The following is a 72,089-nucleotide window of genomic DNA, read 5'->3' on the forward strand; positions in this document are numbered from 1 at the left end:
AATGGTAAACAGGTAGGATGGAGGAAAACGAGTACTTCATGACTTTTTAAAAATACAATTATGTATTCAAAGATCAGAAAGTAGCAGTAGTCATATATACCTACAGTGTGATGCATATATAGTGCCTGGTCAATGTGTATTTTAATATTCATGTCTTATCAAACATGCAAATATAAATTCTTGGAGAAAACACACATCATATGGTTTAAGCCAGCCATGTGTTAGCAAGATAATTTTGAAAATCTATTTCTGCACTTCAACTTATAAAATCTTTGAAATTTTCCCTTGTTCTCTGCAAAATAAGCATTTTTCTACTTCTCTCAGGTTCTATGTGTAGAGACTTCCCAGTTCAAAATCTTTCCTGCCTAAATAGGTGGTGTCTTTAAAACTTCTTAAGGAATTTAATAGGTCTGGAAACTCTTAGCAGGCTACAAAATCCCCCTATAAATCCTGGCAAATTCCCAGACTGCCCATTCTCACAGGGATACATGGCCTAATTACAAAGCCATTAAACACTGAGTTCAAGGGTCTGCTTTAACCATGAAATTATTTGATCTGCCTTACACTAATAGCTTCAGTGAAACAGAGAAGAGTAAAAAAGGACAAAGCCAATAGGAAAATAAAGTGAAAACAGGTCAGAGAGTAGGCAAACTAAAAACATGAGAAAAGTAACTGGCAATCGAAAAAGACACAGCAGTAAGGGAAAGAACACTCTGAGATAAAGGGGAAGACTCTCAGCTAAAGGGAAAAAGAGAATACTGCTTGTATTGTACAAGCTATCTCTTAGCCAAGTGTAAGTAAACTAAGAAAAGATCTTAAGATGTTGATGTCACACCACCTCTCAAGGTACCAAAGGTGTGGGACCAGCTCTGCTGCTCCGCAGGGGCCACAGCCAGCCGCTGCGAGTGAGCAGGTATCACGGTAGAACTCCACCTGGCTGAGACATGCTGAAGCCTTTTGAGCAGAACGTAGAGCAGGTTTTATTACATATGCTTAATTTTATGTCTGCTCAAACATCTGCAACTGTGCTTCATGTAGCTAAATACCACACACAAGCACTGAACTAAATGGCCCGATTTCTCAGGGCAGAAAGATGTCCTAGGTCTTGATCTCACTGTTAAAGTTGCTAAAAGCTTTACCACAGGCTGAAGTGAAGGAAGGACAAGTCCTCACTCAATCAATAGAAATTCATTTTCCCATTTTCAGATTCAGACATACAGAAGCTTTGCACTTGCATATGTTAAGGTAAACAAATATAAACCATTAGGTTTTTATATTTTTCTCTCAGAGATCTACTATTTGAGGAGACCTAAGAAGGATGGTTTGGAACAGGGCAACTCCCACTGTGTTCTGACAGTCCAGACTCAGCACTTTTTTTCCTCTGCATTTTCTGTATAGTACTCACATTATGTAAATCTTGTACTTTGCCATTCGGGATTAAGAAAAGACCAAAAAGAGACATTCAAGTCATGGACTTTGTTCAAATTATCTCATTGTCCAGGGACGTGGAGCCAGCTAATCTGTGACATTGAAACAGAACTTATTTTTCTTGCAGACTATTTGCTTATGTCATTTGGATGGGAAAAAAACCCTCTGATCTAGGGTGCAAGCAGCAAGAAAGAACATAAAAATGTGACTGTTGATTGGCCACCATGCCAGGCAAGGTGGTATTACTGTTTTGATAAGATGTGGCTGATTATTTTCCAGTGACCTAGACATTACTTATGAATATTTTTAATCTGTCATCCTAAATTTAGGTGTTTCTTTCCTCTCATTTTGAATAACTTCCAGCCTTAATAATCTTGATTGAAACTGTACTCAACACCCACAGCAAACATGGCCTTTAATGTTTAGTATGCTTATTAGGCTTGCAGTACATCAATGGCTTGTTGTTTTAACAGAATATGACAATGAAAAGAATCACACCCTTCGGCATGGTATAACCTGATTAGTGGCTGTACCAGTCTTGACATTTTTCCAAACTACTGAGAAAACACATACTTTAGGATCTGTTCTTCAAAGCGTTTCTCTCCCAATAAAGACCTCCTCATCTATCAACAATCTAATGTGGTCAACACACAACACAGATATACAGTATTGCAGCAGAATGCTATCTTATACAGTGCTCCCACGCAGCACTGCTATGCCCTACTACTTATATTTAGTTAATAAATAATTTGCTTGATATTCTGAACAATAATTCAAAGCGTTGTTGGACAGGTTGCTTAGATTTGTGCATGTGAAGTAAAGACATACAAGGTAGGCATAAAAATACAAAAAAAAAGTCATCACTTTGATCCACTGAAATAATTAATCTTTTTTCTCTTGCTTCTTTGCTGTACTTTTAATTTTCTCTCTAGCATACCCAGGAGGAGATATGCACCATATCTTTCATTAAGTATTGATGACATTCATTACAAGCCTCTAGAGAAAGCAACAAGGCCCATGTTTTTCCAAAGGTGCTGTGACTCTATGAACTCAGCGATATCTGGTCTCCAAACACATCCAGATAACTACCACACCAGAAGAAAAATGGACCTTGAAGAAACAACTTGAATGAGAGCTCTTCTGAGTGCAAGTTGTCACACTCAGTTCTGAAAGAGCATTTACACTGTACTGCACAGGAGTCACCAGCTTCTCAGGCATGCTCTATTCAAGCACCCACATTAGAAGAGCTCACTAAGACTTTATACAGTATCACTCAAAATTTCTGATACCAACTGCAAGGTTAATTATTGCTTGGTAACTTCAGACCACTCTCAGAATCTGTTCTGTCATGATGAAAAAAATTAATCCATCTTTCTCAAGTACCATGGGTAAGTTTTCTTCACCCATCAGCGCATTTAGCTACAGCTTTATATCTTGGCTCTGAAGCAAAAGAGTCTCAGCCAGTGCCAAGGCAGTACTTGGGTAAGTTATTCTGTGACCACAGTTATCACAGCAGGGACATTTAGGCAGGCACATACCTTTGTGAAGTGGTATCGGGGCTTGGAGAGAGGACTTTGGGTGGACAGCAATACTTCCACAACTTTCATGCAAGTCATGCCACCTTCCTTGCACCATGGCTGAGGCCTGTCTCACTGTCCAGGGAAAGTGAGGTATAATTTTCCTAGAGCAAGTTGCCTGTGCTATGTGGAGGCTAGGTGGCAAGGCATTTGACAAGTCAGGTGACAGTGCATAGCTGCTTTAGTTTTGTCATCTCTTTCTCCATTCCATTTCTAACTAAGTCTCTGGGTGCTCTTTAATGGAATCGATCATCTCAGAGACCCCTTTTTTTTTTTTTTTCCCACAGAAGTTCAGCAAAGCATGACTTTTAATCTACACTTGATTAATGCTACCATGACCTCCAGAAAACATCTAGCTTCTATCTTAAATTTCTCAACTATTAATACAAAGAATTGAAATTTGCAATGACTGGTTATTGCATTACCACCTGCTACCTATTCTACCCTTACTCACATAACGAAGAAGTCAGAAACACAAACTGAGGCAGGACAAGCACTCTGATGGACACAGAGCCAGTTTTACTCCTTGCATTACTGTTCATACCAACACTGGTGCCTCTGGAGACTATGCAACACATTCCGTTTGAACCTTGCAGGAATCCAAAACAGGCCCCTGCTTTGTATTTCAGTATAGTAATTATTTCCACAAATCTCCTCAAATTCACTTACCTTCCATCAATAACAGGACAGGCCCTTTCATAAGTTCACTCCATGGCTTCCAGGCTGAAGCCCTCTGCAGAGCTGAGAAAGGCTGGTCAAGTAACACTTCCCGGATAGCAAGTCACCTGTAAACTACCGAATGGATCCGAAAACCTGTGCTCCTTTATTTCTTGGTAACTTTATTCATCTTGTACAGACACACCTGGCATTACGATTCAGCTTCAAACAGTGCCACAGCCCAAGGAGCCTTAATCTCTTTATTTAGTAGAATCTAGTTGCTATCATTTAGCCAGGAGAAATACAGAGCAAGCTTTACAAGCTCCTAGTTCAAAGTATTCTCCACATTCATAGCGCCCATGTATCTCCCTGCCCATTCCTACTCTCTTTGGGCAGTGCTGCTACTGACTTCCTGGCATTTCGTGTCAAAAAGCAACCCCAAAACACACCCCACGTTATCATCTGACCACCGCCGCCCATGCCCCCTTTCCTGGCACGCCGCTCCACTTCCCAAACACAAGGCTCTTTGGCAACATCAAGCTCTGCAATAAAGGCAAAAAGGAAATTACTAGCCCCAAGGCCTAAGGATAATGAAGATGATGATGACAAAGCTAACAAAACACAAGCAAAGTTTAGGCTTCTCAGATGACATAAGCAACTTCTCCAAAAGAGAAATACCTACATTTAAACGCGAACTATGTTGTCAGGAAGAAGCGCAGCCGGAGGAGCATGGCTGAGGGTCTTGCTGATGGCAGCGATGCCGCGATGACTGCCGAGGCACCACCTGCCACGGCCCCGGGCCAGCTCACACCAGCGGCCCCCCGAGGGGCTGCCGCCCCCTCCCCAGAGCGCCCGGATCGCACGCGACCGAAGGGGCAGAATTCACGGCAGGCACCGCAATTCGGGAGCTCGCTGCGGGCGCCCGGCCCCCCTCCCTGGCTACTGCAAAGCCCGGCCCCGCAAAGCCCACCTCAGCCAAGCCTAGCCCCGCAAAACCCACCTCAGACAAACTCGCTTCAGCCAAGCCCACCTCCGCAAAAGCCTCCTCAGCCAAGCTCGCCTCAGCAAAGCCCAGCCCCACAAAACCTGCCTCAGCAAAATTCACCTCAGCAAAGGACGGCCCCACCAAGCTCACCTCAACAAAGCCCAGCCCTGCAAAACCAGCCTCAGCAAAGCCCGGCCCCGCAAAACCCCCCTCAGCAAAGCCCGCCTCAGCAAAGTACGGCCCCACTAAGCTCACCTCAGCAAAGCCCGGCCCCGCAAAACCCCCCTCAGGAAAGCGCGGCCCCGCAAAACTCCCCTCAGTAAAATCCTCCTCAGCCACACTCGTCTCAGCGCCACGGGCGCCCCCTGGCGGCCCCGCCCCTCCCGCCGCTTTCCAGAAGGTTCCGCCTCCGCGCGGCGCGGGCTCCTCCCGCGTGACGGGCCGCGGCTTCTCCTCAGGGCGGCTGAGGAACCGCCGGCTCCTCCTCGCCGAACGCGCGGTGGAATTACACGGTTTCCACCACCACCACCACCCGCGAAGCTGACCCGTTAGCTTCAGCGTGAGGAACGCGGCCTGCGAGTGGGTCAGTGGGGGCCAAGGGCCGCCTGAGGCGAGGCCGTGGGGAGCGCGGCCGGAGCTTCGCCCAAGTGCCAACAGATACTTGGAAACGTGGCGCGGTGGGGGCTCCCTAGTTTTTGCGTGCCCGTAGTAGCTTCTGCTCCAGTTGTTGCTGGAGTAAAGGCCTTTCCGCTTGTGCTCGTTCTTCTGCAAAGCTGTGGTTTTACAGTTAACCAGAAAAGCATGACTGAGCTTTGCACAGTCATATCTGCACTGTGCAGGAAACCCTGTAGTTAATCCATCCAAATTCTGCCTCTTACCTTTTGCTTCTGTGTTTACAGCAGTACCAACTTTTCGGCTGTTTGCGTGTGTCAGACACAGTTTTACCTCCCTTCAGTTTTAACCTGTTTCTTCCACAAAACCCATCCAGTATTTTCTCAGTAATGCTTACATCTGTGATTGTCAGTACGGCCACAGACAAATTCAGGACCCCAAAAAGCCTGTTAGCCTGTGTGTGTGTTAGCCTGCACTGTGTGTGGTTTTTAGGCAAGCTCAAAAACCACCACCCCCCCCCCAAAAAAATGCAGCTTTTCAGCCGAGCATTTTATGAGGCTTGCAAACACCTGCAAATCAGTTACACTAGCCTGTCAACTAACAAAGACAAAGCTTAGTAATAGAACACAATTAGACCTGAATAATTTAGGCACTGAAGCAAATACTTTGAGACCTAGGCTGTTTACTTTTCTGAGTGAGAAATTACCCAGACTTGGATTCATTATAAACCTACTGAGAAAAAAGGCAACAAATGAGTAAATACTCAGTGTGTTAGACTTTGCCATCTAAATTCTTTCACAGCCCAACTGCACTGAACACGCACAGGGCCAAGGAGGGAAGGCAGGAGATTTTCCATTCTATTCTGCCTGTGATTTAGGACTTGACAGGAGAAGAGATCAGGATTAAGATGGGTCAATTAACATTGGTAACTGTTTGTTTCTTGAACATTTACTTTGTTACTTTGGGAAAGTTAGTTTTCCCAAAAACAAATACAAGTATCATCAATGTTGTTTCAGAGTAATCTAAATGAGTCCTGATTTCCTAAATGTCATCCAGAGGTCATATTGACAATCAGGTCTTACTGTTGTCAGTTTGGACCAACTGAAGGAAACAATATTGAACGGGTTATTGGCTTTTCCTCACTTGATGAAGAACTCAAGTTGAGCTATTGTGACGCAGTTTGTTTTTCTGAAGGCTGGACAGTGAATCCATTTTTGTATGTTGTTCCAAACTACCTGCCAGCACAGTTCTGGGAGAAGCAAACTTCTCTAACCACTGATTTTTAAGAGATAGTAAAAGATAGTAAATACAATCTTTTAAAAAACGGTATCCCTATCTCCTCTCAGATTAGTATTGAGCAGAAACTTTTGTTTTTCAAAGATACTGATTTAATGACACTGTGCTCTTAACTTTTTTTTTTTTTTTTTTTGCATTATCTGACTCTCCAAATCTTATGCTGAGTTTTATTTGGTTCTATACATCTACCATTTGTTTCAACCTGGTGGTTGTCCATCAGAAGTCCAGAGAATTGTCAGCAGTACTGCCGGATCCCATTAAATTTACCCCTAAAGGATGAACCTGCAGACTCTTAATCCTGCTGCCTTTCTCACCGACAGCAATAAGATTACTTGAGCATAAAACAACTCAGGAAGGTTATAAGGACGAACTATTTATTCTACTCTCTAACTGTGAGCATTTTAATTTTTTTTTTTTTTTCTCAATTCTGGAGTGAATTTTCTGTTGTTGGTTTGCTTTTTTTGTTTCTTATCTCAGCTTTGTGAAATTACAGTACTAGAAAGATGAAGGTAAGAGGAAAGCAAACACTTTGTGTTTGACAGGAATCAATACAGGCTGTAATCTTCATCCTGGCATTGGGCATACACCTTAGCAATTTGTAGGGCATTTCCAATAACAGAATAGGTCTCTTATTATCCCTAAAATTATAAGGCATCAAAAGGACCCAATACTGATCTCACCTAGGAACTTGTGGAAGTTGTTCCTATGCAGAGCTTGAAGGTCAGTGGGAGAAGGAGCTTCATGTGGGTGCCACCTCACTGAGGCGCTCCGCCAGCCGAGGCGCTGGGGAGGGTGGCAGGAGGGGCAGCGGCGTGTCCCCACCGTGCCCTTCCTGGGGAGCAGTGGGCAGCAGGACGGCCGTCCCACGGCAGCAGTGCCATCCTGCTGCCCCGAGAACATTCTGGCTGCAGCACGTGCCTAACACAGTGTACTGGCTCCTACCACAGTCCTTGCTTCTGCAGCTGGCCACGGCGGCATCGATAACAGGACTTGGCTTCATCTTCGGCAGGGCATTGCGCTATTGACTTGACGGGAGTTTTCCCTAAGTAAGGCCCAAACAAAAATATCAGCATTTGACTCACAGATCACACCTCTTGCAGCCTGCCTATCTAGAAACCCTTTTTCCAAGCACAAGGTTCTACAAGAGTGGAAAGTCTCATGCTGCCTGTCAGGCATGTTAGTCCTCTTCGGACTGTTTACAGATTTCCAGTTGAGTTTCTCCCTTTTCTCTTTCTTTGTGGTGAATTAGGCAGTTATACTTTTTTGGTTCACCTAAAATTTTTGAAACAAGTCCTTTTTTTGCCATTTCAGTTCAGTCTGTTCACCCACTTCACTCTACTTTTCAAGCTGTGTTGTAGTCAAGGCTGTACAATAGGCAACTAGTTACAAAATCACATGCATTTTTAACGACTCCTCTATTCTTAAGTTGCTTGATGAGACTTTCTGTTGTGTGTGGGGGGGTGTCTTTAAGGCACCAGGTAACGTCAGGACTGACCTGCAGGAGCAGACGGCTTGTTCTAGCAACAGGAGTGGAACTCTGCAAAAATAATGCAGGAAAGGTTGAAAGTGAGATCTTTATATTAATTTGAACACTGATTCTGGAAAGGATATAATCAGCATTTTCCCCACTCCTGCCTATAAGAAAATGCCATATTTTTGCTCTCTAGACTTTCTGAAATATTTTTCTTGTCTATTTTTGGTACTTCTATTGCCTTTTCTCTTCCATGAATAAAACCTCATTTGTTCTTGTTCCTTCCTCAGACGTTCATTTTGCAAAAGTGCTTCATTTTTATTGCTAATGCTCAGTTAATACCTTATCAGCCTCCACCCTTCATTGCATCTGCTCTGCAGATCATTTGCTGTGCAGTTCTGTAAAGAAGTCAGTATTCAGTTCCCACCTTTCTTAGGGAGGAGGAAGGTTGCCCCTCTCAAGCAGCAGACATTTTAGTGTGTGTAGCTGGTAATAAAAGATTTGAGAATTTTCAGCTGCCATTTCTGCCTCTGAGGTAATCAAGGTGTTTTTAGGAAGGCAGCAAAAGTGAGAGCGATGCCTGGTTTGAGCGAGAGGAATGACAGCAAGCCGTACTGCTGCTTCTGATGTTTGCCGATTTATCAGTAGAAATGAAACTTAAGGAAAATCAAACTTAGTAAGAATGAAACAAATATCTTTTGATATTTGGTTGGCTGGGAAGTCTTACGACAGAGCTCGGAGCTGCCTCCCCGTGCAAGAAGTCACAGCCGTCTCCCTCCCGAGCAGAAATCACCCCGTGCACGAGGATATAAGATCTTGCAGAGCGCGTGCGGCTGCATGAACCCCACAAAGGCGAGGAGCCCGCACGGGCAGAGGCACGGAGCGTTGCAGACATGCAGCCGCTGAGCTTCCCCGCGCAGCAGCAGCGCTTCCCTCCCCTTGCTCCGGCCGGGAAGGAGTGAGGAGCCGGAGCGCGGAGGCAGGTGCGGGCTGCCCTCGCTCCGCGACGGCCCCGGCCCGGGAAGGGGCAGCGGCCACGGCGCTGCTCCTTCCCCCTCCTCTACCTCAGCCCTACGGCGAGGTGGAGAGCGCGGTTTGCCGCTCTCGGGGCGGGGGCTTGTTTGTTTGTTTCCTGCCCCACCGCGTTTTTATGATCGCGAAGAGGAAGAAGCCTTCAGGTCACCCGGGGAACTGCTCGTCCGGCAGCCCGCAGGCAGGGGCTCCCCTGACTGCCGGCGGCAGCGCGCAGGGGAGCGCCTCGGGCTTTGATGTCCCGGCGCCCCGCGCCCCCGCCGCTGCCCGCGGGCGGGCCGGGCGCTGAGCCCCGCCGGCGGCCGCCCGCCGCCCCGCCAGCCTAGCCTGCTCGCCGCCTTCCCCCGGCACCCGCGGGCGCTGCCCCGCCGGCTCCAGGCGCCCCGCGCCGCCGCTGCCCGGGGATGTGCGTGGCGGCCCCGGGGCCGGACCCCCTCCTCCGAGCGCCAGCCGGTGAGTACGCGGGCGGGGAGAGGGGGCCGGAGGGACGGACGGGTCCCTGCGGGGGTTTCTGCCCGTCCCTAAGCGAGGAGCCTCCCCGGCGTGCGCGCCCCGGGGAAGTTGAGTCGGGGGGGGGGGGGGTGTGGGGGTCGCGCCTCCCAGCAGCGCCCCGAGCCCGCGGGACGCCCGGGCAGCCCGCACCGGCACGGCGAGGGGCTGAACCGGCCCCGGCCCCGCTCCCGGCCCCGCTCCCGGCCGGGGCGGCCCCGCGGCGCCACCCAGAGGTGCCGAGAGCCCGAGCGCGGGGCCGGCCCCTAACGGGGAAAAAACCCCAAAAAACCCCAACAACAAAAAACCCAACAAAACCAAAACCAACAAACCAGTATTCTTGTGACGTGCTACATCTTCTATAGAGACCACCTTGAGAAGCAAGGCAGCTACAAGTCGATTTTTAACATACGTGCGTCCCAAAATGCCACCCAGACCAGGGTCAGCCAAACCAGCGTCTGCTGTCTGTTGTACCTAAGCTCCAGTAGGCAGAGGAGATCACAAAAGCACTAAGAGAAATGTAAGAAAACCACAATACCCAGGCTTGTATCTGCTTAAATTACACTTTTGCTGTGCTTGCAATTAACACATAAAGCTTTTACCTGGCGTTCGTTAACACAGATGGAATGAGTTCTCTAAATAACTAGAAGTAAAAATTAATCAGTGGGATGCCTTTAAACACCAGAAACGCTCCCGCAGCAACAGAAAGATTGTCTCACTTGGAAAAACTTACGCAAGGAACAGATTTGCACATGAAAGGTACGGTGTTCCTTGCTGCTCTATTGAACAGTGTTTTCAGTGCGATAAAGTCGGAAGATAAGCATCATTGCTTAAGTAGGGCTCTGAGCATCAGAGGATTCTGGGGACTGGCCAGTATTTAGTCAGTATAAATAACATTTGCTGCTGAATGTGACTGGAAGCGAGAAGGCTATAATGGTTAGTTTGCTTTTTATTATCTACGAATTTATAGCTCGCAGGGCAAATTTCTCCACATACCTTTTTTTAACATGGTTCTGTAGGATTTCCATCCTGTGTCTCAGAAACCACTTGCTGATTCGATCAAAAACCTACTCTTCAAAGAAAAATAGCAGCTGGTGATTGTAATAGTCCCTCTGGGTTTGGAAAGACAGAGGCTGGGCAGACCTTGCAGTATTCCAGTCTCTGAGCCATAGACGACCCATGATTCTGGCACTGCCAGCTACTTCATGCATCTTGATGTCTGGGGAGTAGTGACAAAAAAGAGGAGTGACAACAGAGGAGATGAGGCAGACTGAAATAAAATGGTCTCTCATTCATCTAGAGTAACAGTGTTAGTGTGATAGTGTCCAAAGATCCACTGAGATGGGTATTGTGTAAACACGTGGAACATAAAATCTGTTTACTTAGGTCCATAATGCCCAGTTATGTGACATCTTTGTTTATTAATAAACATACACACTTTAGCGACAAGTTTTTGCAGTGGAAGAGTTGGCATTCTAGGTGAGGTGGACATCAAAGAGAGGAAGAGATTATTGGAAACTAAGGAACAGGAATTAGGCAGAAACAGTAGGTCCAGAGGAAAAGCAAAGACTGGATTCTGAAAAGTTGTAGCAGCTTGAGGAGACAAAGATGAATACAAGCCAGCAATACACTTAAACCAGCTTAAAATAATTAAGTTTGAGGCTTAGACTTGAATGGATGTGGAAACTGGGAAGGGTCCCCTTACTGCTGTTATACCGCCTTACAGAGAGTGGGGAAAAGAGGGTGTGATGAATACAAGAGGATTCAAATGTCCTGACCTGCACCACTGGTTCACCTTCTTGTGAGGGATCTGGTGAATGTAGGGATTTCCATTATTTATCCCACTGGAACGCTCATATTCTTCCCTGCTGAATGGAAAGGGTGTGTGCTCTGTCTGTGGATGTAAAGATCCCCAGGAAACGCTGTGAAGAGAAACTGTTGAGTTTTCATTGTGAAATGCTGAGAAATACATTGCTGTATGTATAGGAATCTGAATCTCTGTCAGCAGAGGAAAGTCTGGCTCTAAATAAATGGGAGCAGATGAAGAGAGCAAAGAACTGTAGAACAGCAGTAGTGCAAAAGGTGGCCAAGTTATTTCTAAAGAGCTACAGAAATACTGTCTTAAAATCTACATACACATTCCATGGGGGACTGTGCGTCCATTCACGCTCCCTCCAGTTCTGCATGCCTGTGTTGTACTTACTCCTAATTGACAGCATTCTAACCTCAAAAGAGAGGACTTGGTCTCACTTCTTTAAAAATTACTGTGAAGACTCACTATCTTCAGTGTGAATTTGACAGGCTCCCACCAGAGCCTGAATTTTTTCTTTTCTTCTATTTTTAGAGACAGCTGTAAAGCCGTAGTCAAGAATTGCTTACATAATATTTTAAGAAATGACAGCAAAGCACAATGGCATATTTTGACCTTTGTCATTAGATAAGTAATTGGCAGATGAGGTTAATTTTTATTCAAGCAGGGAGACTTGCTTTTTGCTTGCTTGTGAACTCCTGTCCCATCATACAAGGTTAAACCCACTGGTCCATTTCAAAGATAGGTTTTGGTTCATTGGCCTCTCTTTTCTATTTGGTGGCTTCTTCATGTGAAGGAGGACCACTTTTCTCTTCTCTGTAAATGACAAGGCGTGCATGGTATGTACTTGTGCGTGCATGTGTGCTTACGTGAGAAAAGAAGAGAATTCTTAATTTTGTGACTGACATTCTAGTAGTGTCACAAATAACTAGAAAACCCTCTCAGAAAACATCTTTATTACTGTGCAGCTGAAGAGCCACTTTTAAGACCTATGGCTCGGGGTAACTCCTCCAGTGAATTTTCCCTTTTTCTTTTTAGACACTGGGTTATGGGCAAGTCAGAAAGCCAGATGGATATAACTGAAATGAATACTCCAAAACCAAAGAAGAAACTGCGATGGAGTGGCCTGGAAATAGGGCTAGCTGTTGTAGTGATTCTGCTAGCTATTGTAGCCATCACAATGATAGTTCTGTATGCAACATATGACGGTGAGTGCACTTAAACTGTCTTTGAATGTACAAAAACATATGAAAAGTATTTTAAGAAATTTTTAAAAATGCTTTAATAAATAGAATCCTGTTATTTGTTTATAGTTAAAAAATTAGTTGAAGTTGCACTATTCTAAAATGTATTGGAAAAGACTGTTGCATAGTATATGTAGCCGCACTACATAAAACATTAAGAAAATAAAATAATGAGGTCAGGTCAGAATTAGTTGCCTGATAATAGAAAATTGTACCTTATCCAGTGTATAAGATTAGACGATTAATAGCTGCTACTTCAGAACTATAATTCGTATGTATGTCACTAGACAGTACGACACAACTATCTGAAATGTAAAGCTGCATCCACACTTACTGCTGCTGGGAGCTGACACAAAACTGCTTTTTTTCCAACAGGGACTCTATAAATTCATTTGTTCATGCAAGGTTGTGGTAACCACAAAACATCTGCTTGTTCTGACTTACAATACTTCTGTTTGTAATCAATGCTTCAGTAAGCAAAAAACTGCAAAATGCAACACTGCTGAAGAAAACCGAACTACAGTGCTTCTTCCATATTCCTGTATATATATGAAAATCCTAGTTTTTCATTTTACAGGCTGTTGCAACAAGGGCTCTTAGTGAGTGTACTCATACTGAGAGGTTTTGTGATTCAGCAGCCATGCCAAAATATTTGAAAATAGTTCAATTCAGGGGTAAATACCCTGATAATTTTTGGAAAGGATAATACAGGGAAGCCAAAATTTCCACTTGGGGTCAAACTAGAATGTTCCCTTACATTGGAAATGAAATGCTTTGTTTCATTTTAAAGTACTTAATAATTTTGTTTAAACTTTTTATTATAGTCTGTTTCAATTACGGAATAAAAAATGCCATTCTGAAATGAAAAATAAAAAAAAATGTTTTCTTTCTAAAGCTCAAGAGGAAACATTTTCATGTTCCTGAAACTTGTCTTTCATTTAGAAGACTTCAGAATGAATGTTTCAGTATTTCCAGTCAATTCCTCCAAGATTCTTTTGTCATTGAAGGGTATTGCTAAATTCAAACTGACTTTGCAACTGCCTTCAGTCTATGTGCTATTTTTCTCTCAATTTTCTTCTCTGTTATAAAAATAATATTTTGCCCACCTCTAATTGATTGATAGGACATTTTCTTTTGATGACTACAAAAATTCCACATGGTGAGTGACTAACACTGAATAACCCTAAGGGGATGAACATGATGGTATTTTTTAGAGCCTGATCCTATAAATATTCACTTACTGCCTGTGTGGTGTCTGTTAATCTTTATCCTACTGTACACTGCAATTAAATGCAATTCTAAAGTGACTGTCAATGAAAATAATATTTACAGCAGGTTTTATTATATTGACATTCAGTAAAGAATTAAGAATATGACTGTATCCTCTTTTAGATGGGGTTTGCAAGACATCAGACTGTATAAAATCAGGTAAGAATTAAAATACCTACCTTTTAAACTAATTTATATATTTTTAAACAAAATTACCACCATGTAAGGTTGCCATCTACCTGCAGGCAAGTATGGCACATTGAAGCATGGGATCTGCTAACCCAGATAACTTTCTTAGCATATTTCTTCTACAAATGTAAAATCTTGTGATGTGCTATTGCCAGATCTTACAAAGTCATCAGGGTCTGGCTAGTTTAAGACTTAGAAACAGACTGTCCAAAGAATGCCTCCAGCTTCAGAAAATGCTTGAAGTGAATCAGAAGATGGCTCTTCCCCACAAGTGCCTCCAAGCCAGAATTCAAGCAGAGGCTATGTGTCTGAAGAAGGTATATAAAATCTTGATCACTTATAGCCATTAAAGACACCATTCTGCTGGTTAAAGAGATGCAATATTAATCTTCATGTCCAGAAAAAATTCCAGATTTTAGTGTGACAAGCTAACTTCATCCTTCAATAAAAACTGCATAAAAACCTTTTCATTCACAACCTGGTCTGAACTCTACTAGAAGGTTACTAAAAGGCATCAGAGAAATGCTGAGTTCCATACTATATATCCTCTTGTAGTAGGTAAAGTGGTAGTTATCCATGCTCTCCCTTCCCCCTCACCTATAGTTTTCTTGTCCTTTCTGTTTTCTTCTCCAGATCAATTAATGCTGGTTTCCCTTTTTTGCCTAATTTACTTCTAAATGTCCTCATTCTCTTTCTAATGGTTGCTCCACCTCATTAATACAGACTGATGCTAGGCTCGGAAGCAGCCTCTCTCTCATTCCTCAAGAGAAAGGTGCATTTAGCTGGCTGTGCCAGCATCCATTTCAAAGGAGCTCTATGCCAGCTCTGCCCTGCTTTCTCCTTTCATGCCATTTTCCATGGCCAAACAATTGACAGTTCTTCCTGCCCTTGCAGCAGTCTTCTCCAAGTCAGGAGGAGAGCCCTACATTGCTAAGCTATTATTACTTTGCCATATCTGTATACCACTATAACAGGTCTCTGTTATCTATCTTTCTGGGAAGCTTCTGAAGATGGGACCCTGAAATCTCTCTTTTGGTGTTACTTTCTGGCAGGCATTCCTCTTTTGCTTTCTGCATTCCTGTAGAATAACTTGGCCACACAGTTCACAAAAGCTGTGGCCCAGTCACAGGGGGTGGCAAGAAATCTAAAATGGAAGCTCAAAACATGGATCGCTTCCCAGCACCCACACTGTGACCTCTCGGCCTACCAAGCAAACATCTTGCATTTTGTTCAATTTTGGTTGAACCTCCCATTGAAAAGCATCACAAACATTCTAATAGCTATGTGTTATCTTCACGTCAAGTGGAACACATAACTTCTGCACAGATTCTGAACACCACGACTGGCCCCTCTGGAAGTTAAGAGAAAAGACAGCCCTAGGAGAAGCCAGCGTGCCTGTGTGTTGATAGGAGACACAGGAAATGTGGTGAGGAGTCATAAAGGATTTGACAGTCAACATGCAAGGAAAATCTATGTGCTTGTAAGCAAAAGTGTATGTAATTTAAGTACAGTTGTTAAGGAATCTGAAGTACACAGCACCCCATGGGAGGCTTCCGAAAGGTTTTAATTCACAAGCCCCATTTAGACTTGCAGAAACAGTGGGAAAAGGTCATTATATTGGTTTCCTAACTTCCACGAGACTACTCTTTTTAGGCCTCATTTTAGACAGCGGCCAAAGTAGCTAAGGTAGCTGCCCCCAGACCCCAGTCCTGCTGGGGTCATCCACCGGTGAAGCCCCAGCACAGTCCATTGTCCCAGTAACTGCATATTGTCACCAGCACAGCCTACCTACCTTACGGGATCTATTGCCAGTAGCCATCGCTGTCTTGTAGTTACACTTCCAAGGGGATTTTCTGCCACCAAGAAACCACTCATGCTGTGGTTTGAAAAATTATCAAATTAGTTATCTACTTGATTTTTTTTTTTTTAATCTCTGAAGCTGCTCACTTTCACCTAAATATTTATGCATATCAGTTGAAAAGAAGTTCAGATAGGCTATGTAACGATGAATGAACTCAGAAAGGAAATGCAGTAGAAGGTTTGGAGAAATAAGGCATAACGTAAACTGAAGATCTAGCAAGAAGTGGCTGAACGAATTAAGCAGAGTAGTTTTACTCTTTTCAGCTTCCATTAAAAGATTTAACAGCATGAAAATATTTGAGTGAATAAATAAACATTCTTACCGAATGTTAGAGTCTCAATATAGAAGTAAAATTGTAAAAGGATTACAGTAAGGACATTGATGGGGTAAAATGGCAGGCTTACAAAATAACATAACACGATGAAGCAGATGCTTTTTTTTTTTTAAATATAAATTGCCTCAATTCAACAGAGAAAAACATGAAATATAAAATGAGAAAGAAGTGGGCCAAAATGCCCCCCAAAAAATAAATGTACAGTGTGGTTCTAATGTCATAATCTCTTTTCATTTTTCATTAAATACAGCTTTATTTTATTCACACATTTATCTCATTTACTTACTGTTATCTGCCTCATACTCTACAAATTGTCGAGTTCAAACATGGAAGGAATAAACCCTAAAGAAATGGTGAGGATTCGGTCTCAAAACACGTAAAATGACACGGTTGTGCCACAAGTGTATTCTCTGCAAGTGTTTTCTACTGACAGGAAAATGAGCTACTGGACATGATAGAGCTTTTCTGTAATCCACATTCTGCTGCCCCTACATAGGACATGAAAACAGTTCCACTGCAAACAGGGCAACTACTCTTGTGAGTAACTACTACTGCGTGTGCAAGAACTGCACACTCCAGCCTGGAACACACAAAATTTACAACCAGGAAAAAGATAGCTTTTGCATTTTCCTGGGTCCTAACACTTGGTATTTACACACCATACTGTAAGAGTCCTGGGAGGCAACCAGTGTATCTGATTCAATTATAATCTTTAGAATTAAGTTTTAGCTGTGGGGCTATACCTCAAATAAGATCTAAACAGAAGCAAAAGCAATGATGTCAAAGTGGAACACCTACTTCTGACCATGTTACAATCTGTAGCATTAGTATGTGTTTCTGCCTAGCAAAGGGCAATTACCAGAAGCAGCTAAAAATCTGCACGGTCTCTCAGACTGCTATAGCAGTGAAATCTTGCAGTGCAGGAAGCAGTTAGGGTCAGGGAGCCCTCACATGCAGTTTGGATGCGCTAGCCATTACAGATTGTCAGCTCCCAATACTGCATTTGTCTGTAAATGATGTACAATGGAACGCCCAAAGCAATTTGGGAATGACCAGTTTGAATTTAAAATTGTTGTTTATCATCTGAGCCAGGATTTCCATGTCCCACCATGGCATAATGCACGTAAGGTAGAAATTGTTATAGAAGCATTGGGCCTTCTCCACACTTATGTGGCCATTAAATGAAATATAGTCAGATTTTGCAAAGGGGAGGTAAAGATACAGACAGAATTTATAGTACATTTAATAGAGGAGCTTCGAGTAAATGACCAGAACGAAAAGTGTAATGACAATTTAATTGGTTATACACAGGGTAAAATATCAGTAACTGCATGGTAATGTTATCAGGGTTTGGGAAATCCCTTGCAGTGTAGCACATGAAGATATCATGTAATTTGTACATTTGAGCATTTCTGGGGTTAAGCTGACACACTCTCTGCTAATTTTCCTGAGCTCAGACAGGACGGACTGATGAGAATAGGGAATTTTGATCTCCCTCATATCAATTTCACCTAGGTAAGCATATTGTGTTTCTCCTATATCCACCCCAGGTCACTGGTTGTTCTCTCAGCTTATATTACTTTATTTGTAAGCTATTAAAGCAACAAGTCGCAATCAGGAGCACTACAACAAAATTAATCATTAAAAGTAATTGAGATAAGACCCTACATTCTTCAGGGGCAGTTAGAAAATTGAATAAACAAGTGAGAAGGATAGGAACAAACCCAAACACTGATTCCTCAAAGCAATACCAGGGACTAATGAAAAGTATACCATGCAATATCTGTATTTATATATGTATTAATTAACCTGTATTAGAATTAAAATAACAAAATATTCATCAGCCACACTTATTATTTCCAGAGCAAAAAAGTCTTAGCGTGTACAGCCATGAACTTACCATAAAGCTTCTTTGGGCATAAGTATCAACTTATTTATAACTTAGAGCATGTTCAGGATTCTGTCCAGCCTGATTGGTCCCACTGACTTTGAAGGGGCAATTCATGTTCCATTATGCTTCTGCACTTGGTTGATAAAAAAATATCACATTTCATTGATTTCCACATATCCATGGTATCAACCAAATAAGAAATGGTTATCTTGGGCTTCAGATGCACAAATGACACTCTTGAGGAGAGTATTCTTCAGGAGAATACTTAATACATGTATTCTGCATGAAGCCCTAAGGGAAAGACTACAGTTCCCATGACTGAGCCCTTGCTGCTTTGTTTGCAGTATTTAAACTTCAAGTTTTGATAAAAGTTGATTAGCTAATATTGGCTAGCCTGGACTTTACAACAGAAGAGTTATGATAGATGATTATTTTTGTGTGATAGCAGTAGGTAAGAAAGATCAAACAGATGCTGGTTACAAATAGAGCAACCTGATTCCACAGGTAAAGCAAGGTCTGGTATTACATAGACTATTAATAATTTCTCAGATTTATGTATTTTTTTTTTTTTCTCAAAATTGACAAGACAGTGTATAAGAGCCATCATCTTTTCTTGGTGTCAGACCATTACCTTTTGGCAGGGCTGGCACACTGCTCGGAATGAGCCAGCTGTGCAGTCTGGTCCTGGCTATTGAAGTCTTTGTTGCTGGACTAAAACATGCCAAGATAATCCATGGGACAGTGTTGTCCTTCAGATGCTGCTCCAGCCTAGCAGAGAGATTCATAAGAATACCCTTAAAACATGAGGCGTTAGGAACAATTCGCAATCTTCCTCTTTTACAGCAAATAGATGGAGCTAGGACAGGAATAAAGTGCACCATCAAAACATTCCCCTTCTGCTAAATGAAATAGGACAAACTGGATAGAAACAAGTACCAGAGGTTACACACTCGCAGAATAGGCGGGGTTGGAAGTGACCTCTGGAGATCCCATAGTCCAACAGCCCTGCTTAAAGCTGCTCAGGATCTTGTCCAGTCAGGTTTTGATTATTTCCCAGATGGAGACTTCTCAACTTCCCTAGCAACCTGTTCCAGTGTTTGACCACCCGTAGAGTAATAAGTTTTTTCTTAAATTCAAAAGGATGTATGTTTTTTTCTTATTTCTGTATGTGCCCATTGCCTCTTGTCCAAGTTTACGGGCAGAGGGGAAATTCCTTGCTCTAGGAGATTGGACAGTAGGACTGGATGCTTGCCTTTCTCAAGAATGGGTAAAAGCAAGCGTCAAACAGTAAAAACATGACAGAATTTCACAATCTCTGGCTGTTGGCATGATCCTGTATCCTTTCAAATTGAAGTCAGCCTGCCAGTGACTTCAGAAGGGAAAGAATCAGGTGCTAGGCATCGTACCTATTTCCACAGTGGTTTTTATGCTACTGAAGCAGTCTAAAATTGAAAATGTGTGTGTGCATGGCTTTTTCCATCTTCCAAGCACTGGAACATTGTAAAACCATCAGATGTTGGCCTCAAATATAACACTCTTAAACCACCTGAATGTCCCAAGAAAAATGAAGAGGGGGGAGGAGGCAAGTCAACATAAACACTGTAGCCTGTCTATCCACCTCTCATTTCCACCAGCATAACAGACATGGAAAATATTGAAAGTACTGGAGAAATAACGATAAATATTTGACTCACCCATGTGGGAGGAATGAACACTTGAAATCACAAGCCTCGCCATTTACTAAAAATAATGTCTGAAAAATGGGAAGGATATTCAGTTTCCTGGGAAGTTCAGAGGTATCACTAGCTCTTACCTGACTCCTAGCATCTCTCCTTCCTGTGAGAGACTTTGTGCTACACACCAGTGGTGAAAGCAGTCTAAGTGGAAGAGGAATACAAAAAAGAAAAAGCAGAGGTTATTTATGAACCGCAGCTGGGAAACTGTCATCAAGGAACCGTTTCACTAGAGAATCCCATGTCCCGATCAGTCAGTGACAGTCTTTGACAAGCCACTTCAAGAGGGTCAACAGGGATGGCAAGAGGCGGTATCAGCTCTAGGATGAAACATGGAATAGGTCTAAAAATTCAGTGTAGATTCAGGAAAGCATTAATAGGAAAGCTTTCTTAACAAGAACTTAAACAGTTCAACGAAGTCATTACTTTATTGGAGTAGACTGGATTCAGCTGAGCCTACATCATACTTAATTACTTAGATTACAATGAATACTTAACCTCTGATATGTCTTGTGCTTTTAATTTCTCTTTTCATCGTATTTCAATAAAAAGATGTGTAAGTCAGTAAATGAAACATCTTACATTTTATTTAAAACCAAGCAACCACTCACAGGGAGTAGGAACATTAGTGAGTTTACCCATCAGTTAACACCGGCAACAGAAAAGTGTATAAGTTATGGGAAGTAAAGAAATAGTGATTCATGTTCACTCTGTTTAGTGTTTAGTGCTTTGTTTGGTCTAGAAGATTCAAGTAGGCTTGAGCCTATTCTAAACTAAATATATTTATTACTTCCCTCTTCAGAGCAAACAAATATATTTATTTATTTTCTCTAAAGATTCTTTATGCCTTGTCTCATATTACAGCAGCCCGAATCCTTGAGAACATGGACACCACTGCAGAGCCTTGTAATGACTTTTACCAATATGCCTGTGGAGGATGGCTTAAGAGGAACGTCATTCCAGAAACCAGCTCCCGTTATAGTAACTTTGACATTTTAAGAGACGAACTAGAAGTTGTTTTAAAAGGTCAGTGGCGTTTATGTTTGTGGACTATATAAAGTTTCTTCTTTGGCTTACATGTTATCCTAATAAGATGTGGTTGTCTAGCAAAGCTTAAAATACTGTCAGATATTTCAGTTTCTTTGTGTTTGGTTCAGGACAAATCTACCACACAGTGTTTGCTTGGAGAAGGCTGTGGAAGTTATGCTGTTGTGTCTGACACTGGAGCAGAGTTGACCAGACCTGACCTTTCTGGTATCTGGACTCTGTGTGCTCATCTGCATATTATAACTGAAATCCATATCATTACCCTCATGCGCTGACAGTAGCAGCCAAGCTAGGTGAAGAAGAAAGAGCTCTGCCTGTGTCCAAGTCAGCTGAAGTGCTGGAAGTTGGTCTCTGGCAGCCCTATGATGTCCTGCATATCTGTATTTCATCAGCTAAATCCCAAAGAGCTGGCAAGCAATTTTCTAACTAGTCACATCATAAACTTAAAAATATTCTTTTTTTCCACAAAATGTAACGGTGTCTAACTGTCCTTTTTCAGGCAAAAATAACAGAGTCAAAGAAGTCAGTTTGTACTCACGAAACGTTCTCCAAACCACTCTCTCCAGACTGCGCATCCTTTTTTTTTTTACTTTGCATATCTTCTGGTTTTGCCAGGTTTGCAGTTTATGGACGCCATAGTGTTCCTTAGGCTGCAGTTTCTGTGGAGCAAAGCAACTGCAAAGTAGTAATTGGAGTAATTGTAAAGTAATGGCAAGAGTGGGCTGCCCCACAGGGGAAGGCGAGCCTGGAGCTGACTGTGGCTCGAGGCAGGCAGGGGCAGATGCCTCACAGACGAAGGGCTCAGTCCCCCAGGACCCCCACCAGAACAGCAGAGCAGGTTCAGCCAGCAGCCTCACGGTCACCAGACACGTCCAAATTCATGCAGCAGGTCTGCAGGCCAGGTCAGGCTCAGCGAGGTCCAAAGCCAGGTCCAGAGTATCTGCAAGGACACGGGCAAGCGGCTGACCTGGACTGCTGCTCCTGAGCCAAGAGGCAGAGGGTGCACAAGTGGAGGCACCAGATGAGGCTTCTCATGGCCCTTTCTTATGATTTAGCTGTTTTCGCAGAAGTTTGATCCACGGTCACACAGCTGCACCATACCAAAGCAGACCTCAAACACAAACAGCTAAACTCCTGGCTGCTGTGAAGAGATTGCAGGTTAGAATTACAGGAAAGGAGGTTACAGGCTGGTCGGTGCAGCTAGAGCCTACTGGTACACTTAGGGCCCTGGCAGCAATTTTCTTCACACAGTTGCTTGGTCATCTAAAAACTGTCCCTGAAAAGTCAGAGCATTTGTATTTCGCCAAGGGTGATCCAGAGAGTACCTGCCTGACTCCTTTATGCTCCACTCATTAACACAGATGGATGTAATTGCAAGCCATATAATCTCCAGAGCTTTTTCCCCTCAGCTTTTGAAAGGCAAAACTTCCCTGGAATTTGAGATGGACGTGGAGTACTTATTGTTCACCCTCTGGTCTTCAGGGTGGTGTTCACTATGGTTCCTTCAGTATCTTTCCAATAAAGATCAGATATTAAGATATACTTGCTGTCTGTGCGTTTCAGATGTCCTCGACACACCAAGCAGAAATGATATAACAGCAGTTCAGAAGGCAAAAACTCTGTACAGATCGTGTATAAATGAAAGTAAGTGTCTCCTGAATTTATAGCATATAGGATATATAAATATCATCCAAAGAATCCCATCTTCAGAGATACACCTATATCCTCCTAGTTTCTGTGCATAATTTTTCAAAAACTCTTTGTGAAAACTAAAATGTGTCTGTTCTATAGAGTCACATAAGAATGTCAACAGTAAAATCAGTATTGTATCTTCTGGTTTACTAGCTTTGGTATTTTAAGTGAGATTACATTAATCCTGAGTTACCAGCTCGCTGCAGATATTTAAACTCAAATCCTTTCAGTTAAATGTGAGTTAACTCCTTTTGTAGAAATGATCAGGGATGGGGTGAAAAATAACTGACATACAAGGCTTCTAGAAAGACAGGGAGATCATTTAGTTCAAGAATTTGAGCTAGATGCTGCCACTAGAACGAGGAACAACAGTTAGCAGTGCCTCCTAAATCATATGTTATTATACTTTCCATAATGTTATTAATACTTCTCAAAACTATTATTTCAAGCTGTCTGAAGAGTGAAAATACAATAGTCCTTCAATGTCATGGTCACAAGGATTTGCATATGCTGTTTGCAGTCATGACTGAAACATTTTTAAATTAAATGTGAAAGCACAGTCATCCATCAGAGCATACTCCTATTGTGGTGATGGTGAAAACATATTTCTTAGCTTCATTATTCTGAACTCATTATAACAGTAAAACATTTGTGTGTTTTAAAATGTCATGGTAACTCTTTTTTTTTTTTTTTTTTTTTTTTCCAAAAGGTACCATTGATAGCAGAGGTGGAAAGCCTTTAATCAGTTTATTGTCAAATGTATCTGACTGGCCTGTAGCAACAACTAACTGGGATTCTTCCTATGGTAAGGTGTTTAGTTCCTTTTCAGTTAAAATTTCTAAATTAGTGTACTTTTCATTTCTTACCAAAAATAGAGACTGACTATACCTTTCATTTGCTTAGGTGCTGCTTGGACAGCTGAAACAGCTATTGCACAGCTGAACTCCAGATATGGAAAAAAGGTCCTTATTAACTTTTTTGTTGGCACAGATGATAAAAATTCCACAGCACATATCATTCATGTAAGTCTCTTGGGTGGCATTGCCTTGTTGATCATGAAAATGCAGCAGAATAACCAGAGCATAGACATAAATGTTAACCAGGAGAAACATTAGGGATTTGAATTTTACCAGAGTAAGTTGTAGATGAATTTGTGAATCTGTGTAGTTTTCAAACTTAAATTATCAGTTTCACAATGCACTGACAGTTCTCAAAGTTAACATCTTTATTCCGTGCACTCGTACGCTGTTATTTTCAGTGAGATGAGAATAACGGAGACATACAGACACAATTTAGATGTACATTGGACAGAGGACAGACATGATCTACTTATATATGTATGCAAGCAAATAGGTAAACATGAGTTCCTTACCACATCCTTCAGGCAGAAAGCTCTGTCACTGAAAACCTGGCTATGGTCCCAGTGGCAGGAAGCCCACCATGGGGTTGTGTTTTCACAAGTAGTCAGATGCCAGAGTACTAACGGGACCTGCGGTCCGCTGGCACAGATAGGAAAGTGGCTGAGGACATTTGCATAAGGAGCATGTCGAGAGTGCCCTGCCTGTAAATGTAAGATGATCTCTGAAAATGGAAAATCCAGAGGCAGATAGTATTACGTGTGGTGAATCTTCGCCAGCTACTCCTGAGGTGCAGCAGTTACTCCTTCACATGTATGAATTTCAGAGATGCAGTAACTGCCTTGCTTCTCTGTGGACCGTTTTGTCCTCTACATCCACTGTTTTCACACTGGTTACACATAGCACGCATTGTTCAGCAACAGAAAAAAAAAAAAAAAAAAAGACGAAAAGAAAGACAAAAAGTATAAGGAGAGTGTAAAGAATTAAAGCAGGACAACAGGATGAGAGAGAAACTCCCCTTTGGCCAGGAGATAATTTGGCAAGAGTGAAGCACGAGCGACCTATAATTGGCAAAAGAACAGTACTATGCTGTACCATTTTGTCCTTGGACACTTTTTAATTTTTATTTGAATTTCTAGATTGATCAGCCTGGGCTTGGCCTGCCTTCTCGTGACTACTATGAATGCACTGGTGCATACAAAGAGGTAAGATGAAGCTGACAGATCACTGACTACATTTTAGAAGTTTTAGCCTATATTTTCAAGGCAGACGTATCCTCAAGAGTGGGGATGGGCAAAGAGCAGGAACAGTCCTTCCCCAAAGAGATTCCAGTACTGCCCCTGGGAAACAGCACTGGGAGAACCCGGGCAACTGGAATAGAAAGGTAATAATGATTTGCATTTAAACCAGGTTGATCTGCAGGTGAGAATAGGATGTGTGACAGACTGGAGAAAGAAGTTCTAACATGGGTAGGTGTGCAAGAAGGCAAGAGAGCCAAAAGGAAAATGAGGAGGGTACAGAGAAATAAGACTCTGGGCAGGTAAAAATAAGTTAGCTAAGAATGGGAGGGAGCGTAACAAGTGTCCAGAAGATGAGGTGTTACGATATTATGCCATAAATGTTAGTGACCTAGTTTGATCTTCCCGGCAGCACTGGGAGCCAAGGGGGGTTTGCCTTGGCTCGTTGCCAGTACGTACCAAATGTCTCTGCACTTCCCTCTGGCATCGCTGTACCCCAGACAACCCGACCTGCCTCCCTTCCTGTGTCCCCCTCCCTTCTCTTCCATTCCTCCTGTAATCACTGAACATATATGTAGAAGAAAAGTCGTAGCTTTTCCACATAATTTCTGTATCATTATGCAAGTCAGAAGAGGCATAGCTACTTGACTTTTTAGGACCTCTGGGAAGGAAATAAATGTGAAACAATTCAGCTTTGTTACACTGCTTCTGCCAGGCTTCACAGCTGAATCAAGAGGTACCTAATAACTGTCTTTAAGTTGTATTAAGATGGAATATGAGTGCTTATGGATCACCCCTGCTCTGTCACTACAAAAAGGATGCCATTTCTGAACTGTGAGTGACTGGCATCGATTGGCAAGTGCTGCAGGTGTCGGTGCAGTCCAGGTGGACTTGTCATATCCCTAATAGGCTTAGAAAGAAAAAAAAAGCCATTCAGAACCAAAGACAGAGTCTTCTGCATAAAAGATCCAAGACCACAGTCCCCTAAGTCAACTGCTGAACCAAAATGCAGCACCTAAAGTATGTGTCATCATGGAAATTGCTTCAGATACCTAAAATCTCATATGATCTTCTTTAATTCATGTTTAGTTATTATTCCTACACATATGCACTAACCCATTAGCACTGATACTGTGTATCCCTCATTGCTAATCTTGGATGTGCCTAAAGTACCTGACAGCTGAAGTGTATATATTTGCTGAAGTCCTGTAGTTGAAACTGCTACCAGAATAACCTTTAATTAGCCAGTTTTCTTCCATGTAATTAAATGCAAAAGCAATGAGAAAGCATACAAAAAACACTTTGGGTTTGTAGGGATTTTGCTGACATGCTAACAGTTAATACTCTAGTACTGATTACATTTAATTACAGATCACATACTAGTAAAGACAATCATTACCATATTAACTGTTCAGTTACATTATTATCATGTGTTATGGCCTCTAGGAGCTGGCTGATGTATCACAGTGCACTCCCTTCCTTGTTATTACATGGACTGCAGCACTAAAAGAAAATTTCTGTTCTAATCTCTGGCCTACCTGAGAGTACCATACTACTTTCCACTGCTGGAAAGTAGAAGAGGAAGTACATTTAAAAAACCAGAGATTTATCGCTGAAAGGCAGATTCATAATATTCTTACAAGCATAAATACTTCAGGAGAGAGATGTTCCTCCTTTCAGTCCCTGCTCTCCGACAGCAGCCTTTTCTCGGCTGTTTCCTGCTGTGTCATTCCACAATTTGAGCTGTACATAGCAAACAAGGTATCTGCCTCCTGCACTTTAGCCTCTGGCTTTGTCAGGACTTCCCACCACAAAGCTACAAGAAGGATCTGTGAACAAGCTATTTAAAACATCTTTTTCTCTAGAAAGATAGATGCTGCTTCTGCTTATACTGGAGTTATTCTGACATCAAGGTTCCCACGAAAATATCTGAGAGTATTTATACAGTCCATCTGAAATTATCAGACTCAGTTCTTTGCTACCTGACCATACAATGGGCTGCACTTTAGGCCAAAAATAAAGTCCATCGATTGGTACCTGAAGATCTCTGTTGACTTACTGGTTTGGGGTAATGTCTGTATGGAGTTTTTATAAATTGCATTTGGATATTTTACAGTGGTATTTACAGGCTTGGTATGCACTTTCTTTTGTGACGTGTTGTAGCTGTCTGCGGTTCCATGGGCTTTTCTCTTTCTGGTAAAATAGTTTATCTTGACAAAAAATAACACTGAGAGTTTAGGCCTTCAAGGAGCTGGGAGCCACCCGCCTTTTTGCAGTCCGCTGTCGGTCCTTTTCACGAGCTGTTCGGAGTTTTCCCGCGCGCAGAGCCTGCGACCGCGCGGCAGAACGGCTGGGGAAACGGGGCGTTCGCTAAAGGCGTGCCTCCTGCTGCCCTAGCAGCTTTCTGTTCAGAAAGTTGATGGCATGCACACCTTATTAATTAGGTTTTTTCACTGTTTTAGTAGATTATGCTATTTTGCATAAAATAGATTTATTATTAGATAGCTAATCTAATATTATGTACTTTTATTTGCATTTATAAAGCATGTTGAAAACAGCATTTCTGCTGACAGAAAAATGAGTGTGTCTTAAAGAGGAATTAGAATAATACGAAATTCCATAAAATATAATGAGATCTGTAGATATTTGAGAGTGTAACATTTAAGAGAATACGCTCCCATATTTCCATTCTTATCTTTGGTGAATTCTGATATGTTAAATTTAATATATACTATATTGTCTATAGTATATCTAGGCATACTAAATTTAGGTACGGCAACATGATTTCTAAATGTTCCAGTGTTCTACACTGCTTCTGGGAGTAATTTTCCCACAACGCTAATTCAACGCAGCCCATCAGCATTTCTCTTGGTTTTATGTTTCTGGGAACATTGCTATTTGGAAGCGGTATTTTTGGAAGTTGTAATTAAAGTGAGCTAGAAAAAACACGGGTGATGGTTTAAATATGGACACACAAATGTCTCATTTTAAATAATGAAAACACAGGGCAGTAGTTGAGACTGTTTAGCTTTGAACAAATTATATAGCAATTTTCCATGAGGGAATTTTCAAAGTTCATTTCTATTGGTGATCTAACAGTATGTCAGAATAAATTACTATTAAACTATTTAGTAAAGGGATGAAGAACTGTAGTTTGTAAAAATTAAGATGAAATCTTAAAGATAATCGAAGTATGCTATACTTCGAAGAGTTTTGTCTTTAAAATGTTTGTATTTTTTCCTGCAGGCATGTTCTGCCTATGTTGATTTCATGATTTCTGTAGCTAAATTAATCCTACAAGAAAGAAATATTTCTTTCGATGAGAACAAGATTTCTGAACAAATGAAGAGAGTTATGGACCTGGAGAAAGAGATTGCCAATGTAAGAAAAACATTTTTAAAGTATCCTTTATATAACTGACTTTTTTTCTTAATACTTAAGAAAGCTAACTGTAAGCTGAGTAAATTACTTGCTAATGTTATTTTGTGGGACCAAAATTGTGTGGAGCCTGGAACTCATAATAAGAAAGACTCGCCTTCTAACAAGCAAGGGAAAATATTTGAGTTAGCTGTTTTCCAAATAGTAAAATGTTTTATCCTAATCTGCTCACAGAAGCCTTTCAAGAGGAGAAAGAGAGAGAAAGACAGACCTGGTTTCTGTTCGGTCTGTTTTGGAAAGTGGGGTTTGGGAGATGCTTTTGTGCCCCTTCTCCCTTCGTCCCGTTTGCCCCGTGGGCTGCTCGGTTATCAGAGCAGTAGGCTCCCAACCCTCAGCCTGCCATGCAACACAAAGTAACGTTTGTCCTGCACAAGCTGCTCCACAATGCTGATTGTTCCAAGTGCATTTTTAATCAAACACTGTTCCTCATTAAAGTATGGCTGGAGAAACAGCTAGAATTTGAACTTGCATGGAGAAAAACAAATGGAAATTCAAGCAGTCGTGGGCCAAAACATGGCTTATGATTATTAAGCATTTCAGAAGGACTTGATGATGAGGATGATGGTAAAACAAGCTAAATACAAATTTTCTAGCTTCAGCTATTTTTCAAGTGACACTGATAGTAAGGGCACATGTTTGGCAGAGGAAGACCTTTCCCCCTGATTTGTATAAACTAAAACCATCTGATTTTGATTTTCTTCACATTTTCCTGAGAAACACACCTCTGGGCTTAGATCAGAGATGGAAAATTATTACAAGAAAAGGAGTTCACTGGAGAAAGATTTAAAGGGAGTACGAAAGGAAACCACAACCGAAATGTTGCTCCAGCAGATGCTGCTGGTAGAGAGCACAGCTGGTAGTGGGTAAGCTGCTATTGCTGTGGGTTTTAGCCTCTTGCATTGAAAATAGCACCAGCCCGACTGCTACTGGGAGAGAGCTGGCACTGTGAAAACACAGAAGATACTGAATGCACAATAGATTAGAAAAGTGGAAGCGGAAGAGAAATCTTTTTTGTGAAAGGATAGAGATAAAATCAGACTTGGCATGACTGATTTTGCGGAACAGTTTAAATGGGTAAAACCTACTGTTCTCGCTCCCGAGCAAGTCATTTAAGAGTACTCGAGGCAGTAGTGAGGTAGATTCTCCAATGAATTACTCTCGTGGATCACAAGATCACTCTTTTTCCACGGTCGTTTTGTGTACCTGCATTTTCTCTCTCTGCCACCAAAACCAAGTGGAAGTAAAAAGGGGGTGGAGTATGAGGGGAGCGGGCGCTGACGCTGTCACAAGGTACTTCTGCAGGAGAACAAAGGTAGGAAAGAGGCTACAAGAATGCACTTCAGAAACCTGCAGAAGCATCCTAGCGAGGGACACGCCAGGGTTTGGGAAAAGAACAGAAAGATATCCAAATGGGTATTCAGAGACCAAGGGAGCAGCTACCAGCAGGTGCTGGTTTTGCCTCCTCTCAGTCTGCGTTGTCTGCACCCCAATTCCAGAGACCTCCCTGCTGACATCTGCTGTCTAGAGATGCTGGCGATTAACTTGCCTCATAAAGCACCACCACAGACAGAGGTCTCTGGCAGTCAGGGGTTTTATTGTCTGTAAGAAATGACCCCAATACAGTCGTGCCATTAAGGTGTTAATGTATGCACATGTTAATGTGTGCACATTTTTAACATGCTGGTGCAACCCCACATTGCCCAGACTAAGACAAAGCTTATTTGAGTTGTGAGTTACGACTCCCTTTCTACACAGTGGTTCCCCGACCGGGACGCTCACACTGCACTCCCACCACAGCACGCTGGTTGCCCTATGCTCAGTAAATACATCTCCTTTATTCCCTTCTCTGAGATTTGCACTTTGCATCATCCCATGACTGTCACACGCACACTCTTGTGCTGAGTGTATCTACTGGTAACAGTGTCTACTTAGTGCTGAGTGGTATGGCTCGGTGCTCCAGTCAGTGCTCCTGCACAGCCTGAGCTGTTGATGCTCTAACACAAAACAAATCCGAAAAGTAAAGCTCCATTTTACTGTCAGAAATATGGTTCATTTAACCTGACCTTTTATACACTTTTTATCTATAAAACGTTGTCCATATTTACATGTAAGGTACTTGGCAGTTAATGCAAACTTACGTCTTAAGGCAGAATTTTCTTTCTTTCTTAATTTTCTTTCTTTTTACTTCCACTTACCAAAATTCCTCTGAACTGACTCAGTGTAGTCAGTAACTTTCTCATGATTAACTTTGATAGGCAACAACAAAATCTGAAGACAGAAATGATCCACTTTTGCTGTACAATAAAATGACCCTGGCACAACTCCAGAACAACTTCTCACTGGAAATCGATCATAAGGTGAGCGATCAATGCTCTGATATTTTAACCTCTAGTTTATGACTGATGAGATTAAACAATGAAGCCTGACAATTTTTTCTTTTAAAGACATTTCTTTCTCGAACTTAAACATATTTGAAATTGAACCGGATATCTGAGGTACCCACTATATTACCTAAACATCTGATGACATTAAACTATATGTAAGAGACTGTGCTTTGGTATCCACTGTTTCTCCTAACTTGAAGGCAGATCTCGCCCTTGGCTTCAACACAGAGATCAAAAAGGAAAAGGAAAAAGAAAATCATGACTTTGACTTACCCCCATGGATTCAGGATGGTAGATCTTGCAAAACTTGCACATACATAACCCTTGCTGCAAATTGGGAGAATATCCTTTGCAGAGTACAAATAAATTCCCTTCCTGTAATTACCACAGCAGCTCCAGAGAGCTCAGGACAGAAGTTAAGGCTGCAGCCACCAGTGATTCAAGTATGTTGTAGTGTGACTATTCACTGTTTTTCCAACACTCCCCCAGTAAGATGGGCTCCCAAAGCAAGCAGATAGGAGCCCAGGCAGTCATGACTAGGAATCAGGAAAATTCTCCCCATTCCTCGTTCTGTCGCTCCCCCGGGATGTTTCAGCTCTGCCTTTTCCCCTACCCTGAGCCACGTGCCGTTCGCGCAGCGTAACCTTTAATTCACGGCACCACAAAGTGCAGCTAAAGAATAGCCAGAGATTTGGTAACACAGGTGTGCCTCCTCAGTAACATCATCTCTTACTAGACATGGGTGGTTTTATCATAAATGACTTCTACTTCAGCACCTTGCACAGCAGGCAAGCAGGTTGGCTCATGTCACACAGAAAGCACTGTGGCCTGGCGGGCAGGAACGCATTATTGAGTCTTTTGAGGTCAGGAAGGTACTATGAAACACTATTGTTCCTACCACGGTTTCAGAAGCACTGCTATTTTTTTTGACTTTAAATTCTTCAACTTTAAATTATATGACAGTTCACTTCTGCCTAGCTTAATTTGTTTCATAATTTACCTTCTCCCACAGGTCTTAGTTGAACAGTTACCATTACAGTCATAATTTCAGAAACTAACTTCTCCTGCCACAGAATGGTATTGCCCTGGTTATTTTTAGTTCCTGGGGAGTGCTGCAGATCAGCAATAACCATCTGCTCTAAATTTATCCAAAAATGCTCAAAAGACACATGATGGGAGTTGGTAGCGTTGTTGTAATGGTCTAAGGATAGAACAGCAATTATTACTAAGATTAGCTTGAAGTTTCCTGCTTCTCTTTCAAACCTGAAGTGATTCTATTCCTGAAAGCTTATCTGCTTTCCTCAGCTGCATTGGTTTGTCCAATGAAAGACACTACCTCTTCTAATAAAACTTTCCTTTCAAATGATACAGACTGGGAAAAATCACCAATACTTTTCAAAGTAATATGCATAACAAAAATTCTTAAAATTATTAAAAATAAGTACAGAGATTATTTGCTTTTCTTACATTTAATGCCTTCCTTTTCATTACTAGAGTACCTACCCAGCGTGGTGATAGCAGTCAGTAGCTCCAGAGCTTTGATGATGCTTTTCAGCTTCTGCTCTGAATCACTTTCTCAGTCAAACAGTGGTCCAGAGGCTGTGGATTAGGAAACCTTGGGCCAACATGGAGAATTTGAAGCAGTGTGTAGAGTTACCTGTAACATCGGTGTCATTTACTAATGGAGCGAAGGCAGAACTTGGAGGAAAATGTAACACTGTACGATCTAGAGTATTCCAAGCTGAAGGAGCTCTCTCTCTCTCTCCACTGGTATTGTACAGAGGAAGACAAGTAACGCCCTGTGTTTGTGAAAATACTTCACTTGACAGCGGCTGCAGGTGTGAACTCCCTGGGTAGGGGAACGCGGAGGTTACAGCCTCCCGTTAGCACGGCTCCTGCTCCGGGCTGTGTGACGGAGGAGCAGCGAGGTGGCTGCACACAGCCTGGCCCCCCTGCCCGCTCCCCGCCGGGGCCGGGCCCACAGCTGTGCGCCCCAGCGGTCGCCACGGCTGTGGGCGAGAGTGGGCTCGGTGTCCCAGCCAGTCCTTCCACCCCTCTGACAGCCGAGAGTGGGCTCGGTGTCCCAGCCAGTCCTTCCACCCCTCTCACAGCCGAGAGTGGGCTCGGTGTCCCAGCCAGTCCTTCCACCCCTCTGCCGGCCGAGGCACGCGGTATTTCCAACCAAAGACTTACCAAAGAGCAGTTCTTTTTCTTATCGGCAAACTAGGAAGGGTTTCCAGTTGAGAGTGCCCACGCACTGAAATAAATCTTTCTTCAGACTAGATGGACACTACAGAGTGAAAACAGAAAATAATTTTCATAGGTACTGGGTCATGCGAGTTACATGGGCCCCTTGCAAAGGTGAATACTGGCAGAAAAAAAATGGGCGTTTAGGACCAGAGAGGCAGAAAATGAACAAGAACTCTTACCTTTGTCTGAGATTTGTCTGTCACAGCATGCTGCAGCCTGGCCTGCTATCAAATCAGCTGCTTCTCCAGTATCTAGTACTGTGGCATGCAGAGGAAAATTCATTATAGATAGTGGATTTAGTTTGTCTGTTTTAAAGCCTGTTAAAATAAATCCTTTTATGGACTTCGGTGTACTTCAGAACAAGTCCTTACCATATGCTTCAGCATGCATTGCCAAATATACCATGAATCTTATTGCCCCAGAGGTACAGAGACACACACTACTGAAAACTGGCCTCTTAGTCATGCTTTGATTTAAAAGTTCTTAGCCAAATATAGCAAAAAGGCAACTGAAATTTTACTTAATATGCCATTTCTGCTTTTCCAGGATAAAAGGAAGAGGTCATAACATTTTAAATCGTGTTAGTCTGAAATCAAAACAATGTCTCGACCTTTTCTGCTAAATACCACCCTATTTCAATAGGATTTTAGAGCAAAGAGGATATAAATTATCTCAGATATGACTCGATTTACAAGCAGTACAGCTATTATGAAAACTAAAGGCAGAGTATTTGTTATGCAAACATACTTAAACTGGAAAAAACAGCTAAATACTGTTTATTTATGATTTAACCATATAATAATATATATTGATTTTCCAGGTATTCAACTGGTCAAAATTCATAAATGATATAATGTCAACTGTACAAATTAATGTTGAGAACACCGAACATGTCATTGTTTATGATCCAGACTACCTTATCAGGCTGAAGTCTATTCTTAATAAATACACTCCCAGGTAGGTATGTTAGGTATTTTTGTAATTTGCATTTTATTTCCAATAAACTTAAAAAACCTAAAAAAGTTACCAGCTTATTATTGTTGCTTTGTTAAACAGAGACCTTCAAAATTACATGATCTGGCGATTCGTAATGGATCTTGTCAACAGCCTAAGCCGTAACTACAAGGACACAAGGAATGCTTTTCGTAAGGTGCAGAAATTAATCCCTTTTTAAGTTGTAAAGATGACTTTGGTGAACCATAAGAGATAATTTTTTTATGTACTTGTAGTGTATAAAAACGTTATGCATTTTGAATTTTGCACAGCTAGATGTGTTTGCTGAAGCTTCTGCTGGAGCATACACATCATTTATACGATATAGGCTTGATAGGCAGAATGGATTTAAAAAAGCACTGTTCTGGTACTTGGTCTCTGTGTTTTTCTGAACCCAAATTAATCCCCATTTTGATAACAGAGCAGTCCCACCTATTTGCAAATGATTACTCTGCAGTTCTGATTGATTGGTTTGTTACAAACTCTTCAGCAACCAAAGTAATACATTCAAAGACAAACATTATGGGCCCAATCTTGTTTTTCAGTCATTTGATCCTGTAGATATTTCAGTGCTTTTAAAGAAACGCTGAGCAATTTCACAAAGAGATTGGAGAAGTCCTTTGTATTTCCACAGTAGGACTTCATACTTCTTAAGTTTCCTCAGGTCCATTAAAAAAAGGTTAGTGCCATTGTGTTATATCTGTTAGTGACATAAGAAGTACTTTCACACACATACGCAGCTTTTTAAGGAGATTGTGCTTGTTACAGAAAAAGATAATTACTGGAGGAAGTCAACAAACGTTCAGTTTGGTCAGTTTTGTATATCTGAACAGGGCGGTAATATTCATTGATTATTTGGCTTTTTCCCCTAGTCTTGAAACTATTTTATAGTACGAAACCATTTTAATATAAAGCTTCATATTTGCTTAATCTGCATCATCAGGGAATATTATGTTTTCACCTAATGTTTATGTTTCACAGGCACTTTACGGCACAACATCAGAAACCGCTGTTTGGCGTCGCTGCGCAAACTACGTCAATGGCAACATGGAGAACGCGGTGGGACGGTTATATGTAGAGGAGGCGTTTGCTGGAGACAGTAAACACGTGGTAAAGCTTTTAACAAATTAGCCTGTGTGCCACCTAAGCCTCTCGCTTACCGTGTAGTTCTTCACACAGCTTTGATTACACCTCTTATCAGCCTTTCCTATACAGCAGCTCACTGTCTCAAACCCCTAACACTTTCAGACTTGCTTCTCAGCACCACTGAGGAGCAACACGAGCGCGTGTGCCAAGAGAGCCATTCCCTTGCACCTAAGTACTTCTGCGTTACTTGTCTTGAGCCGGCCTGCTTTCCAAGCAGATGACCACAGTGTGAAGTACCGTGGGACGCACGGAGCTGACGTGTGCGCACCGGAGGCAGAGCGGCGCCTGCCCGCTCCCCTCGATGCCCGGGGCCGGCCGCCAGCCCGCAGCCCCGCTGGCACGCTGGCGATGGACCGCGCGGACGCCCGAGGGGCACCACGTGCTGGAATGAACAGTCGCCGCTTGTTCCTCCAGGCTGATGCTATTCACATCCCGCCAACGTGGGGCATGGGGACAGCCGGTTGTTTCTGGCTGTCTTCAGTCACACGGAACTGCTGCAAATGAACCTGGAGTTAAGCCTTAGTTGAGTCCTATCACTCCCACTGCAACCCAGGTTTACGATACACCATTTTTTTTGTGGTTGACATACACACAGTAATTTGATCAGATGCACAACATCCAATGGATGATTATGCCAGATTTTTTGTAACCTGAATAACTAAATTGCCTTTCTTTGTGAGCTCATGCCCATTCCCTTTTCTCCCACAGGACAGGCTAAATGTACGACTTAACGAGCTCCAGGTTTGGAGTGTGGTCCATAAACAGCGTGCAATCAAGCAGCTAGTGCAGGAAAATCAAGTCTGTAATAAACAAACTATGACTGTGGAAAAATAACCGGCTCATTTTATGTTGATTTGTAACATTCTGATGTTTTTTCCAAGGTTGAGGAAATGATTGCAGATATACGTGATGTTTTTATAAAAACCTTAGATGAACTTACCTGGATGGATGCAGAAACCAAAAAGAAAGCAGAACAGAAAGTAGGTTAAAATCTTAAACATTGGTAATGTTGTGTGTTGCTATAAACATCAGTATTTCAATTGTTTTTCCTGAAAAAAAAAATAAGCAGTAACATCTGTCGCTATTTTACATACACAAAACCACATATATTTGTGTTTATATAGACACAGCAGCTCACAGAGTTCCTGTATCAGATCCAGATTATATGGGAAGGGGCCTCTGTGGAGATAAGTGAACAAAAGAGAAGGAATCAATATACAGGGTTAAGACCTTCCAAGCAAATCAATGACTAAGGGGCTAGATAATCAATATCTACAAGGAAGTAATACTGAAAATGAGAAAGAATGATTTATGGAGATTTGACCAGCTCTTAGGAGCAATAGGACAAAACCAAAAAGTCAAACCACAGGCTGAACATCATCAGTGAGTTCTCTTTTAAGGGAAGACGTAGCTTCAGACAGTTCGTGTAAGTCTGGAGTAACTAACAGAGGTCAATTGTAGGGAGCCCTGAGCTGGGAGTGAAGCAATGGAAAGAACCATCTATTACATTTCTCTTTTGTTATACTGTAGAGTTAATAACGAATCCTCAATTTTGTCTTGATAATTTTTTATTAAAATTTACTATTAGAAAATCTTGGAAAATATCATGGTTTTATTAATTATAGAGTGCGACCTGGCTTTTCCTCCAGAATTTTGGTCTAGAAAATCTTAGAATAAAACATTTAAATTAACTATCAGAATATTACTGGTTTATCAAACAACTCTAGACTGTAAAGTCTGCAAAAAGCTACGACTGCAGCAAATAGCCAGGAGAGCCAGGGCATCCAGTGAGCTTATACTGACTCTGATGGGATCAGACAGTAAAGATGCAGTTACATGAACTGCTGCTTACGGGCATTCCTAGTGCTATTTTCATAGCTACACATACCGATCCGTTACAACCACACAGTAACTTCCAGTCAGGAATGGCAGTGTAAGTCGGGTAGTAAACTGAAAATCCTAAATAAATTCTCTACTGTGATGAGACACAGACGGTGTATGTACAAAGTCCATGCAATACTGTTACGAACGATTTCTTTGACAATACGCAATGCAAACTGTCTGAAGTTAGGATCAGAAACCCACGTGCACTCCACCTGTTGCTTATAATGTTCTGTTGTTTGTGGGAATAGCCTACTTCAGAAGATTACTTGTATAAATAATGTCATTTTACTGCTAAATTACTTAAGACATATTTATATGGAAATAATAGAATTGCTAAAGAATCATTTGTTCTTTGTTTTTTTTTTTTTTTTAATTACTCCTGACATTGCCATCAAATACAAATCAATATTTGGCTATCAAAAGAAACTGAGTAAGGGTTTTTAAAAACCTTTGTTCAGGACTTCAAATTGTCAAAATTTGGGAACATTTAAAAAAAATATTTCACTCCAGTGTAGATGTGGGAGCTAGTTAAGAAATATGGATACAGATCCAAACTCAGTCAAACTGTACAAATTTCTGGAAATTTGTAAATCTGTTTTCCTATAATGTACTGAAGTTAAAAAAATCCAGTTATTAATTTTATTATTATTTTAGATTCTGGAAAATATATAAAATACTTCAGGATTTCTACTATTTGTTTAAACCAGCCTTTCAACTCAAAATTATAGCTGAAGTATGTTTGGCTGTCTTGTGCACACTTCTGTAAGTTTACTTAGAAAGAAAGGAACAGAACATACTTGCTAGAATTTTCCATTGTTATAATTAACCATAAACTTTACACTGCTTTCGGTTAATTAAAAAATGTAAACAAAAACTGTATATAATGAGCAAACATCCTGGGGTTTCTACAGTTGTTTCCATATTGCTTTTATTAGATAATTTATGATTGATTTAAAAATATGGCTGGATTTGCTATGCATATCAAATTACCTTGTCCCTAGGCAACAGCAATCAGAGAGAGGATTGGTTATCCAGACGAGATCGTGACTGATGACAATAAGCTGAACAGTGAGTACCAGGAGGTAAGTATCCACAATAGGTGGTATAATCAGAAAAGGGTCTTAAGAGAAAAAAATGGGAATTTGCCTTCATAGCCAAGCCTAACCATAGGCATCTGCAGAGAAGAGCTCAATCTTGTGCCCAGTTGCGCAGGTGTTAGTAAGGATGTATTAACAGCCAGCATAGCACAGCTGATGGAGTACAGATGGTGATATGTATTTGATGGTATTTCAAGGGAATGTATAAATTTGAGAGGAATTATGCTAGAATAAAACATGGAGCCAACGGTGTTCAGTCCAGCATTTCTAAATCTGCTGCAGATTGACGTAACCCTGGTTGAAGTGGACGCAAGTACACATAACTCAGTAACTGTGCCTGTGAACCCACAGATTGGACTTAGTCCCTGAAGTAAACTGGACAACCCGTTTAATTTAAACTGAGCCTGAGCCTCTTCACTGCAAAATGTGACCTCAGGATGCTTTTACCTTGTAGGCTCATTTGTAAGAAAAACTCCATTAATGTATTGCGTATACATGTTATGTTCAGGCTGAATATGTCTTAGAGGTCAAAGTTTTAATTTTGAGAAATATAGACATATAACCAAAGTATGCTTTTTAAAACACCATGGGAGCCATATTTATGTGTTCTTTCTAAGGTGGAATTGCAGCTTACCAAGCTGGCACCTCCCAGAGGTTAGGGTCAAAACCAACAAATGCTGAATTCCACTCAAAATATATATATATATATATATATAAAGAGGAAATAAAGATCTCAAGAAAATATTATACAGCTTCTAGCCTATATCCAGCTACAATATTAACTCTGTGACGTAGCAGAGCACAGCAAACCAAGTTCTAATCATAGATCAAAAAGTACTCTTAAAAATGTGTTGCTTAGCTCATCATGCTGAAGAGTAGATTTTCCAGATCCACGTGTGTTCTTTTGCAAATCAGTAACACTTAAGTACTTTTCCCTCTTTCTTTTTAGTTGAACTACAAAGAAGAAGAATACTTTGAAAACATTATTCAAAATTTAGTATTTACCCAGAAGAAAAGGTTGAAAAAGCTTAGAGAAAAGGTGGACAAAGAGGAGTAAGTATTTAAAAATACTGTGTATAGTCTTTCATCCAATTTCCACGGGAGGAAGTACTCGGAGGGTAATCAGTGATGATTTAATGACCTTCCTCCTGCACTTTTTCCTCCATGAAGAGGGCAGGTGAGAGGGCATTGCTTCTTTCTTGAAGCTTAGACCTACATTAGCAAGTAGGGCGAAGAAACTGGGAGATGGCGGGGGGGGTTAAGTGCCCTGGAGTAGGTCAAGTCTGGTCCCTTAGCTCCCGGAGTGGATTAAGTGGCCTCCTGGAGAGCAGCTTTCTAATTAAGCTCACCTGAAAGATGAATTTCATCCCTGAGAATTTAATTTCTCTTGCTCAGAGACTGCATGAGAAAAGAGAAAGCATGATTAAGTGAGGATGAGCAGGAATTTAGTTCAGAAATATACTCCTGCTCTGAATTAAAATATTAAGGTAGAATGTAGATGTACCAAAAGACTGACACAGCACATTCCCTAGCTGTACTGGCCACTCTTCCTGTCTCGGCTCTGACCCATTTGGAAGTTAATTTAAACCAAATCAGAAAAATGACATTCAAAGATTACCTAAAGTGAGCCTGGAAGTATCAACCACAATTGACTATCCTCTGATAGTTATCATTTATTCTGCAAATTAATTTTCACTTATTCTAGCAATAGCCACTGTTAGAATACTTTGCATTGCTTATGACTGGCATTTTCAATAAAGTTATCAAATAGATCGTTTATCATAGAAATTAATTTCACCTAGAGCCAGGAAATACACCTTCAGTGGTGTAAGGCCCAGCTATTTTATTTTGTAGCACTGTTATCTCATTTTCTCTGACAGATTTTCTGAAATATTATTAAATGTGTACAATAATGACCTACATCAAAACAGTAGCTCTGCTTGTGATTCTAGGAATTTCATTAGGTGGTCACTGATGGAAGCCAATAAAATTGTAAACTAGGAAAAAAAAGAGCTAAAACATTATTTTCCATGTGTTGAGATGGACCCAAAAGTAATGCTGAGAGCTTTCATCAAGGAAAGTAGATATTATTTAAATGAAACCATCGGGCTGTGAATCAAGCTGTGCCTCTGCCACAAGAGCTCGTGATAATCTTTGCATGTACCTTCATCCTCAAGCAATTGTGTTAAGGAAAAAATTGTTATAGTCTCAAATGTGATACTCCTAATGTACTGGTATTTGAGATAGATGGATATATGCCAATGAGAGGTGACCCAGAAATCCTTTTAAGTAAGCAGTCTTAAAAGAAGTTCCATTATCCCCAAATGTTTAAGATAACATTATAGCCTCAGGTTCTATGTTTTAGTTTCTTTATAAGGGGAATTTTGCCTGTACAATGCTGCAGGATGAGCAGAAACTGAAACAAAAGCTAAGCATTGTTGTTAATAAGTTTGGAGAATGAAGGGAAAGGGCTACTAAAATGATCAAGGGATTGGGGTGTCTGACATGGTGAGTGGCTGAGCGCACTGGGGTGTTGGACTCGACAATCTCTAGAAGTACCTTCCAGCCTCAGTTATTCTGTTAGTCCATTATTCAGTTTCTAGGTTTGTTCCAGTAATCATTAACTCTGCCTTTAAGAACTGAAATTCTAACATTTCTTCTTCTCTTGTTACTAGGTGGATAAGTGGAGCTGCTGTTGTCAATGCTTTTTATTCAGCAAGTAGAAATCAGATAGGTAAGGTTTACCAACTTACTAACTGGATACAGATCTAATGGCAAATTATTTATGTGTGTGTATATATATATATATATGTACGTGTATGTATTTTTAAAATCAGGAAGTGAAACAATCTCAATATTACGGGGTTGCAGAAGTGCTTCAGTGCAGCAAAATTGGAGGTTTCATTCATAGTGTTTTCATCTGCCCGTGTTTTGAATTGCCTTTGTGCAGAACAAGGACAGAGGCTTGGGATTCCGCCGTGCAAACAGCAGCAGTGTGGACTGGCTAGAAGTTTAATGACCAAGTGAATTTGGTGGCCCCAGCCTTTTGTTTTTACGGGATGAACAGGGACCTCAGTATCACTTTTACCTGAAGGAAACACTGGCTAAAAGAAAGTCACAGAGCTTCCTGCCGTTGAGTACACGTGATTCCTTTCCTTACAGCCCCTTCACAATCCCTGTGTACAAGCTTATCTAGTCTGGCTTTGCAAAGGAGGTTGAATTTCATCCTCTTGGTTAATGAATACACCAGTTCACTGACTGGACTGCTCAGAATCCCCTAACATTTCACGTGATAGGCCAGAATCACAGAGTCCCACACTTGTTCTCATGAAGCCGTACACTTCGCTTTCAGTCAGTGTAATTACAGAGAGCGAGACGAGTCTAAAACAAATGTCAAGGCAACAAATGTTCTGCATTTGATGATGAAATAATGTGAAATATTAGTGCAAAAGCCAGCTTATTCTCAGTTTCTATTTCCTCATTTCCAGCGTTTCCCCGTACACAGCTGTAAGATCAGTGCCCAGAACACAGACTCCCGCCATCGGCTTCGCATAAACTGTGCTAAGCAAACGTGGCCCGTGCTGCATGGCACCAGGAGCTCATGGCCTCACGGCCACTGTTCCAGAGCTGCTTCAAGTCCCAGGCAGACAGAAGTCCTACCCAGTTCTGTCACTATCTTCCTTATGTAAAAATAATCATGACAACTGGAACAAAACATTTAGGGCTCAGTGAAACCAGCATTTCCCAAAAGACAAAGTTTACTCAGAAAATCTCTCACCAGCTATCTTATCTATAGCACTTCAAGATCGGATTATTAACGACAGCAAATAAGAGCTCCGTACTAGTATTACTTTTAGTGCCATTTAAATTGCTAGTCCTGACTGTTAGCCATCTTAAATGCAAAGTCCTAACATACATTCTTTTATAAATGGTTTAAGAAGAGTTTAAGGAATTTTGAGACATCCTTAATTACCATTCTTAAGATTTAAAGTCTGCCAGATGACGTCCAGTTCCCTGCCTGATGTCATTTAATTCTGCTTGTTTCCTGTTGGAAAAATTAAAATGGAAACCTGGTAGATTAAACCAAGGAAAAAATAAAATATAAAAAGAAAGAGAAAAGTTCAGTACAATGAAAGTTTTCGTAATGCTTTTCAGTATAAATATTTCTAATGTCAGCCTACCCAAAACCACCCACAATTAAAAATAGATTAAAATGCAAGAGAAAGCATTAAAACGCTTTTAAAGAAATAATAAAAAAGTCCGTTATAGCTAAAGATTAGAACTGCATGGAAGCACTGAGGTTTCTCATCTTCCGAACCATACCAGCAATCTTCACAGTGGTACAGCCTTTCAATAGTCACAAAACATTTTATAACATTAATTATGCCTCACAATATTTCTGGCATACCCGTTCTGCAAATACTGTTATTATCCACATTTCACAAATTGCAGTGTCCTTTCTAAGCCATTAGTGAGGTACTATGATCCACCTATAACTCCTGACAAGTCTCAAAAAAATGAAGAAACCTTGTCCTGCAGGGCTCGGCAAAGAATTGAAACAATATTGGGCTTTGTTTATTTATGGAGGCTTCCAAGGAACAGATTTGGTGGAAACATTATTTTCACTGCCAGGGATGAAATTAGCACTTCTTTTCAGTCTTCAGTAATGGCTTCCGATACAGTCCCACTTCTTTTATCAAATGAACCATTAAATCAAGGTGAAAAATGTCAGGTACTCTCTTCCACCGGGCTCTCAGAATACTAATGTCAAAAATAATGTCACTGATCTGCAAGACTGCCAGTGCCAGCAGGACTTTGGTAGTGCCAGAGATAATCAGGAACTTTATTTCGGAACCAAGTATCATACTTTATTACATGGCAAAAAGCACTCCCTGCTGTTCAGCCTGCAAGCACAGCTGCACTAAGCAAACAGATGCAGTTTTCTTCCAGTTTTTACAGGGTATGTTCAATACAGCATACTAGCGTTTTCACAGTTGATGTCTTCTGTGCAAAAAAGTAAAGTTCATTTAGCACCCCTGATCACATAAGTCTTGATTCTGCGAGTGCAGCTTTAAAGGAATAGCATCAGGTTTATAATGGAAGAAATCAACAAATCAAGCCAAGCTTTCCAAAAGGATTTTTCCTTTTTAATTATTTCCGTCCCCACTGAAGAAGATAAAAAAAAAAAAAAAAGGCTTGCAGTCCTAGATTTTCAGATTTTACTGACTCAGGTGATCTGTTAAGCAGACTTCTGCAAATATGATCCTGACTTCTACTAGTCGCCTGTGTCTTTGCAATAGCTTGCACTTCCAGAATCACAGAGCAGACTGTTTTGGGCACAGTGGCACTGCAGCAGTGTCAGCCTCAACCGCATGCAGGCAAGGAGGAGGAGGTGTGGAGAAAACTCCTTGTAGTGGTGCAGTCATAAACAGGACTAGAGAATCCAACTCACTACAAATAGTGCTGTTTGCACAGGAATTCAGCAGCTACAATACTCACCTGGTTTTAGGTTTCATGTCCTAGTCAAAGCTTCGGTCATGTTTGCCAAGGTTCATGAGCTTTTCCAGTTAACCCAAACTGTTCTGGCTTGGGGTTCTAAAGGTAAACCATGAAATAAGCATTGTGAAATCCAAGATAGATTTCATAGAGATAAAACTGTCCATTTAACTGACCAACAGTGCTTGGTTAAGGATGGCAGGACAGCGCAATCTGTTTAGCAGGTGATAAAGCTAAGTGAGCATTCAGCCTATTACTGAACATTTAGCAGAAAAATCTGCCCAGAAGGCTTTGTTTAAGATAGCTTTATTCAGTAATTCACAGAAAAGCAATCATGATTCGGAGGACTGAAAATGGTGACTGGCAGTTAATATGAGCCACAAATTCTTACCTCATCCTTCAGGTATGGCATGCCACAAGATAATTAAAGCAGTCTGATCTTTAGAGTGATGTCTGAATTAGCTTCGTATTATGCTTTTACTAAAAAAAAAAAAAATAAAAAACCCATCCCTCTAAAGAAGAGTTCTGTGCACAATGTGTGGGAAGTTTAGAGCTCTCTTGTTACATTTTAATACGGCCTGATCTTCACTGTTCCATCAGCAGCACTGATCATAAGGAAGCCACTCAACCTCAAAAACATCAGCTGAGCTGCTGCTAGCAAGGCAGCCCACCAGATGTTCTTCAGGTACCAGCTGCCCGTGTCCCACAGGCCCGGATGCAAAATGGAACTGCCCCGGGCCTCTGGCTGGGGGAGACGTGCAACGCAACCGGGCCCTGCAAAGGCAGTGCTGGTCTCAAATGCAATCAAGAAGAAAAGCTGCATGCTTGCTTTTGTCCAGGGCTGCACAGAGTCAGAGGGAAATACTGGATGGCTTCCCCTGCCTTGGCTATTCACCAAGCTGAGAAGCACAATCTGCACTTTAGATCCCAAAGGACTTGTGCTTCTCTCTTCTTTAAATCTCTGCTTGAAATGTATCCCACTGCGGGAGGAATGCCTGTCCACTTTAGACCTGTATGATGTAACAGAAGTCATGGAATCAGCTGTTTTCAGAAGGCTGAAGTTAAAAATAAATCTATGAATTCTAACATTTTACTCCAAAAATGGATAAGGTGACAGGATGTTAATCAAACTGAACTGAAAATCCCGAGAATCCACTTGCCTCTGGGGAGGGAAGATGGCCCTGTGGTTACCAGCAATAGGCAGGCTGAGCTCCGAGCCAGACACAATTGCAATATTCCAGCACTGGTGCGTATCATTCCGAGTGAACATCTTGCTAGCAGTAATCTCCAGAAAAGAGCAGCGTTTTGCTGCTGTACGCTCCAGGTATCACTGTTTTGCCAGTCATCAAAACAGCCCATCACACGGCACGGCATTTACTAGCAATGCTTTCTGATAATAACATCAAAACACTTGGATATTTAATTCCACGTCACTAACAATGTAACAGAATTACTGTGACAGGAGGCAGCAGTTTGCACACGACAGCAGAAATAGGGGTTTTTTTCTAACCTTTTTATTCTTTTCAATTTTCCCATGGCTCTGTCTCCTCTCAAAAGAAACTGCTAGAACTGTACTGGATTTGTGCTGAAATGCAAGAACCATCTGTTTTCTTCCGTTGTGTGAAAACTGTTATCCAATTCCTCTTTTCTGTTCAAGTTTTGTAGCATTACATACATCTCACTCACAGTGAGAATTAATACTTTATATTGCTGCAACAGGCTGAAGTCTATAAAAGAGGTCTGCATGAGATGTAAAGTGTAACTGAGTAGTTTATTTTTTTTTTAATTCTTTTATAAAAAGATCACGATTGCAACATGATTTTTTTCTCACTAATTTGTTTCTTAAAAGCCTAGAAAAACGAGCACAGATGTGGGTGAAAAGAACGGCTCTGTTCCGGTTCTTTCATTGCCAGCTTGGCTTATTTTTATTGATTCTAGTGGGAGGTGCTGGTATTTTCAGTGGAAGAATAAATTCCTTTTTCTGAGATTGATTTGTAGTAGGGGCAATGATCAAATAATTTATACTTCTAGGGGAACACCCTCCCACTTTCCACGGTGGTGTGAGGTTTATTTAATAATGATACAGAGGTCTCAGAATGCTAAGTATGTAAGTTGGAAAAGTAAACTGCTTTTTTGCAAAGTAAAATAGTAACAAAGACAAAGTAAAAGCTGATCATGATTTTGCAAGTGTCTGAAGAGGGGAGTGGTCCTGCTGATCTGTTCCTACTATCCTACAGCCATTAGCATGTGTCAATTCACTTCTTGTTGCTGGTAAAGCCGAGGGAGCAGCATGACACTGGTTGAAGCCCATAAAAATGGTCTGTTCACACTGTGCACATAGGATAATGAGGCAGGGCCTTAATTGTGTTGTGGTTTTTTCTTTTTTTTTGCAGTCTTCCCCGCTGGCATTTTGCAGCCCCCGTTCTTCAGTGCATCCCAGCCCAAATCTCTGAATTACGGTGGCATAGGCATGGTCATCGGTCACGAAATCACACACGGTTTTGATGACAATGGTAAGGCACCGACTTTCTACTTACAAAACTGCCGATGCGCAGAATATTTAAGCTCTTTAGTGCTTAATCATTCCAGAGAGCAGATAAAGTTTCCACACAGATGAGCAACTCTGGATGGCTGAGGCTTTACAGTGTTTGCTCCCCATGAGGATTCCCAACAGCGCGATCCAAAGAATCGCCCAGACACTCCTGTAGCTGCGAGGCTGCAGCAGCAGCCCTGGATGTGGTCCTGCAGCACACGAGGGCTTTTCAGAGAGTTGCTGCTCGCTTGCTTTTTGCAAAGACTACATCAGAAGCCATCATAAACTACATGTAATTGTGAACAGGGTGTGTCACCAGGCTGCCATAGGTGTGAACTCAAGGGTCCAGCTCTCAGACCTGCTGCCTAGCCACACCGTTCATTTCTAGACCCACACTATGATCATCCAGCACTGAGTCACGGGTCAGAACCATACCAGGCTTCCTAAGAGAGCCGTAGTCCCATCTTCTGATTCAGGCTAAATGCATTTGTTTTCCTCCTCCACTAAAATATAGCCCTTTTAGTGAAATAAAATACAATTTAAAAAAACTCCAAAAACGCATTACCTGTATAACTGCATCATGACAGCAATTTTTTTGCATGAGTGACTACGCTTACTTGCTACCCTTCTTACTGCATCAAAACCCTCTTTTCCTGTATATATAATTCTGTTAACGTATTGTTACAGGCAGAAATTTTAATGAGAATGGAGATCTTGTAGACTGGTGGACAGAAGAATCAGCACGCAATTTTAAGGAGCTGTCCCAGTGTATGGTATACCAGTATGGAAACTTTTCATGGGACCTAGCAGGTGGACAGCATGTATGTCATATTTATTTGTAACTACCAATGTTATTTTTAATGAGGAAGCACAAAATCTTACACCCTAAGCATGCATTATGCCCTTATTCACATGAACGCTTTCTTGGCTTATGGTCAATACTGTTACCCCTACAACAACAACAAAAAAAAAAAAAAAAGAAAAAGGCAAAAGAGATTCTTAAAATTAAAGACAGTAGTAAAAACTCCCCACATACACTGACTGTTCTGAAGGAGGCAGGATTTCTGTTCTGAATGAGGGACAGTCCTAGAAGCCTTTTTGGGACCTGAAAGGCTGTTTTTAAGTTTCATAAAGGAACAGAAAAAAAAAATGTGGAAGTTTGAATCTCATTTCACCAAAGCCTGATGTGGAAATAATATATATCCCTATCAAAACAAATCCTGCCTGCTGCTTTCCTTCACTCAAAAGTTTCTTGCTCTTTTCCCCAGAGAAACATCTGGGCTACAGAGCTAAAAGGTCTGAGAAGAATCAGGGTACAGCAGGAGAGGAAAAGAAGATATGCAGATTTTGCAGAGGCAGGCAATCTAAACGTGACAGCATTTATAGAGTTCTGCACAGTTAAAATCATTAGGCTTTTGGTGTAGTGACAGTCTGGAAGCCCTCATTTCGTGAGAACAGTTAGCAGGATCAGCTCTGCTCTGTGTCCCAAGATCAATTGTCCATTAACTCACAGAAGCAGGTGACAGTGATACTATAATCACTCATACTGAACAGGAGACCAGTCCTTTGCCTATGAAACGCAAGCTGCAGAGCTGCTGCGGGAAGCAGACAGCCCCGTGTCCGTATCACAGTGCTTGGATGCCATTTCAGGGGGGATTTTACAGTCCCAGGCTGGCAGCACATGTACTTCAGAGCTGCAGGTAGCAGATTTCACCTGCAGTTACTGGCTGAGCTGCCAGCCCGGGCAGCCAAGGGACGTACTGCACCAGTGCAGTATTTAGCTCGCAGTCCTGCATCTTCCACGCAGCAAGGGACGTGACAAATGTCAGCCCCTGGACCACTGCTGTGCAGTGAAGGCAGGAAAACAGTTTACTATAGCGGCACTCGGTTGTGTTGCGTTGTGGAATGCCACTTACTTCTGACATCCACCTTGTTTATTCTGGACTTCACTGGATATCCCCATGCGGCACTGACCTGGGCCACCGCCTGGTTTTCTGTAAGGAACAAAATTTCTCTTGGATGGGACCTCCTACAGTTCAGTGGTGAACGAGAAGACACTTAGAAGAAGCTATTTTCTCTGACTACTGCTGTCTGTTTTTTTAGAGGCTGACAATATATTCCATCATACAGAATAGGGAACAAATAAAACTTCCAGGTCTGAGGTTTTCCTAATCTGTGTGTTAAACAGTTGAAACTCACAAAGAAGCCATTAAAAATAGAGAAGAATATTTCAACAGATTTTTCTGCCATTTTTTCCCATATTAAATTCCATCTGATGATGATTCTGAGTTTTGCAGCTTTGAATATTATAGCCCAAAATCTTGGGCTAAAGGTTGAAAATATATTTTTTTAAAATAAAATTCTCCATTACCAAAGTTTCAGTGTCTTCACTGATTTAACAAATATTATACCAGGTAAATGGGTATCTTCTGGGTGTTTTGCTACCAAAGAGCTATCTAACTTGCCTAATATACAGGAAAATACTCTCCAGCAGATTTCCTGTTGTCTGTTAACTGATTATTTCAACTATTTGGAGTTTAGATTATAACTTGTTTTGTAGACTACATGGAGAGATTCTGTCCACTTCCTCTAACTGGAACTATAGTAAGAAGCTGAGGGTTAAAGACATGGAGAAGATAGGAAGAATGAATGAACAATGACTAAGCATCAGATAATCTGGGTAAAAGAGATATGAAAGCCTAGAAAGCTGTCTGTAAGGGAAAGAAGAGGATTAGGGAAAACAGTAGTATCTGCATGGATTTTAAGACAAGGAAAGCAAAGACTTTTCAGAGACATTAAATTAATCTTCTGCTAAAACTTCAGATTTTAAGGCCATTCTCGCCTTTAAAAAGTGAAAAACGCACAGGTTGACATTAGAGGTCCTGAATAAGCCCTTCTTTTCAGAAAACTATGCTTTTCTATTTTACAGCTGAGTGGGATCAACACGCTAGGAGAAAACATTGCTGATAACGGGGGTGTTAGACAAGCATATAAGGTAAGAAGTATCCATTTTTCTATTTGAGCTGGAACCATCATAGATAAAGAAAATTAATTCCAGAGCCTTTGAAGAAGAAACATAACCTTTGTGTTATGTTAGGGACAGGACTGTACCTACTGCATCACCGAGGCATGGTTTAAAACTATTGAACAGCTGTTTTATTTCTTTCATCCTATTAATTATTTCCTGATACAGATTACCTGTTCCTAGTGCACTCTTTTTCAGCTGAATTCTATTTTTTTTAGGATTTTTTTCCTATTCTGAATAGGGAATTTGTAGAATGATAACATTTAATGATTCACACTTGGAGCATCACCTAGCTAAACTGATGATACTGAGTAGCTGTCTCCCTCTGCCTTCATCAGCTTTTTTATGTCAGGAAGGAGGGACAGAATGACTTTCTGCTAAGCTCTTACCCATAAACAGTCTCTGCCTACATGGAACACTATTAAATGTTCAAAAAACTGTCAAAATATCATCTCATACAAGTGACTTGGGTCCCTGTACAGGTATGCAAAGATGTCAGTGACATCTGGACTCCTTGCACTAAGCCTTCCATGGGAGCTCGTGTCCTTTTAGGCTTTCCTTTCACTCTCTTCCTGAAACAGATACTTAACTCCTCACATTGGGCAACTCTGAGATGGAAAGTTAAAGGAGCAGAGGTCTTCTCTTTGTGAACATGGGTTGGGAGGTGAGAAGCGAGTCGGCTTCTCTAGGAACTTTTCTTGTTACCTGCAAATCTGATGGTTGCAGGCCTTAATAATGTGACCCTCCCTCTCCTCCCCTGAACAGCTTGTTCTATGGCAAAACATTCAACACTTGGCAACGGGAGTGCTGTCAGCCCGCTGGGATGCATGAGCCAACCCCTCAAAGTTATCACAGTTTCTGCAAAGCAAGCCATCAGCAACACTTACTGCACTAGAAATACACGTTTGAGGGCAAAAAGAATTATTAATGGGAGTTTAAAAGATTATTTGGAAGCCTAAGGGAGGTGTCGGTATGGCATATTAGATTAGTCTGATCAATTACTGGAGCATCTGTGCATTTAAAAAAACCAAAACAGTACAAACCCACAAAAGGAGACATTCTTTCTGAAAGGAATAGGATTAGCCAGAGAAAAATTAGAAGGTCAGAAGTATTACAAAAAAAAAAGAATTAGATATTTATAATTACTATGACATCATATAAATAGTAAAAAAAAGATCCAGACGGACTCTTGAGAGGGCACCTAGTCTACCCCCCCATCTCCCAGCAGGTAGAATCAACCATTTCTGTATCACTCAGACATACCGTAAGAGAAGTTCTGCCACCTCCTTGCTGCAGTTCAAGCGCCATCATGTCTTTGCTTTCAACAGTGGAAACAGAGAGCAAGCTGCTTCTTTCTTTTCTGCGACCTTTTACGTATTTGAAGACTGTTACATACTCGAAGGCCCAGACTTCTCTTCTTTAGACTAAACAAACCCAATGCTTTCAATCTTTCCTCATAGGTCATGTTTGCTGGACCTCTGCTCATTCTTGCTGCTTTCTTCTGGACTCTCTCCAGTTGGTCCACATCTTTCTTGACGTGCAGTGCCCAAAACTGGACAGAGTGCTCCAGCTGAGACCTGGCCAGTGCCAAGTAGAGTAGAAGGATTACTTCATGTAACTTATATAAGACTCTCCTGTTTATACATCACAGTATGTCACTTGCCTTTTTTGTAGTACTGTGGCACCCTCAGCTCTTGTTCAGCCAATTATCCACTAAAACTCCCGGAGCCTTTTCAGTAGACCTGTGAGCTGCTCATTCCTCAGCGTGCACTTGTGCACTTGATTGGCTTTACTTGCATGGTAGCTTGGCGCTGACTTCAGTTACATTTCCCCAATTTGCCAACATCATTCTATCAGTAATGATATACTAACAACATGTGACACATGGTCTTCATAAGAAACACGAAAGCAGCTGTTCTTATTACAGAAAGTTCTAAAGTCTTCTGCAATTCACTAAAAAAAAAAATCTCTTTTTTATAATACAACATTCATTTTATCAATTATTTAATGTCTTCTCTTTGCAGAATCAGTTTTGTACTAGTAAAATTGGACCCTGGTGCCCTGCACTGTATATAGGGAAAGCATATCTTACCATAAGTGTGGCATTTTAGACTCTAACCCAATAGTTGGCAAAAAAATATGAAATACATTTATGTAATAAACATTTGAGAGAAAAATCAAACTGTAAGCAGACAGCAAATACATGCGCTCTATAGAATCAGAGAGAAGAACGATTTTTTGCCACAGCTGAAGCTTTTTACCCCACATCTCTCAAGTCTAACAGAAGGAAGAAGGGGAAGAGGGAAAGGTGAAGAAACGGGGGAGGACTGAATCCTCTGATCACATCTCAATTGTCTCGGAGATCTTTTGTGCCTCCTGGAGCAGAGGCAGGCAGGGTTGCCCGACCCAGTCCCTAAGCCAGGGCCCCAGGCATGGGGACCCCCCAGATCATGCGGGACACCTCAGGGATGCTCCTTTTGGGACTGGGCCTTAGAAAGCGGCGCGGAAGCGTGCCTGCCTGGGCTGAGCTTCACTGGGTGGGGTACGGCCTGAGGGGACCGACAGCGACGCCTGACCCCCAGAGCTGCTGCGGCTCAGTCCCTACACACCCAGCTCCAAACCCCAGTGATTTACAGGCTGGTTTAGCACCGAGCTCGCTGATGCCTCACCACACCTACCCCTCAGCTGATGTCAGAGAATCTCACAGTCATTTCCATTACAGAACATATTCTACTTTTTTAACGCAGAACCACCTTGCTTTATGCAGTCATTGATTGGCCCCGTGAAAGGATCTGCTAGGTAGATACGTAACAGTCCAATGGAATTTACTACATTAATTATTATAAAGCTTGCTGAAGACTAGTACTAACTTTCTGAAATACAGTAGCTACAGAACACAGCTGTCCTCCCTTGCATTCTTAATTTCTTCCACTATAAAAAGACGCAGTTATACAAAAATCTTGTTATCTGGGTGTACCCATCTTACTGAAATTATTCCATTAGCCCTGATTACTTCTTGCTACAATAAATTGACTTCTTTAAGCCTGTTTCTCGTACCCTTTATTCCAGTATAATTCATGCAGCTTCACTAAACCTGGTGTAGAACAGCACTGTAAGGCCCATTCAGTGAGAAAAGTGCCTTGATTCAGTCAGGCCACTGGTAGCACAGTACTAAGAAAAGGCCCTGTCCTCTTCTGCTTCAAGGTGGCATGTGGCAAGATGGATGGCCAAGGTAGTCCATGATTAATTATGTCAAAGAATCCGTGCTCCTCCTTGTCATCATTTCATTTTGACTGTCTGGGCTGGAAGTTGTAATATTTCTACTCCATTCATTCTACAGGCCTACGAAAACTTTGTGAAAAAGCATGGAAAAGAAAAACTTCTTCCTGGTCTTGAAATGAACCATAAACAGCTGTTTTTTCTGAACTTCGCACAGGTATTCTGTACTTCTTGACTGAGGGCTTTGAAAATCACTTGAAGCTACAACAGTTTAACTATAAGTCCGAAAGAGGAGGCTGACTTGCATAGTTTTACTAAGAGCTGGCAGAGTTGCTAAGCTAAGCTGTGTTCAGTACAAAGCAGTGAAAATACAGTCTTGTTAGGTAATTTTTATCTTCTCTAAATAAATTAATTCAGCCAGGAATAAGTCTGGGAGACAGTTTCCTGTGCCCGACTGCCTTTGTCTGAGGACAATAGTATATATACTTTTTTAACAAAGTGTACATTCTATTTTCTGTGCTCTAATGTGAAAACTATTCTCACGACATTAAGAATTTCATAGTGAAACGACATCAAGTCTCTTCCTGGACAATCTTACAGCTAACAAATGCTTTTCTTTGCTACACATATAGGTATGGTGTGGAACATACAGACCAGAATATGCCGTGAACTCCATCAAAACTGATGTGCACAGCCCAGGCAAATTCAGGTCAGCACGTAGAATAATCTTTGGTGCAAGTCCTAGGTGCAACACAACTTTTAGCTGTAGAATTTAAAGAACTCTACACAAAAGGCTAAGTTGCACCTACCGGTGTGGCTTTAGGTATGTACACATACCCAGGCATAGATCACTGAAGATGGTTAAGAGAGAAAGCCAGAGTGTCCCTCAGACCTCCCAGCCCTAGCAGAGCAGGCACAGCCCTTCCCAGGAAACTCCTCAGGAACAATAAGGCTGGGGCGGGGAGTTGTCCTCATCCTTGAGATGATACAGCTTAATTCTGTCCCCACTATGGAGAAGCTTTGAACAGTCGTTGCCACAGGACACCAACAGCATCGCCTGGCTGTTACCAGACGTGCACGGCTTGTCACAGCAACATCCCAGTGACTGTGCCTGGAGTCCAGTGCTCTTCAGAAGTCCCCTGGCTCCCATGCTAGGTCCTGGCAGGGTTCCCATAAAGACTGAAGGCTACGGATGGCCTCCTGTCCTCCGCTAAAGTCACAGGTAAAATCTCCAGTTACGTCGTGGAGTGCAAGGATTTTACTTGTCCAAGCACAGAGGAGAATTCATCTTTTAAATGGCAACACTGCCATGAGAGAGAACTGACCTTCTGTCAGCAGCCTTTGCTGTCATTAGAGCGAGGAACGCCTTTGCCACCTAGAGCCAGAGGGATGTCCTTCTGTTCAGCAGAGTGGGTCAGCCCATCTCGGCCAGTACGCTAACAGCGTTACCCGCCAGGCCTGCAGCTCCGCGGTGCCCCGGGTGTTCCACAGCGCCACTGAGTGCTCTCTTGCAAGAAGGGAGCTTGAGGTGGGAGGTCGCTGCCCCGCAGTCAGGAACGAGGCGGTACGCTGTGGTGAGAAAAGCAAATTTGTACTGTCTGCACTGTGCACCCCGTCAGCCTGCCCAAGAATAGGTGGGCTTGAACCCAGCAGGGCCAGGCAGGACACCTGACTGGTCAGGGTGGAAGTCTTTGGGCCAGACTAGGATCTTTTCTTGTTAACTTAAGTCAGAGCAAGCTATTCATCAGTACTGTAGCAATGGTTTTGCTCTAATTAAACTGTTTGGTCAAAGGCCATGAGATCAAGTAGTAATGTAGACATCACAACATCTCCAGGATTCACATACACAAGAGCTGATTTCTCTCCTGATACAATTCAGTACATTAATTCCGGTGTCTGCCTTTCAACAGCTTTTCACCAAAGACTTATTTTGTTTATCCCACACACTCAAATATTTAGTGAAAGCAGCGACTGTTCGTTCAGTTGCTCCTTGACTGGCATTCCACTGTGGGTGGTTTTGCACTATCTGCAGCTCTCTCCCGGAGGCAGTTCATGCAAGTCCCACAATCAGCTGAATTTGGTCACAGTGCTGATGAGGCTCCGCAGCAGTTCTTCAGAACTGTGCCTCCTCTTTGCATATCTAATTTGTATGAGTCACGAGTCCTTTGAAGTTTACTAGTTCAGCATCTTCGTGTAATTGTATTTGTGTATATCTTAGATATATTACATCATGTATTGTGCTGGTTTTACATCAGAATGGAAGGCTATAAACTTTGTATGGAATTGCACAAGTATTAATGAGAAACCATACCAACATTTGTAGAATGTGAAGTAATTTTCAGGATGAGGCCCCCCTAAAAGCTCTAAAATAGAAAGCATTTCAGTACACGACACATACCCACAAAATTGCTGCCTAGTGACAAACTATTAAAATGCCACAGTGGCTCCCACTGTGACTTTTTTTGTTGTTTTTTTTAATTACTGGGGGGGTGGAGTGTTTTTTTTTTTGTTTTGTTTTTTGTTTGTTTTAGCACCTGCTACACTGAGTGGAGGCTATTTCTCCTTACAGGTAGGACAGGCAGCTCTTCATAAAAATTGTTAGTTGCACAGTACAATTTCAGTTTGTGGGCTAACAACTCTGAGTACCGGAGAGGTAGAATCTGTTGTCCACTAGACAGAAGGATGCCTTATGTCACATAATCATCAAAAGCAGGTGAAAGAGAATCTATACCTGAGTGTTAACATGCTAAATTAAAACATAGCAACTATGGTAACAGATACAGGCCAAACCCTGGTTATGTGCCACATCCCTGTAGTTCTGGGGATATTAGTAAATGAAGCAGGATTCTTGTCCCACTGCTGTTTTATCTGTTTGTTAATAACAAATGTAAGTAGAGTTTTATTACACCCAAAATGCTTTCTGCTCTGTTTCTGGCAAAATCTCATTTTAGCAGTTCTAGTCCTTAAGAGCAACGGAGCACTGCTAGATCACTTAAATGCATGACTTCTTCTACAATCATTTCTCTGTGCTGTCTCCTGTTCTGCTGCTGGCTCCTGAGACCACTTAGCGAGTAGTCTCGCTTTTCATCTTGAAGAGACAGTCGGATTGTTGCAGATGTCAGCTGCTGCACTTCACCTCAACTTCTGTGGACGCTTCCTGGCTCTCTTGAATCTAATGATTAACATTATTCACAGACTAATCACCAATTGCTCGAAGAAACAGTTTTTCAAATAATTCCTGGTCCACAATCAATGTGCATTGGTATCTATATTTGACATTTGAAGCTGAAGGTGTTTTCCTGCATAGGTATGCGCAGGATCGATTTCCATTCCTGAAGGAGTGAGCAACTCCTAGCAGATACATTCACACGTGTTCACAATTACACATCTAAAAACTGCTCCAGCAGGAATGTCCTCATATTAATTTGAAAGCTGTTCTCTGTACGAGTCTTTTTTTTTTTCTAGAAACTCATTCACTGGAACATTTGGGGAGAATGCCCAGAGAAGCAATATGATCTCAGTTAAAACTTGATTGGCATAAAAATGTAAATGAACATTCACTGAAAAGTTACACTGCAGTCCTCTACCTCAGGGTCTTGTTTTCCCTTTACCAATAACTTGCCAGCAAAACAGAGCTGAAACAATTCTCAGTGAAAACTAACGACAAGCAATAAACCAGTTCCTAGTGCAAGAAATGGAAGTTTTGTGAGAGCCAATAATGAAGAGGGGACAGGTCCTGCCTGTATTTCAGGGGGGTTGCAATAGGGACCATACAAACTGTAAAGGGAAAATACAGCCACTTCTTGAGGTGACGTGGAAGCAACAGCCAGAGTTCAGCAATACAGGCATTTCCCACAGTATTTTGAGGTGACGCAAAAGAAGAAGTTACAAAATGTGAGTCGTCTTGTTTGTTTTAAGCAAAGGCAAGCAACAATGACAAGATGCTGTTGTTTTGTTTTAAAGGGTCGTTGGATCGCTGCAAAACTCTCCGGAGTTTTCGGAAGCGTTTTCATGCACCAAGACAAACTACATGGATCCTGCTAAAAAGTGCCGAGTTTGGTGACAGAACTGTAAACCTTGCATCTCAAGAAGCTTTCCAGAAAAAGAGAAACTTTGAATTGATTTTGAGAAGGGGAAGCAGGAGGAAAACTGAGGGGAATATGCTAGAGCAGTCACCGTAATTCTTAGCAAACAGGCAAAACTAAAAATATCACACATCAAAATATCAAACGAAGGACTAATGCCAATGCAGCAATTAGCTGCTCGGCTGTTTTTCCTGTCACTGAACCCTGTAGAATCTACATCACTTACCAGTGTACGGTAACATTTCACTTATAGTTAAGCCTGTTCCCCACTGGCCAGTAGCTTTTTGGATTTACTTTAAAATGTCAAAGTATAACGCGTTATCTCCCACTGGTCAGTGAGTGCGTATTTCTGATCAAGAGGTGGAAGGAAATATTAAGTAACACACAGTTTTAGACATCATAACGTGATAATGAGACAACAGTTTATATCCTATGTGTCAGACTTTGTACCCTCTGCTGTTATGATAAATCTGTTCTACCAAATGTTTTCATTTTTACTTGAAACCGTTTATACAAGAGGAGTCCAAAGACCTGCTGTAATTAAGTAACTTCTCACTAATAATTCCAGTGTGTATTATCTGAAGTCACTATTTACAAGAGTTTATTTACTGCTTTACAGCCAAACTGAAATTGTAGGTAATTTATTAATTTTTGAACATATATTCTGTAAGATTGTGATCAAAGACCCTTTCACAGTTTTCTAAGCTTTTACTTGCTTTCTCTAAAGTTGGCCTTTTTTAAAGTTTCTAGTAATGTATAAATCATAGTTTTTATATTTAAATCTGAGCTACACTTTTGACTTGAAGTATTGTAATATATTTTATCAGTGGCTGCACAGAACTGGGAAATTTTAAGTAAAGCATGGTATCAGGCAATAAGACAAAGTCTAAAACCTGAGCTCTCCAATGGACTATACCAGTATTGAAGTTTTCAGGCTGACTTTCTCAGTATTTAGAGTCTGATCCTGCACATAATTTGTACATGTTCTGATCGATGTCAGTCCTCACATCAGTAAAGCTGCACAGCCGATTGCAAGAATCAGGAGGAGCTTTAAGTACGAAGGGAAAAGGCTTTAAATCTGCAATGATAGGTATGAAACATCCTCATGCAGATTGCAAAGGAACTTACTGCTTTGTATATCAAAGCAAACAGATTTCCAAAAAATAAGTACCAGATACCTCAGATGACTGCTACAATAGGTATATTTAAAAAACTTATGTTCCTTTTAGCTTTCTGAGTTTGTCATCTGATAAAAACATTTTGATAATAAACTGAAATTATGAGCCAAATTCAACGTGTGTTCTTTACAGGAAGCAAACATACAAAAAAAAATAAAATACTCTCTGCAAATAAATTTCTATACTTGCCCCTGAGAACCACACCTCAACATCTATAACAACTGACAAAAGGAGAATTCAAATCGCTCTGTTCTAGTTTAAAAGCAGGTGTCAATAGGTTATTTAGCATCTAAGGAAATCACACCAAAATTGTCTGCAGAACACTTCCTCTTCCAGGGCTTTTCCCCAACAGTACGACAAAGAGAGCAGCACACAGAACCCTCTCCAGGAACCCCCAGGAGCGGGGAAGGATCGAGGGGCCCCGCAGAGCCCCAGAGCAAGTCTCCGCAGGGAGGAGCGGCGGGGGCCCTGGTGAGTCACCCCCTGTGAGCCACCCCGACCACAACGGGGAAGCAGAGAGTGAAAAATGATAGGAGTTAGAGAATAGCCCCAGAAAAAAAAACAAGAAGTTGTGTTAGCAGGGGTTTTGCCTCTCTCTGGGCCCCTTTCTTCACTCATCTCCATCTATTTGTCAAAGATCTTTTTATACTCTCTATCATTAACCTGATGCGTCCAAATGAAACTCAATCCTTTACAAATCCAGGCCCATAAAGCTGTGAACCAGGAAGTACCATTATCCCCATTTTACAGCTAGACATGGCAACACTCATCTAGGATAGAAAAGAAATTCAGAAGGAAACTAAATAAACCGGTGGGTCACTAAATACAGAATAAATAGTATTAAATGTATCAATAATAGAGAATCATGAATAATTAGTGAATAGAACAGCAAAAAAAAAAACCAAACCAACCATAAGTCAATAGAGGTAGATCAGTCTGTTCAATTGTGTATCAGGAAGCTTTTCTGACACACCTCATGTCTCATTTGCCTGTCAGGCAGACAGAAAACTACCAGAGCGTATTTATTGTTGGAGATACAGACTCCTCCCTGGGATTTTCAACAGCAGGCATGCTACACAGTGAAGGTCTTTTTACTTCTGAGTGACCTACACACACAAACCCAGTTGCATCTTGATTCACGCTAGCTGCTGATGTTGCAGGGAAGGTGAATGCACATAGACCACCAAGGACACGGTCATTTCTTTCACCGTCACAGTAAGAAATAAAGCTACTCTTGTGGAAAGTATCCAGCAACACTCTGGCCAGAGCAGCAACAGATATTCAAGGAAACAAAACCTAGACACATTTGACAGCTGGCTTTAGACATGTCACCGAACCCAGCTTTTACACTAATAAATTATAAAACTCTCTTCCCAAACCCCCATTTCATCACTGCTTCCCCCTCCCATCTATTTTATTACAGACAATCCAGCTGCAACAACCAGCTAGGAGTTTGGAAAGTGTGTGAAATACTAACCAAACAATGCGTATGACCAGAAGAAAGGCAACGTTTCAGCAGTCACTGCTGACTGCACAAAGGGCAGAAATAGCCTCCTTTCATTACAGGAAATCAAGTGAATGGACTTCAAGTATAAAATACACGTCTTGGAAACCAGACTTTCACCAGTGGCAATTATGATTTCCTCACTCATGCAAAAGTGAAATGCAGGTCCTCATAAAAGAAACAGCACTAATCGTTTGGATGCAAGATATCTGACATTAAAGAAGCAGTGACAATCAGAATATACCTTTCATCACAGCTTGCAAACTAATTAGTGCCAGCAAGGATTTTCTTTCTATGAGTGTTAATGTCAGGGAAGTATTTATAGACATGCCATGGAAAGCATGTACCATAGGCCTCAAGAACAACAAACGAGTGAAGGTCATGTCACTCAGCACAGCATTCATATTTTACTGCTTCTTCAGTTCCATATTTAAACACTCTGAATGGATTTCACAGTAGGAGTTCAGGTTGTGTGCAAATGCAGTGGTTCTTTCTAGCACTCCCATGAGCTTGGCAAGAGGCACCTGTAAATTCAGTAAATTGCCAGATTTACTGCTGAAAGTTATAAAAACAGTAAACATGGTATCTCTAACACAGACACTGCATTGCTAAAGTGTTTGCATTTTCTGTAAATTTTACCCGCCTTGGCTACACTGCCTAAGAAAACGAGTTTCTAATTTACTTGTTGGTATGAACACCAGAGATATGAAGAATTTATGACAATATGTAGAAAAAAAATTAACTAGTGCCCTATAAAGTGTGCATCGGTATGTGTTTCTTAATGTTCAAATCCAAAAAGAGTCAAATTAAGCAAAGAAGAGCAAAAAACAATCAGTATTACCTCAAAGGAAGGCAAGGAATTTCTGGAAGAGGGGAGCACTCCATACCTAAAAGAAAGAAAGCTATGTTAACGCTTGATGAGTATTTAAATTGATCTTGATTTGTGGATGGATATGGGCATCTCCTCCTTGTTAGACTCCTCTAATTCCCTTGTCCTTGATAGTTTTATTCTTTGTTTTTGTTTTCCAGCTGCTTGAGTCACCTTCCTTCTGCAGTCTCTTAGATAAATCAATTCCTTGCAAATAACCACACAATCACATAGTCCATCTGCCACGTTTTCCCCATTTCCTGCCCATTTAAGCTCCAATTTCTCCCTCCGCTGTGTTTTCCTTACATACATATGTTCATACAAACTTTGGCACCCTCTTTGGTACAAAGAGCAGTCTACTCTTAAATCCAACATCTTACGAGTTACACAATAGCAGGAACATCTGCTCCTGTCTGTCTGTTGCTGGCAGATGACCTGCCCTTCCAAATACCCGAGCAAGCATTAGCCAAGCGAAAGCAAAGGCACTATGGTACAAACACTCGCTGTGTAAACAGTTAACGCTGCCCAAATACTCGTTCCATCACCTTCACTTCCTAGCCATCAGAGGAAAAAAGGAATGAAGCAAAATTTCTAAATTAACTACTTAAAATCACTGCAGTTCACTTTCAAGCTGGCTTTGCAGAGCCATTTCCGGCATTTGTCTGCCCACAGGCTGCTGCAATTCCAGCAGGATTTACCCTCGTCAGGCTCGGGGATAGTGGACGTTGCCTACGGAGCTTTCTCTGAGCTACTTTGGTACAAGAAGGACAGAGTTAAACTCAAAAATAAGTATAATAAACAGTGAGACTGAGATACAGCAGGATCCAATGGGCAAACACCTGCATTTGTTTATACTTCTGGGGAAAATGAAAAACCACTCAATTTTACATTAAACAAAAATATTATAAACAACTTATAGTATCACTGTCAGCTTCTGTAAAATCTAAGAGTCAGTCACTACAGTTCTATAGATGCCTTTGGATTGCTTCAGTTGACTTGGCTTTGCAGAGCAGCAGCCTGACAAAACGCTAGGGAAAAACACAAATACTGACATTGGTCAATTAATTGACCAAGCATTAACAAAACAGCTACCAAACACACAACCATCACTAAATAATTCATCAAAGTACAGCTGAGATGCTGTGACTCACAAACAGCTTCAGTCCTGCCACCCCGAGAGGTGCCGGGTGACCCTCCGGCCCCGGGCCGACGCCTGGACTCGGAGCCCACAGGAACACTCCAACGGTGAAGATGATGCTGCTAAGGACTCTTAGGGACTTCTTCTTCTGGACAAGCGACCTCTTAATCACTATTCCTTCTTAACCACGTAGTACTTACTTTCCTATGCATGCTACATTTACTTTTTTTTTTTTTTTTTTTTCTTTTTGAACATATCAGTTTTAGACATTGACTCATAAGCCTTTAAATTAACTCCAAAATAGAAAAGAACTGAGTTTTCTCAATCCTTTGTAACACCCAGTGGAAAATCACAATACACCAAGAAATAAATACGATATGGCACATACTGTGTCCAGAGGAGCCGTAATGGATTCACACATCTATAATGTTGTCAGGAGATCTTTTTACCCAAATGGCTAATAACTGCCCAAGAAAGGATTTTCCCCAACATTTTGCTTAATCACAAATGAAAACGTCAGCAGGCTTAAGAGGAAAACCTGAAGAGATTCAATGTGCTGCCCCTCATCCCCCACCTGCGCCCCGCGGCTTCCTTCCTATGCAGGGTAAGGCACGATGGCAGCAGCACGCAGTTGGTGCCCAGCCCTGGGACCTTAGTTCCTCAAAGAGCATTTTACTGGTTAACCGTGGTCAGTATTTTGTTCCTTCCAGACTCCAGCACTACCAGATCCTAAACTAGCTCACAGTTAGTGAGGACACATTCTGATTCAAAGGCTACCATACCCTCGTTTCAAGTCTCGCAGGGATGGAGCACCTTGGCATTAGCCCTTTACCTGAAAAATTACTCTTCACTCATGGTGAATTCAGATGAAAGCAAGAAGATCACCAGAAAAACCACACAGGACATAGGATGAAAGGTTTGTCAGATGTCCAGAAATGAACTAAGGCTCCACTGTCATGGAACTGAGATTAACTTTTTTCCCCACTGCATAGTTCAGATACTGACCCAGAGGATTCTCCCGCCTTCCCAGCACAACAGCAACCTCTGCACTGCCCTCCCAGGAGAAGCCTAGCACCGGGAAGGTCTTTCTCTGGGATTTACTCAGAGTCCAAATTCCTTGTTCTTCTTTCCCACTTCTCCAGGACTTCTTACTTTTTAACTCCACACAGGGAAAGTTTTGATGTTACTGTAATAAATCACAGTATTTGTTAATTTTCCTGTGGATATGCCCCAATGCTTTTCTTACTTGACCAGCTGCTGACAGACTGCTAAGTACAGCATTCATTTTCTTACCTAAACCTTCGAGGAATTCTTACAATTCGAGGCAAAAATCTTTCCAGCTGCTCTGGGATGTGTTCTCGCCAAGGAAAACCCCTCCATACACCGATCGTTATTACTTTACACCCACACAGAAACAGACAACTGTATTTCACACAGACACGCACGTGATCTCAGTGCATGTGGCTAATTACTGGTGTTTCACTAAAATCAGTGGGTCATTTTATTGCTCTGTGACACTTACGGGTCTCACTGATTTTGTAAGAAAGGCAATGAAGAAGGCTGCTACAGGAACACAGCCCACTTGAAGTGTCTGCAGTACTAAAGAATTACAGAAAAATAAAATTTCAATTTTTTTTTTTTAGTAAATTCTGAAGCTGTAATATTCATAGAAGGTGATTAAATTAAGTATCTCAAAAGTTATCTGAGAATTAAATCCTCCCACTAACCTAAAAAAAAAAAAGTATCAGGAGGCACTGGAATAAATTCTCCTTCAGAAGAATCAAAGGTGCATATATTGAGTCAGTCACACTGTGAGTGAGCATAGCAGAATGTGGAATTACTTTATATAATACAACCAACTTTAAACAACCAGAGCAATGTTCTACAGAACAGAAAACAGTTAGTTCAGAAAATGACTTAAAGTAGCACCAATGACCATACAAAAAAATATACTGAGTTTTGACAACAGGCAGATTTTTCCCAAATTATTCAGATTCCACATGTCTCAATGTCTCCTTTGGTCTGCATTAACTCAAGCTGTTCTCAGCACATTACATATCCAGATACCAGAACCAAATATGGGAGGAAGTGATGGTGGTGACTCAAGACAAAAGAAAAAAAATTCCTCATAAAATCAGTGTTTAATGGAAGTGAGTCGTAATGAGCTCAGACCAGCCTCTCGCACTCCCAAATGGGCAGAAGGCTGGATCTGTGCCCTGGAGTCCTACTCACCTCCCCTTTTATGAAATGTCATTTATTGCCTTGGACTCTGCTGTGACACGACAAACATTCAGCACACCTTGCACCAAACACGACTGACTCTGGTAAGGGAACTGTTTCCTGTACCCAGGAAAGGTCTATGTGCACTGACTTCCAAACAATGCAACTCCCTTAGAGCCTCTACAGGTACCATCCAAAATCTTATAACATAGCAGACTCTATCAATCATACATTTGGTACAAGATTTATCATGCTGACACTATTCAGACTTCCTACTCACAGCTCCTGTTTTAGGCTGATCTGCTGGGGACAACAGCACCATTCAGTATGTTCTCCACCGTCCAAGCAGACCCTCACGTAGCAATTGGATATTACACTAATGGGAACAACAGAAAATAGTTTTGAATAATCTCTTGTGAGATTACATATTTAAAGCTACTAAGTAGACCATTTTATTGTTCCAAGGTTTCCTTCTTTTCATGGGGATTTTAATGATGAAATTTTAAAATTACTTGTGAAGATTTTGATCTATTTCCACTTGATTGCTACCAAATGTCCTGTATCTAGTCCAAGCCTTGTACCTCAACCCTGATACACCAGCAGAAAACTAAAGGAGAATAAGCTTGCTATTGTTCTCCTCACTACAATAGTGGACAGGCAATCCAGCAATACACTTTTATTTAGTGATATACAAGCATTGCTACCTATGTTCATGTTGGAGAAGACGTGGTCAAAGATGCAAGCATGGTACACACAGAAAATTTTACAATAAGGTTTCTGTTTGACCTTAGAAGTCAGAATTTGACCAGGTCCTGAAAAAGATGCTCCTCTTGCACAGGTCAGGTTCTGGTAGTTACACAGTGCTTCAAAAATACGTTTGTCATTTATTTTCTTCATCCAGAATTGGTTAAATATTCTGGTACTGTTTCAGAGCCTTGACAGACGTTGGCAATTTGATTTATTTTACAAGAAGCTAATGAAGAAGCAGAAGACAGTTGTCCTGCTGGTGTCAAGACCTACATTAGGCTAGACCTTCTTACAGACTGGGCTTCATGCCCACATGAATTACATGCCTGTAGTCCAGCTATGAGGTGATGAAGTGAGGCAAAGTCATTAATCACCACGCTGAGGTATGGTAAGCTAGACAAAATGGATGGCAGAAAGGGCAACTCACAACTGCTGCTATAGAAGAGCTTGTGTCAGTGAGCAAGCCAGCAGCAACTCCCAGGCTCTTCCCTGAACAAACCAGTTGTCTGGTGCATCTTCAACCAGATGCAACTACAGAAGGCTACAGACTCACCAAAATGTTTTCACCTGTTTATAAGAAACACTTCCTGCCTTTGTTGAGGACAGTTTCCAGGACGGGACTCAGCAAACCCGGCTGTCTTTGTCAGCCCTACATTCCTAATTCAAGTTAACCGTTGTTCTCCAGAAGGGATCTCATCCAAATAGTGGGTCTCTCTGGTGTCCTTCTCCCTTCATTACCACCCAGAATAAGATACAAAGCATTAGTAGCTACCGTTTGATTATTAAATCAATAACCTATTATATCAGCTTTAACTAGTTCACTGTGAGGCATATAATATTGGTGGAGTAACTGTTCGTCCTGTTAAGACTATTGCCAACGACCACGGTTATCTTGATATACAAGGGGTTACAACCGTTAATTAAATCATCCAACTTCATAAATAACAACAGAAAAGGCTATCATAGGTGTGAACCCTGTCGTCACACCTCAACTCACGCTCCACTGGCTCTGAAATGGCCGCCGGCTGCCCGCCCTCGCCTAGCACCAGGCTCCAGGGGCTGAGGGCCTCGTGGCACTGCCGCAGTAGAAATGTTAAACACTGCTGCATTTTAGTCAACATGCCGTCACTGCAAACAGGCACAGGCTGACCTCCCTGCAAAAAAACTGAGGAGCTGCAACCCTCTCTCTAGACAAAGGGAATGGAGTAAGCCTTCTGGATAAATAGAGACGGAGGACAGGCCTCACCCCTCAGAGGAATCCTTCCTCCCGCTTGCTCACCACACGCAGTTCCCACATGAATGTCAAGAGTAAGAGACTGCTGTGAAGTCTGCCCCACTGATGGCTACCAGCAATATGAAGCACCCAGTTCGGGCTATGCCCATGGAACACCCAGTTTGGAGCTGCACACGCAGGCCCGGCCTCTTTGACCTGGGTCAGGGCGAGGGCGGATGGCTTAATCTCCAGCTCATACAGCTGGTGAAGCACAACAACATCCTGCAAATCAATTGACCTAAACAGGCCACCAATTCCCCAGGGTCCGTTTCTTAAATGTCAGTAAACAAAAAATTGCCAGAAACAAAATGCAATCTTGCTTCATAACGTGGAACATTTGAACAGAAATGAGCCTCTCGTGAAAAGGAAAAAAACTTAAGAGTCCTCTGTTTTCACACAGGAACCAATGTTCTCTGCAGCTTTGTACAAGAAAAGTATTTTTAACAGCAAATGTAATTAATCATGTACTACTAACCTTAGTGAAGGAAAATGGCTGCAGGGCCTCCTCTGCACTCTCAGATGGGAGCCAGGAACGGGTCTGCAGGCTTAGGTCAGATCGGCGTTAGGCCTGGATTTCTACACACAGGAGGAAATACCGTTACTGTTGCACTTGGAGGTGTTTCAGTTTCGTGCCCCACGGGTCCGACGTGCTCCTGTCACACAACAGGGCGAAGGAGCCAGCTACCTTCAGCATCAGCACAAAATGGCGCCGCTCTCGGCCCGCCCCTGCGGCAGGCTGAAGGCAAAGCGGGGCTTGGAAAAAAACGCAGTGGCTCGGAGTACCTGACCATCGCTGCTGGTTTAAATGGCCAGGTTCACTAGAAGGTCTCGAGGCACGTTTATCTAGCAGGTACACCTGGGGCCACAGGGTTACCCCACCAGCCCTTTCCAGAAGGTTCTGCCTCACCTCCTGGGAGAAGGTTTCCTCCAGGCTGTCTCCCCGGGGGCAGAGGGACGCTGGTCCCGGTGTGAACGCACCCGGGAAGCCTCCACTAGATCCTGGAGCGTGCAGGACTGACGCAGCGCTTTTCACCTTCCACTCTAACCAAGAGAAGATGGAGAGCAAGGAAGCGTCCTCCGTTAACGCTGCTGGGGGGAAAGGGTCCTGTCTTTACTCATGGGGTTAGGCCAGTGCCCACAGCTACTTCTATACTTAAACCCAGGTGTGAAAGGCAGAGTTAAGGTCAGTAAGAGCAAGGAGCAGGCAGGGAGCAGGTTGGCGTGCTGGTGTCAGCCCCCAGGGCAGAGGGAAAAGTGCCCTGGAGCCACTGTCTTTGGTTTAGGTCTGGAGCAGGAAAGTCTCCTTGAGATAAATTCCGATTTAAAGGCAAGCTGTCTCACCGCGGCTCCACTCTGCGCGCAGCGGAGAGGAATACAGTTATGCTCTTGTGTATGCTGATATCCTTAAATTGGATGACAAGCACTAAAAGAATATAAACAAGAGGCTGGAACAGTTACCAGGAAGCCACATGCAGCATCCCGGTACGGAGCGGCAGAAACTCATCCCTAATTGGATCACTGAGTGGGTAACAGGGAGAGCCAAGCAGAGGCCATGGTGCACAGCTGGCGAGCATCCTCTGGAGCAATAGGAACCCAAATGTTCCCACTTAGCTTTTGTAAATAAAAGGCTGAATAATAAACCAAGCAGTAAAAATCATCTTACATCACAGAAAACATTATCCTATCTGGAAGGAAATAACAGAAATTTTAAAAGTGCCCACTCTAAACGTGTGCAGGCCACCTTTGCTCATGGAGAACCTGATCTCAGGTGATGCGATACAGCTCTTTAGACCTCAGTGGCTTTATACTGCAACGAAGCCAGAGTCCTCTCCAGCCTCACAACAAGGCAAACGTTTTACATACTGGCACGGTGACAGAAAAACTGAAGTTATCACCAGGCTTCAATAGCAACGAACCTGAATTTTGGAAGAAATATGAATGTGTACATTTTCTTCTTCTAAATCACTATCATCTCTCTGAGAAAGAACTTAGCACTCAAACACTGGTTTTATTTTTCAAGAAGAAAAAACACCAAACCTTTTGTTATCCAATATACCCCTGGAAGCGTGGGAAGCTTCAGCAGTGCATTGTACAGTTTCATTATGAAAAGACACCCAAGTGGGTTGTCCTGAAGGTGGTTGCAAAAGGCCACTTTGCAGAGTGGTCAGTAGATGTTAAACAGTGTGCGGGATGCATATTTTCTTAGAATAATCTTCTTTTCATTACTCTACAAAACTGGCAGGAACTTCTTTTTCCTTGTATATAGCAAATCAGCTTGGCAATATTGAAGCCAACCTAGAAATTTATTTTGTTTTGCTCTGCCAAATCAGATCGTTCTGCTCTCAAAAAGCAGGTAAAGCCAAATCGTATTGCAATGTTTATATTTTAGCTCTGTAACATTTTCATTTGAAACATCTGATTTCAAATGTTGTTAAGACACCTGAAAAAGCTGCTTGGGTCAGCTGGATCTTTCAGAACTCTTTTCATCAGCACTGCAGGGTGGCTGCTGGCTCAGTACAAACCAGATGACAGGTTGTGCAGGGTAAGAAAGTCCCTATGTGCTTTGTCTGCTTCCAAGGAAGAATGAGACTGGGACTTTTTGTAACAGCCAGTACTTAATTTCTCAGCACAGGATTTTCTAGGAGATTTTAAAAACCACCAGAGAATTGAACTACACGTGTACCTACCTCTGTCTTCAAGGAGGCTCCATGTTGTCTAGGGTTTGGACACTCAGAACTAGTATCAGTCTGGCTGGTCTGTCTTGAAAAATGAGGCACTGGTCCTTAAAATGAGATAATGAGGTATCTGCTTGAAGTATGCACTTAAACTAGCTTCTTCGCTTACATAGCCTGCATGTACGAGTGAGTCAGAACGGATGTTCTCATCTGGGAGTGACTAGAAGATAGTTGGTGATGCTGGAGGTCCTCACGTGGAAGCAGCAGCTGCTGCAGAGACTGGGAATCTCCAGCTCTCCAAGAGACTGCATGGTTTATCCCCTTTCCTCTTTCAGAACATTTGATGAAACAGGATCGCCCCTTTGCCCTCTGTTCATCCACAGGCAAAGTAAACTGGTATTAAGACAATTCCCCAAACTGAATGTCACACTTCAGTGCTTCTGCTAATAGCTGCTGGAGTTGCAAAGGAATTTCCATGGTTGCACTATGGTCAAATATATGTCTTTTTTGTTTCCATTCCTAATGGATAACAGATACTCATCGCAGATGGAGACAGGATGTCTGACTGATGTGCATCACTTTCTCAAAATTATACAAATTGCATAAGCAGGAGTCAAAAAAAATAGTTTCTTTCTCTAACCCCATTGAGGGTCATTAAGATTTTTTTCACATTCCCTTAAACATACATCTTGCTAGGATCTTCAAGACATGCCTCCCACAATCAGTTCTCTACCTTATCTGAGGATTGAATTACTAATGATTTAGCTTTTTGAGAACTGAAACATTTTAGTATAAAAATCTTTGAGCTCAAAAGCTCAAAGCTGCCTGTGAAAATGCAGTGGCTCAGATTACCTGATGATCACTTCTGATTTAAATGACCAGGTTCACAGGAAGGTCTCAAGGCACATTTATCTATAATTACCTCCAATTACAATTTAAAAAGGCAAAACTCTTAGTACAAGATAATCAGGAGGCCTCAGTGAGTCTGAGCCACAACTCTAGACATGCAATGCTGTACAACAGACCTCCGAACCTTGAACAAGTCTAATGTTTTCTTTTTGAAGGACATACATGTTTCTGTTTCATAACAATAGATTCCAAGAAATTTTACCCATAATAAGGCTAAAAATACTTCCCTGGGCCTCATAAGAAATTAACTCTTGCCTGTTTCTAAAAAGTTTGAAGTTCCCTAGCTGGTAGCAGCTATTTGAAAAGTTTGATATTCAGCAGCGTGTCATGTAAGGCCAAGTTTCTAAGGAAAGGCACATACCGAGGCTGATTCAGGCAACACAATATCTTCAGGTGACTGCAAGGCAAACAGTTCAGTACACACTATGTTTTGGTATGTCATGCAATGCCGACTAGCGCCTGTGTGGTACAGCCTACCTCACCTAAAGGCCTGCGGGCCTCATCTTCTGCCCTTGTTTGATCGGGGAGTCTGAACTGCCTCAGTAGCTGCACGTGAGCATACTGACAGTAGAGCACGAAAACTGGAAAATTCAGAGAATTGGCCCACCTGCCCCTCGGTTCAAACTAAAGAAACAGTTCCCTCGTGCCTCTTCCTTCTCTTAATGACTCAGAAAACCTCTAGGTCTTAAGAAGTTATGAAGTTAAATCACTAAATACGTGACGGAAGATTCAGCCCTTTCTGCTACGTAGTCCATAGTTGGGTGGAGACGACTGACACGCAACGGATTCATCCGAAGATGAGCCGCCGCGGTCAGTCTCGTAGCACGGCTGCCTTTCTTCCCATGCCTTTACCCACGTGTGATCTGCAGCTCACCTCCCATTCTATGTCATACAGACTTTCCCAAATGCCGTGACCAGTATTAAAACGTTTTCCTTGTATGACAAAAAGTCTCAATGCTGGTAGTAGTACTTGCCATCAGTCGGTTCTGTCTCTTCTCTGCAAACAGTCCCACAGAATTGCACGGGAGTACTCACAGTCATGGAGACTCGTGCAGGAAGAGATGTCAAATAGTTGCCCTCGGGCACCAAGGCAGGATCACCCGTACTCCTGCAGCACACCTGAGGGATGTTTGTCCATCTGTTCTCAAAGGCCTCTGGCAATCAACAGTAATATTGGTGGTTATGTCTACAAATTTCTTCCAGTATTTCCGTGCCTTTCCCATAAGGACTGCCTGAATCTGAATCTTTCTTGCTAGCTTGTCATTGCTCCTTGCCCCGTGTATCACCAAGAGGAGATTTATTCCCTTCCCTTTTCAAAAAGCCCAATGTAGTTAAGACTTACATTTTCTTCAGTCTACTCTTTCATAGGCTGAACCACCCCAGTGTGCTCATTTTCTCGCTGGTTAAACATTACAAACCTCAGTTCCCTCTGGCTGCTCTCCCCTGAGCTCCTTCCCGCCGGCCCGCAGCTGCAGCAGCCGGGGGGCCTTACTGGTGCTGGGAGTGCAGGGGCTCATTTCATGTACCTCTCAGGTCATTTTTCTGGTATTCGTCCCAGGACAGTGTTTTCCTTTTCACACCAGCATTATGACATTGCTGACTTGAATGCAGGTTGCGATACATGGCAGTTCTCAGGCTCTTTTCTGAAAACTGCTAGCTAGCCAGCAGTTCCCTCTCCTGTATTTGTGATTTTTAACAGTTCCTACGAGGTACAGAAATTGAATTTTCACCTACTGCATTGTGTTTTTTCCAGACTAGTTATTTAGTTTCCTTTTGAATTCTAGCTTTGTTCTCCAGTCCCCCCGGCTTGCGCTTTGTCCGGTGCCAGCAGAGGGGGGCTGCCGGCGTGCCAGAAAACGGGGCTGGAATTCCACATGGTCTCGATCCAGTTCAGTGCCCGCCGAGGCCAGCGGCGATTCCTTTGACAAGAACTGGATCGGTTGCCAATGGAAAAATACAAAATGGGGCCCTGAACATCATATAAACAGAAGAGATCAGCAGTTAATTTGGTATTTATCCATATACTATGAAATAAAAAGAAAATATTTTAGGATTCAGAAACTCCACGACATACGTTTTAAGATGCATTGCTTCCCGGTCACTTTACTTGCCTGCCTTCCATTTTCTAAAGGACTTTTTTTGATTTATGTATTAGTATGTTTGTATGACTGTTTGCTTTTTTAAGAGGAAGTTAATGTAGTTTCAGATAATTTATTTAGACACTTCAGATCTTGGGACAGGAAGAGTGTATCACCACTATATTTTAAATGTAATTTTTTTTTTTTTTTTTTTAACTACAAAACTTAAAAAAAGAGTCTAAACTCACTTAAAGCTTCCCCAAATATACTGAGATACTTCTTCCCCAGCTCCACACATCTCACAACTGAGCTTAACTCACGGTTTTGTCCACCATTGCGTCACTAAATCTGGGCATACTGTTTCCAAAACTGCTTAAATTCGAGCTGGCAACAACAAAGCAGGCTGCAAAACAAGCAGGTATCTGACCTACCACTGGACTCCAGAACCTACTCACTCAAATACAAACCATTTAAAAACAGGTTTGATGATTCTTCCTAATGCTTTAATAAGCGTTTCAAAACTTAGTTGTAGATAAAAAGTGTACACCATGTTTACAGTGTTGATATTAAAATGAACTCATTTTATACATATTGTATTCATTAGAAATTTCAATTTAACTTCCAGGTTCTTCTAATCAACATAACCGTGAATTCTTCTGTCCTGTAAAATGAAGAAAATTACATTTTAAAAGGTGGCAGTGCAAACCAAAGAAAGCATGGATAGTAAATGATACTGTACAAGTCACTTACTTCCATCAAGAGAAGACAATGTAAACCACTAGCGCACAGCCCATGATCCAGCCAACTATGAGGAGGATGGGTACGACGAGACGTGACAGTGGGACTTGGGCTGAAAGAGAAAAGATGGGCTTTTTCAGACAGGCCACATTTCAGTGACGCTGAATTCACTAAATTAAACGCATCAAAACCACGAATATCACAGAGCAAAAAGATACCTATGAGCTCGGGCCACATTCTCTACAATTGCTATTTTTAACACAGAATCACCATACCTTGGCAGGGCTTCTAGTGAGGATCCACTGCCAAAGCCCAAAGAGATTTCCACGCTGCGGTCTCCGCAATCAGATAGGTACAAGGCTTAGCACTCCCCAAAGCAGCAGGGCGCAGGGAGGAGACAAGCACGGCTCTGTCCTCGGTCTCCACGGCTCATCAGGAGAACATCTGTACTGGACTTTATGGAGAGCAGCTGTCCTGGCAGACTCAGGAGTCAGGCCCT

At 41.9% G+C, this 72,089-nt stretch overlaps 2 protein-coding genes across 3 annotated transcripts in view; one reads left to right on the plus strand and one right to left on the minus strand.

Moving 5' to 3' along the window:
* Nucleotides 1–8,833: 8,833 nt before the first annotated feature.
* MME (membrane metalloendopeptidase) lies at nt 8,834–57,612 on the plus strand. Of its 2 annotated transcripts, none has more exons than XM_033000095.2 (23): nt 8,834–9,511; nt 12,396–12,565; nt 13,994–14,029; nt 20,743–20,904; nt 22,489–22,569; nt 23,327–23,422; nt 23,521–23,639; nt 24,614–24,679; nt 27,959–28,093; nt 30,406–30,507; nt 33,605–33,741; nt 33,841–33,934; nt 34,759–34,887; nt 35,805–35,903; nt 37,809–37,889; nt 38,854–38,957; nt 40,580–40,638; nt 45,794–45,913; nt 46,621–46,754; nt 48,863–48,928; nt 52,299–52,394; nt 52,810–52,886; nt 56,141–57,612. In XM_033000095.2, exons 2-23 carry the CDS (start codon nt 12,406–12,408, stop codon nt 56,238–56,240), a joined length of 2,253 nt encoding a protein of 750 aa, XP_032855986.1. In that variant the 5' UTR covers nt 8,834–9,511; nt 12,396–12,405; the 3' UTR covers nt 56,241–57,612. The 2 variants fall into 2 exon arrangements, with proteins under 2 accessions (XP_032855986.1, XP_032855988.1); XM_033000097.2 differs by lacking the exon at nt 8,834–9,511 and adding an exon at nt 9,947–10,067.
* A 13,785-nt stretch (nt 57,613–71,397) lies between these two features.
* The window catches only part of STRIT1 (small transmembrane regulator of ion transport 1), a 4,745-nt gene continuing 4,053 nt past the window's right edge, over nt 71,398–72,089 (minus strand). Inside the window, exons 2-3 of the mRNA XM_033000047.2 lie at nt 71,603–71,702; nt 71,398–71,513 (exon numbers count right to left, since the gene is read on the minus strand). Coding sequence (XP_032855938.1) covers nt 71,608–71,702 — 95 coding nt within the window. The 3' untranslated portion in view covers nt 71,398–71,513; nt 71,603–71,607. The remainder of the gene's footprint in view (nt 71,514–71,602; nt 71,703–72,089) is intronic.

Source organism: Tyto alba, unplaced genomic scaffold (genome assembly GCF_018691265.1).
Source record: "Tyto alba isolate M040663 unplaced genomic scaffold, T.alba_DEE_v4.0 Super-Scaffold_10, whole genome shotgun sequence".
Lineage (NCBI taxonomy): Eukaryota > Metazoa > Chordata > Aves > Strigiformes > Tytonidae > Tyto > Tyto alba.

Excerpts from the sequence above, each read along its gene's own strand:
- MME (XM_033000095.2), top strand. The coding sequence starts at position 12,406 with ATGGGCAAGTCAGAAAGCCAGATGGATATAACTGAAATGAATACTCCA. Across the intron at positions 28,094-30,405 it reads TGGAGAAAGAGATTGCCAAT|GCAACAACAAAATCTGAAGA; the intron begins GTAAGAAAAACA and ends TAACTTTGATAG. Across the intron at positions 33,742-33,840 it reads CTTAATAAATACACTCCCAG|AGACCTTCAAAATTACATGA; the intron begins GTAGGTATGTTA and ends TTTGTTAAACAG.